Consider the following 63,239-nt stretch of genomic DNA (forward strand, 5'->3'; position numbering starts at 1 on the left):
AATTTAAACTAGAAAATTTTAAACGACTCGTCTTGCTTCATAGATATCAAAATTTTAAGTTATACTAAATAAAAACACGAACAAATTAATTATCTTAAAGTGCAAGTATTTTTTTACTTGTTTACTCTTTATAAAAGTAAACACAATTTCAATAAATTTAGTGGAGCTTATAATTCTTATTTCTTTAAAAAAATACATTATAAACGATTTTTTCTATATTGTAGATATCATATTTTAAAAATTTAATAAAAAAACTTAAATAAATTTTTATTAGTGACCTTAACGTCAAATTAGTTTATATGTGTTTTTTTAAATAAAAAACACATTTCCAATAAATTAAATGGAGCTTACAATTCTCACTCGATTAAAAAAATCTATTAAACGATTCCTATTGCTTTGTATATATCACATTTTTATTAAGACTAAAAAAATATCAACATATTTTTGTTACCTTAAAGTCCTACTAATTTATAACGTGATTATTCTTTAAAAATTTAAACACGTTTCAAACAAATTTAATCTAGTTTACAATACTTTAATGATTTAAACAAACAGCATTTTAAACGATAAGTTTTGCTTTGTAGATACTAAATTTTATATTTATATAAGAAAAAGCCTAAAAAAATATTTTTTATGACTTTAAAGTTCAACTAATTTTTACGTGTATACTCTTTATAAAAGCATATTCGTTTTCTATGAACTTAATCACGTTAAAAATTCTTTACTGTATGAAACAAAGTACAACTTAAGCTATTTGTTTTGCTTTACAGATTCCACATAACAAAAAATACTTTTTACAAATTTTAATTTTAGCTAACTTTTTATTGTTTTTAAAGGTTATGTGCCATGCTACAGATACGTAACAGTTTAAAAAACTAAAGAACTAGAATATAATTTTTCGGAATTTATCTACAAACGATCGCTTAAGTGTTTATGTAATTAAACCCGCTTGGTTTTTCATTAGCGGTTTTTCGCAACTATGCCTGCCCGATGAGTCCTGATTAGGACAAAACCGGTCGATGGTTGTCTCGGATGCTGTTGTTGTTGGTCGTGTGATGAAGTTCACTATGTATGTATTACTAAAATATTTAGGTAGTGATTAATGTCAATACATTAGTAGATGAACTAAGAAAAGAAGATCACCAAAAGTTTATTAAAGCTCTGACTTTTTTGATTTGAAAGAAAAGAAATTACGACTCATTAAAATAAATTGAATAAGTTTTGTGAACATTTTATATTAACAAAGCAAGGGGAGTCATTTAAGGTGTTTTTTGTTTAAAATATTCGAATATCTAAGCTCTACTAAGTTTATTGAAAGCGTTTTCACTTTTATAAAAAATAATCATGTAAGTAAAACTAATCGGATGTTAAGATCAAAATTTTTGTTTTTGTTTAATTTAAGTAAAAAATCTTATATTTACAAGGCAAGGAAAAATTGTTTTTGATGTATTTCGTTTAAATATAATAACAATTGTAAGTTTTTTTATTTTTATTTGTCTGGAACGTGTTTGTTTTATAAAGAATAAATACATAAAAAATAGTTAAATTTTAAGGTCATAAAAACATTTTTATTTGGTTTTTGTTTAATCTAAGTATTAAAATGTGATATCTACAAAGCACAGAAATTGTTAAAGGCGTTTTTTATTTAAACAATTTCAATTTATTAAGAACTGTTAGCGTAAATACCTATATAAAAACTGTTCAAAACTTTTAAAAACATACAAATATCTGACTTTTAATATCGGCGAATCACCATATTTCATGTGAAAACTATTTACAGTGTATGATTAAAAATCCTTTATAATTTGATTAAATGAGTATTTTTCATTGGACAAAATAGGAAGTTAAAAAAATTCGATTGTTTGAAAACTCTTCGGTTTTTTAAAACTATTATACCACGTATTATTTTTTATTTTGTTTTTATGTTCATTAATTATTCACTACCAGGAAAATAAATCTACAATATATTCTGAACGTTTCTATTAGCTGTAACTTACTATTTTAAAATTTTCACTTTTTAAATTGCAGTTTTAAATGAAATTTTATTAAAACAACTATAAGAAGATTTATATTACCTTATCTATAACCATATTTTAGGATTAATATTGTTTTAAAAAAATTTTTTAAGGACTTATTACTCGTAAATAATTAAATAATATAGACAAATATGTATTATTACGTCCTTCAAGTTAAGTTGCCCAGGTTTTGATGCTTGATTCTAGCGTTGGACAATAAACAATAATAACAAAACAAAAACATTAACCTTGTTTGTTCGTGGAAATACCTTTGTTAAACATAGATAGTAATCGCTAAATAAAAAATCATTAAGTTAAATAAATAATTAAATTTACCATTTAATAAAAAGTACCAAGAGTCAAGACTACTGATTGTTAGTTGGGGTAGTGGCAATGTATTAAATTAATCTAGTTAGTATTTTAGACCTGGGTGGTACAAGTGAAATACTGTTGTAAAAATTAGATCATCGATATAAAAGTTTATTAAAATGGATAGGGTAAAGTGGTTAATTTAAAGTTAGCGTGTAAAAATTAACTTGGTGTTACTGAATTATTAGTAAAAAAACAATTAAAAGTGTATACATATTCTTAAACACTAGCGGCGCTAAACAATGCAAATTGGGGTGCACAGAATTTTAATTTTGTGCCGACCACTGGTCTAGTGTTCCAGAAATTTTAAAAAATCTAAAAGAGGATCAGTTTAAATATAGTTACAAAAAATTCTTCTTGAGCCAGTATACTGAGTAGGTTTGGAGTGCTCTGGTTGAGTAATTTATGTTGCATGCAGATTTTACTTAATTGCTTTTGGTTGTTTTTTTTGTTTCTCTTTATATATGTATGATCAATTTTGTTTGTGTTTACTCTGATTAAGGTTGGCTGGTTTTGGTCTGTTGATGGGGAATAATTTTTGTATGGTTGTGTGTGATTGTTTTTTTCCTGTTTTGTTATACATTATTTGTTAGCTGTATATATTAATTACTATTGCATAATTATGAGTTTTTCTTTTCTTCTTACTTTTATTAGACTAAAATTAATTACACCAATACAAGTTTCATAAACTTAATTTTTTCTTAATAGCTTTTTTTAATTTAATTTTATCTGAGTAAAATTCAGTAAAATAGTTAGTTATCAGGCTTTAAGATAGTTATTTAATGCTAATGTAAACATTATAATACTAGTTTAATGCATTTTCTCAACAAGCGATTGTGAGTTCACTATGGTGGCGGTGATCACATGATTGGATTTTGCTGTGATTTTTTGTTGTAGCGCCGGTGACATTTACTTAAGAATTTGTGCTTCATGATTTTACCACACTTTGTGGTTTTTAGTGTTGAGATTTTAGCCTTGTGAGGGTTCTCCAAATGGCGTGTCACCAAGGGTTTTTTATTTGTTTAAAATAAAGTTTTTTGTTTATTTTATTTTTGGATAGTTAAGTTAAATATTATTGCGTCAGGTAAAATTACATATGATTTAACATATTTCCCAAGAAAACGTTTATCGTTGCAAGGGGTAGAGTTTGAGACTGATGTTTTATACCAAAAAAAAACTATAAGTATAAACATAATGATACTGCCTTTGTTCGATACTAGAATAATTTTAATTTTGTTTACAAGTTAATTATACAGATTTTGAATACCTACATCATCATAGTTTTTTTTTTCCTTTAGTCAGTTTTTTAGTTTGACGTTTTTAGTGAACTTTAGTCTTCGTGCTGAAAAACCTTTTAGTTTTTAAAAGTTTAGTCTGAAATTATTTATAGTTTACATAAAACGAGAGAAGTTCTAAAAAGTAATTTAAACTTTAAATGCAGGGTTTCCCAACCAGGGGTGCTGTCATCCCTTGGGGGTACGAGGCAGCATTCCAGGGGGTGCGAGATGGCTATTTAATTTTGTTTGATAAATAAGAAGATTTTTCCTTTTCTTCAGCAACTGTAAGCCGATTTTTTTTTACTAAACAAAAACAAACAATCGACTTTTAAAGCTATCAAGCATTTCAAATCATATAAAATGGGGTTCTGGATGAAGAGCAAAATAAAAGTTTTAAGTGTTTTCAAAGCTTATTTTGAGACTTATACTACTTATTATGTACTTTACATGTACTGCAAGGAGTGCAAGAACAAATTCAAATATTGGTAAATCAAAAAGGTTGGGAACTACTGTTTTAATAAGTTTAAACAGCGTGTAGGTTTTTAAAAATAAAAATTATTCATATACTTTTTATTTAATTTATTTTAATAAACAACAATTAGATATCAAAGTAAATAAATACAGAAACTAACAAAATATTTTAGAATCTAGATCGTAAAACAAAAGTTATAGTTGTATATTTTTTATCGATTAGATTAGAAACTTTTAACGTAAAATGTTAAATTATTTCGAAAATTTATAGAGAATTTTGAAAATATTATGCTACAAACTTTTTAAAAAATTTAAAATACAAAAAAAATACACGATGATTATTCTAAAAGATAAATAGGAGTTTTTAATTAATCAACTACCGGGAAAAAATTTAAAGCTATAATTACAACATATAAACAAAACAACTTTCTTTATTAGATAATTTTCTGTTATATTGACAGTGAAAATGTAAAAGCTATGGAATTCTACCAAAGCACTAAAAACTAATGCCCTTTACTTTTTTTATCTTTTGGTTTAGAAAAATCAATTCCTAGAAGTTTTAACAACTCAAAATAAGAAAAATTAAAGGCCCGTGAAAGTCTCTGAGCTTGAAGCATTATCTCATCTTCATCTTTGATACTCCTCAAAAATTCAAACTTTTTTTGTAGTAAAGCTTGTTCACTAAAAACATTTCTAAGATTACTAAATAGCACAAAGATTAAAAATTAGTATTTTAATGAAATGTAAATAGTTATAATAAAACACTTATTTAAATATTGGTAAAATAAAAAGTTTGCTGTTTTTTAGCAGAGTAAGTTGTACTACAATGATAGTCGTCAACTTTCTCAAAACTGATAATTAAACAAAAAATATACTACTGTGCAACAAAGAAAATAGCAATTAAATACATACTAATGTATATTTTTAAGATAATACGTCAAAATTACAATATTTACTTAGGTACATAAAAAAAAAAACTAATAATGTTTGAAAGCTTTTAGCTAAAGTTACAAATATAACTAAACGGGACGTAGAATACTAAACATACATGCATGTAAAGCTCGTCGTAAGAGTAAAATCAATATGTTATACTTAATGTTATTAACGGTGTTTCTCTATTAATTAGAATAAAACATTACTACGGATTGTGTAAAGATTATGTATTTAGGCATTAAGTATTTTTTCTACAAATACACCGAAAAATTTTAGAAAGTGCTTAGTTTATTATATTAAAAACAAACAATGTTTATCCTTGTCAAAATTAGTATAAGAATTCAATGGAACTTTTATGTTGTAAATGGATATACTCTGTATCTACAAGTATGTATAAAACTTTTTTTTTTATACGAGCAGCAAATAAATAAATTTTAAGTTTTAAACTTTCTGGTTTCTCTGTTTTATCAAAATGTATTTAAAGCAATTACTTCTACGAGTACCATCTTCTTTAAACTAGCTAAGTTAAAAAAAAGTATATTCTGTATTCATGATAAAACGATTACGCTGATCGTATTCTATTTCTAGTCTTACTTTGTTATTTCCATAAGGTAATAAAAATTTATCAATAAAATAAGACGTTATTTAAACTTATATATATATATATATATATATATATATATATGTATACAAAAAAGTTTAAATAATGTCTTATTTTATTGATAATATAAAATATATATATAAGATGTAACGTTAAAAGGCGTTAAATCCTGGAGATCCTGATAAGCTAAGCTTATCGGAATATATACCGGAAAATATAATGTGGTATATATATGTTTATATATATATAAATATTACTAAACTGTTACTGTTGGTTAACGTATAGATTACTATTAAACTTTATCTAACTAGCGGTTTAAATAAATCAGGCAGTGAATTATAATAGTTTAGTTTATAGCAAAAAAATTTAAAACTTCATTAATTGTATTCTAGAGTAGTATGCAGATAATTTATTGTTTTATTAAGTATGATTAATAATAAAACGCAAAATACTTTCTTATAAAAAAATAACCATTTATAAAACCTATTTTAGATTACTTGCAAGTATATATTAAAATTAAATACGTTATGAATATAACAAAGACCCTTACGAATTAGTGAAAAGAAAACTAAACTATTTGCAAAAATAAAGTTCTAACTAACTGAGCTTTAAGTATAGCTTGCTTTCTAGCAAAGTCCATTGCTTTTCGTGCCTCTTCCTCCGCTTGTAACCTCCGAGTCAATTCTTCGCGATCTTTTTCTTCTCTTTCTTTTCGCATTTTTTCGATATATGCTAGCCTGTCCACCTCTGCCATTTTGGCTAGCATTTCTTCTTCCTGTTTTGATTAGTTTTAAAGTTTATACAAACTTCTAAATTAAACTGGAAAGTATAGTTGTTTTTCGATTTATATTTTTATAAATCAAGTTTATAAAAGCATCTCTTATTAAATCAAGTTTATGTAAGCTAAGAAAGAAAAAATATTTACAAGTCTTTTTCTCTCAGTCTCTTCTTCTTCTAATAACTTTTTCTGCTCATTTCTCTTTTTCTCTTCTTCCTTTCTGATCCTTAAAAGCTCTTCTCGCTTTTTTCGTCTCTCTTCCTGCAGTTTAATTCAATATAAATAGTACTATAACAACTGAATTATTTTAGCTATGCTTGTAACAGTTGTGTAAAAAAAATTAAACCCTTTTTTTATTAATTTCAAACATTAACCTCCATTCTTTTCTCTCTTTCAGCAAGCTGACTAGCTTTCCTTTTTTTGTTTTCTTCTTCATCTAAAAGTTTTTGTCTTTCTAGTTCTGCTTCTTCTTTTTTCCTTCTTAGTTCAGCTTCACGTTGCATCCTTTCTTCTTCTAACTGTTTTCTGTATTTTTTTAGCACAAATAAGAAAAAAATAAAATGATTAAAATCGCATGCATACTCGTTATATTATGAAGTAAAAAAACATTAGTTCATAATTATTGAATCAACACAATGAAAATAGCTCCGAAAGTACAACTGAATTTATGTTAACTAATTTCTGAGCTTTCGTAACAAGATTGTTAACTATCCTTTTAACAAATTAAACATACACCAGTGTATATATCAAATCGTAAGTACAACAAACTCTATCTATTATTACTACGTCATAATTACTATAAAATTTTTTAAATTCAAAATTTCCGTTTGAAATTGTAATAAACTTTAGCTTACTGAGGAGTAGATGGGGTTTTATATTTCATATACGAAACCGTCGTCTAAGCTATTGTTTTTTATATAATCAAATAAATATATTAAATCTTATACATTATTCACAATGTAAAGTTATGTTTTGATAAATACCTCATAATTTCTCTTCTCCTTTCTTCATCGGCTTCCTTTAATTTTTTGTCTTCCTTTTCTCTTCTTTTTCTTTCAACATCCTGTTTTCTTTTTTCTGCCGCTAATGCTCTCTTTCTTTTTCGATCTTCATTTGCATGTTTTAACTTCATCTTTGCCTCTTCTTCGGCCTCTTTTATAGCTAATAGATCGTCCTCAGTAAGATTTTTTTGTGATTGCAATGGCTGATCAGGAGGAGGGTTAAATCCCTGTAGTTTAATTAAAACTTTTTATACAACAATACAAAAACATTGTTGTGGTCTTATATTGAATTATTATGCAGATTTACGGAAGAAAGACTTATGACAAAAATAAAAACACAAACAAAAAAATTAGGAGCTTTGATTTATCTTAATTTATTTCATTGAGATCGGGACATTTTAACTCACTCATTTAAACCTCAAGTGAAGAACACTATTAGTATTTTGTTTTACAACAAATTTTTTCTGCAGAGTACTACTAAATTATATCTTTATTTCTATGCACAATGAACAATTAAATCCGGATTTGATATTAAGTGTTTTACCTATTATTAACTATATGTGCAGTAATTATCTTATTTTAATAAAAAACATGTATTAACACTTTATTCTATGCTTATATTCTTTCATTACAGTAATTATTTTTTTACAGAACCCAGTTAAAGTGAGTTGATTCGTTAACACACAGAAACATATTTTGGTACAATAAAGGAAGATTAATGTACAATTTGTTTTTATTTATATTTATATATTTGTATAAATAAAATGAATTCGTTCTTCGGTTCTTAAAGTGTTGCGCTTCTCTTTCTTTCAAGTCTTTTGTATATTGAAGATCACCGTTTGTCGCGATAATAAACAGGCTCATCCCTGTTTTTAGTGCTGACATCCAAGTTCTTCAGGTCGTGCTTGCAGACGACGTCCTTAAAACGTAGTGTTGGACGACTGCGGTTGCGTTAACTAATATCCAGTTCGCTGTACAAAAGAAATTTTGGGAATCGCTCGTCACCAAATCTTAGAACAAGGTTAGGGTAAAGCTTGTAGTAGTAAGATCAGTACAACTCAACAGCCAAATTTTCGGCTATTCCATACTTTTGCAGTTAGTCAAACAAACGTGCCTGAACCGTAACTATGCCACTATTTGTATCTGTGTTTAATGATGCTTCTAACGCAACATTTAAGCTAGGTTATACTTTTTTTTGATTTCCTTGCCATTGATATCGATTGATGGTAGGATATCTGTTCCTTAGTACAGGCAAAAATTCGAGTTTTAATAGACAAAGGTAAATAGAACAATGTTCGTAAAATCAGTAGATCTACACAATAAGCATCTCTAGCGTACTTTGTGAAGAATGTAAAGTATCAGTTAAAAGTTCTTTGTAATAAATTACACTTAAATTTCACCTTCTTTATTAACAAGTAGTTAAACGTATTTGTTTCGATCCGTCCTTTTGCTGTTATGTTAATAAATTTCTGCGCAGTTAATAATGTATGTTTTTATGCTTAAAAAAACAATTGCAACGTGCATTTTTATAAGCGCGATTGACGACATAGAATATCGTTCGGTTTGCTTATTACAATATGCGTGTATCGGCGACATATATAGCTTCAACTTTGCATCAAAATATTATACATCTTGGCACAAAAAAAAGCATAGAAAAATTATAACTGCAAAAAAAAAGTATTTCTTAATACTTGCTAGCAATAAAGTTACCCGAGAAACAAACATTATAGTTTTAATAATACTCAAAAGGCCAAAAACTATTGTAACTTTGATTGTGGACTCACTGTAAAAAAATGTTGCTCAAAAAACTTTTCTTACTAAATCACAGATACAAATGCAAGAAAAAAAGTTTATACTAAGTTCTTCCAAACTCATATAAAAACAGTTAGTAAATAAATTCATTATTTTTTGTCAAAAAAAATTTCAAGTATTTTATTTTCTTGCTTTTATAAAAACTTTTATCATAATTTTGTTAAAAACTTTGCTGATGTTTTTTTGATTTAGACTTCTCCAAAAGGTTAGAGACTGCTAGCTTTAAAAATACCATTGTAGCAAGTAGGAGTTCGTGGGGTTCGTTATATAAAATTAATTTTATTATATAAACTATAATAATACTTAATTGCTATATATATTCTAAATACTAGCGTATGGTGATAGTAACTAATTACTATTCAAATGCTTTAAGACAATTTATTTTGCAGTTATACATACTAAGCAAGTACACTAAAAACACATTAGTTGACTAAACAATACTCAGTTATAAAAAATCAACTGGTGACTATGGTAATGATAAGTTAATCGTTGTTTCAGACTATTCTCTTACATAATTAAGAAAGCAGTGAAGCATGCGCCAGTGCTACATATTTACTGAGTTTATATAAGAAGACATTCTGTAATAAAAATCTAAACAAATTAAACTGCTTGATAGTTGTTTAAAGTAAGAGATGATATAATTAGTTTAATATTTTATTAGTAAGATTTTAACTTATTAACAAAGTTTTTCTGTATAAGTTAACTGAAAAAAAGCCAAATCTGAATTGTATATAACAACATAATAAAAGTAATCACAAAATAAACTTAATCATTACATAGCCTATAGTTAGCAATCATTAATTTGTGAAAAAATTGAAACTAATATTTTATTTAAAGCAAGACATAAAAAATATGTTAATTACAACTACTATACAACTTTTAAAACTTAAAATAAAAAATACATAAAAAAAAATAATTACTTGTAAATAAATACAACCCAAGAAACATAAGTTTAATATTTATTAAAATAACTACATTTTAGATGAGGAAAAACAGGAGTTAATTTGTATCTACTTCAGAAAACAAGAGGTTTTGAATATTTTTTGATTTTATAGCTTCGTTTTAATTTTTTCAGTTCACTTAATTTTGATGAATAAGTTTAAAAGAAAAAAATGTTTAGATAATATAAGTGCTTTTAGACATGCATCGTTATAATCTTATTTACAAAATGATTTTTGATGCTGTAGTTGTCACAAAATAGCTTTAAAATCGAAGAAAAAATTTACGATAACAATTATTTAGAAAAAAAATCAAGTTTTTTAAACATTGTTTTCTTGTTTAATTGGCATATAACTAGATACATTATAAACTTTTGTTCTGTCCTAAAATTGCTAAGTACAAAAAACATAATAAGCTTTAAACTTATGTCGTTCGGTTTAATTATGTAGTCGTAATTGTGCTTCTAAAAGTTTTTTAAGTACTTTAAAAGTAAAGTAGATTCTTAAAAAATTAGTCGGTCCACATTCGGTACTGCTATACCATAATTAATAAAAATTGAAAAGAATTGTCGATTTTCTTGTCTAGGGCCACTAATTTTTATGACTGAATTTTTATTACTTAGCATTAAAACATCTAACACTATTTGAAACAAATACAAACAAATTTAATAACTAACTCTGTGCTTCTTCAATATATTTTCAGTCATTATTCTATCTTCCTTCTGATCATACACTTCTTTTATGTAATCTTCAAAGTCTTCATTTATTTTTACACACTCGTCGTCGCTTTCTGATGCAGCTGAATAAAAACATAAACTAGATTTAAACAGATATGAAACAAGAATGTATACAACGTTTCATTTTAGTTAAGATAAAGTACTAATATTTAATCTTTCAAAATTTCTGTGAAGTAAAACTTTAGTTTTACTAACTTAGGTCACTACTACTCGTGTTCAATGCTTAAAAATAACTAACAAACAATAGAACCCGCATACGATGAATGTGAGTTATTTGTTTTTACTTCGTCTGAACATTCTGAAATTTTTTGAACTTGAGTTTCTAGATCCTATTGAAAAGAAAGTAAGTCTACTGTATATAAGATTATAAAACATAAACGTAAATGCTTCATTAACTGTAGAAAAACTAGTTAACTACATAAACTGTAGTGTTTGCTTTGTTTTTCATGAATTAATCCTTGCCTAAATATAAAAATGTACTATAGTTTTACATGTATGATAAGTTTTAAAAAAACTTAGTATAAGTAATTACAAAAGTTTTAACATAAAATAGATTTATCTCATTTTTATTTCATATTATTTAAAGATTGTTTGAAACATGACATTTTAAGACTGCCCTATTATTCTTGAACAGCTATAGATAAAGCTTAAAATGATAATTTACTTCTGAAAATAATAGCTAGTAAAACTTAATTTATAAAACTCGTTCTACTTCTTTTTAAAAATAACTGCTAATAAGATAGATAAGAAATAAGCTAAAAACAGTTTTAGAAAACCTAACTAATTAACCATTACATGCATTCTTCAGTACTAAAATTTTTACAGAAAAACTTACTAAATTTTAGAAAACAGCATTTAAATTACATTTTTTTGCATTTGTATATTAACTTATTTAAAGTATTAAAGTTAAAATATTACCTTTTTTAAAGTTATAGTATCATATTTTTCCTCTGTATCAGAAACTATGTCACCACGCATTACCTTGTTAACAAGGTCTGATTTTTCATTATTATTGTTTTCATTCTCATCACTCATAATTTCCTTAAAGTCTAAAACATATTTTTTTTGTTATAAAAGTTATAGAATTAGTTTTTTTTTCAATTTCAAAACTTTAAAGTTTAAAATTGAAACTTAATAAGTATGTAAAAGTATATATATTAGAAACACTGAGTACATATAATAATATAAATTAAATTTAAATTTTAAAGCATAACTTTTTTTTAGAGACTACAATTTAAAACTTTACTTTATATAATAGGTTCGAGTTTAAAAACCACATTTTGACTTTTCTTTAAAATTTATAATTCACTAACAAAATTATTATAGTTTAAATTTAATAGTATTTGTTAAAATTTTAGTACGAAACAATCTAATTATTTTATCAATAAAAATTTTAAAATTTTAACACATCTTATATAAACCTTCATTTTTTTCGCTTTTTAGCTTTTTTATTTTTGTATTTTTAGTATTTTGTTTAACGCCAACTTTTGACTTTTTCACTATTTTTTTTGGTTTAGTTTTGTTTGATTTTCTTTCTACCTAAATTTCTTATTATTAAAAACAAAATATTACTTTAAAGTTAAGTTTATATATATATATATATATATATATATATATATATATATATATATATAATAAGGTTAATGTTCAAACTTGAACACCTTCTACTGAGCCCACTCGAAGGGCTTTTAAATAATTTATTCAAATGACGATTTTAGAAATGCTGGAACATATGTTTCATAAAGACAAAAAAGATTGTCTCTAATCTTCAGCCAGTTCAAATTTAAAATAAAAAGCATTTTGGTAAACAAAGATGCAAAAGTTTACAAAAAAACAAAAACAACATGACGTAAGAATTGAACATTGTACATTACAAATATTCAGTACAAAAATCAATCTACGAGCATAAAGTTAATTTTATAGGCAAATTTATTAATTTTTTAAAAAACATAAAACTTTAATATCAATTATTTTCCTTATCTTAAAAGCAATCTAAATTTTTTTTTATTTTAGAGAACGCACCTTTGACTTTAATTAAAAAATATATATTTGGTTTGGGGTTGGAATTATTTCATGGGGTCCCTCCAAAATAAAGGTTTTTTTTTTTTTTTTTTCATTATTATCGTTTTAGAACCAAAAATAACTTTTTTCTATAATTTTTTTTTTATTTTCCCTTATTGTGCATGTTATTTAAACTCTTAAATGTTTATTTTATAGATAATGTTAATGTCTTTTACGATTTGGCCCAAAATCAAAATGATGTATATTATACTACCATTTGCCTTGGCCATTTCCTAGATAAAAAATTGATAAAAGGAAAAAAAAAATAATAAGAATGTGAACTACAACAAATTTAGTTAAACTAAAATAATTTAATTAAATTTCTTGTAATTCACATTGTTATTAATTTATTTTTTCCTTTTATCAATTTTTTATCTAGGAAATGGCCAAGGCAAATGATAGTGTAATATACATCATTTTGATTTAGGGCCAAATCGTAAAAGATATTAACATTATTTATAAAATAAACATTTAAGAGTTTAAATAACATGCAAAATAAGGGAAAATAATAAAAAAATTATAAAAAAAAAATATTTATTTTGGTTCTAAAACAATAATAATGAAAAAGAAAATCTTTTATTTTTGGAGGGACCCCATGAAATAATTCTAACCCCAAACCAAATATATATTTTTGAAATTAAGGACAAAGGTGCGTTCTCTTAAAAAAAAAACATTTATAGATAGCTTTTAAGATAAGGAAAATAATTGACATTAAAGTTTTATGTTTTTTGAAAAATTAATAAATTTGCCTATAAAACTAACTTTATGCTCGTAATCGATCTACCATCTACCTAATCAAACTACTAAAATTAACGAAAACAACAGTTAATTGACTATAAAATACTTCAAAATTTGTTGTATTTTAAGAGGAGTTTTTTCATATGTCGACAAGACGATATTAATTCGCTCCTCTTATTCAAACAACCTTCCTTTTTTAACGCATACATAAGGCTGTTGATTCTTTTAAGCACAGCCTACAAACAGGGTTGTTACCATCTGCTATTGGCTGTGCTCTTTTTATCACCTCCCAAGTTAATTTAAAATCAATGTTTTTACGCTTAAGGCCGCAAACATACTTCGAAAGCTCAGTTTCATTTTCGTATACACCACTTTAAAGGATTTTTTGTGGTTGGCATCCCAAAATCTGAATTGAGTGGAGCATAAGCCGATGTAGAACTTCTTTTCAAGGTCAGAGTTAACTGTTGCCTTGTAAATAATGTTCCCTGACCGGCAATTGCCCCCCTTCAAATTATATTTACAGCCACCAGCTCAATTACACTGACTTTTGATTAAATTAATTTTGTTTAAAATCTTTTGATTATGTGACTTAATTAATCTCTCAAAATTCGCCATACATGAATAACTGATTCGCATATTGTGTTTGTTAAATATATTTGATAATAGGTTATTTTTGTTTAAATGTTTTTTTACTAGGTTTATATAATATTTTTTTAATATTTTTCAATCCACCATTTAGTTTACCTGTAAGTTCTAAAATAGGCAAACAGTTTTTGAATTTAATTGATACAACCTTTGACAAAAACCATCCAAAAATAAATCGCAACACAGTTAAAATATCATACAGTTGTACAAGTTATTTTAGAAGCAAAATAATAACACATCACAATAAAATTTTAAACAAAAACAATATTAACGATAAAAGTATTACAAAAGATGAGCTTTGCAATTGCTGCAACGAACCCTGCCCTTTAAACAAATAATGCCTAATTTCTAATATAATCTATAGATCAACTTAACATCCAATAAAGCAACCAAACAGTACGTTGGATTCCCGGGAAACAGTTTTAAAATATAAAGAGGAATCACAATCCTTCATTTAACAATATTAATTAAAGACATACAACAGAACTGACAAATTATATTTGGGATTTAAAGATAACAACACAGATTATAAAATAAAATAGGAAACACCTCGAAGGACAAAATCAAAACTTAAAACTAAATTTAGCTGAAGACTTTGTAATCTAAAGAAATCGAAATTGGTAAATCAGACAAGACTATAAAACTAAACAAAAAAAGCGGAAGACAAAATATGTGCATTTATTACCAAAAATAACAACAAAACTAAAAGTAGCGTATCTTTCAAACTTAATTTACTGCACAAAAAAATTTAACTATTACTACGTCACGATATTTATAAAAATTTCAATTCCTAGTTTCTGCAAACATGTTTGATAAACTAAAGCTTTACTGAGGATTAAATGAGATATAAATATCTCATATATAAAACAGCTGTACAAAATTGCTGTTTATTATATAATTTAATAAATAATATATATGAAAAATAATATGATTATATAAACTAGACCAACTTTTTAAATTTAACAATTTAATAACACTAGGGTGTTAATCAAACTATGGTTAACAAAAATGAACTAAAAACATCCATAAAACACAATGTGTACGTAACATTAAATTACTAGTACATATCAAGAAACAAAAACTACACTTAAATTTTCAAGTACAAAGTAAAAATAAATAAAAATATTATAAAAATAGTTAAAATTGTTTTACAAACTGTAATTTCTGGGTAGCTGTCGAAATTGCACGAGCGGACAAAATAGCACTAGTGCACGAAATTGAACGAAGATACTTTTGCACGGAGACAATTTTGCAAGGGTTAATTTTTTATTTTTATTTTCTAATTTCTTTATTAATTTAATTTTTCTTTACTTTCACTTTTACCCCTAACCTTTATCCTCGGTCGGTAATTTTTTTTTTGTTTTTTTTTTAAATTTTTTTTTTACTAATACTGTTTCCCCTAACCCTTACCCTCAGTCGTTAGCTTTTTTTTAAATTAGTTTTTGTTTTTTATTATTTTATTTTTACTATCACTGTTACCCCTTACCCTCGGTCAGTAACTTTTTTTCTTTTTTTTTATTAGTGTTTTTTATTTTTTTGTTTCTGTTTATTTTTTACTCTCGTGCAAAATTGACCCTTGGTGCAAAATCGTCTTCGTGCAATTTTGTTCCCATAAGCAACTTTGTGCCCTCGTGCAAATTAGGCTTCGTGCAAATTTGTGCTTTCGTGCAATTTTGTTCTCGTGCAATTTAGTAACCTCGTGCAATTTCATCTTTATGCAATTTAAACCCGTTCCCGTAATTTCTATTTAATTATGTAGTTTTTGTTACAATGGTTGTTGAGGACTGATTAACTTTTAGAAAATAATGCATAATAAAGTACATTTAGTAACATGAGTAGATTTTAATACAATTTTTCTAATGAGTGAAAAGTTATAAAGAAGCAATATGTTATTTTTTTAAAGGTTATAGCTTTGTAGTGAGAAAACTTACATTGTTTTGTAGAACCACCCCTTTTTTGGTTTCTTGACTTTTTGAATCACAGTGTTCAATGTTTGGTGGTAAACTTTTAAAATATAAACAACTAAATCATAAAAACAACAAGCTAAATCAGCAATTGAAAATATTAAATTAAGATATTATTTTTGAAATTGATATAACTTTTTATTTTTAAACAAAAGTAAAACTACGTTATCTTTTAATTTAAACAATTATAAACAAAATCATTAAGTTTTAATGTATAGTAGTAAATACTTCATTTCAGTAAGTTTTTGTGGATCTTGGTTTATATCGTTTCTATTCTTCGTTTTTGGTTCGTTTATTATGTTTTCTTTCTAAAAAAATATTTCATTAGAAGTAATATTTTTTTTTATTAGAACGTTTTTTTAACTTACTTTTTTTAAATTTTTAGATAATTTTTCATCACAACTTTTATCTTCACCTAAATTACTACAACCTTCATCTGAAAATTAAGTAAAAGTTTGTTTTGTTTCGTACAATTACACAAATTTAATTTAAACATACAGTTTACACATAAACTCCTATTATAAAACAATGATAACACTGAATAAAGTTTAAAAACGCTGAAAAACAGATGCTTTTATTCTTTAATCTTATTTAATAACTTAGTATAACAATTATGAGAAGAAGTTTTCTTGAAACCTTTTTTTTTTCAAAGGTTAAAAAGCAAAGTTTTTAGTGTATAAAAGTGGAAAATCAAATATTTTGCTTCGATGTTAGAGTTTTATATGTACAAGTTTGTAATGTATAAATAATTTCAGGTAAATAACTTAACAAATAGTAATCAAAAATGATAACTTTATCGGTTAAGTGGGAAAAGAATAAATCTAAAAGATGTAGAAGAAAAATCCTTGAAAAATATTTAAAATAAATTTAAAATTTCATTACAAAAAAGAAAACAATATGTGTCAGAATAACTAGTTGACGTTTTAGTGTGACAAGTTAAAAGAGGGCTTCTTTTTAAATTTTATTAGAGGTAAGGTAAGTGGTTACGAAGCAGTGTTTAAGAACTAAGGGTAAGAACTAAATTCAAAGATAAAAAATTATTTGTCTAAGATTAAGTGTTTCAGTTTTAAAAGCTAGGGTTGATGACTAGGACAACAGAGTAAAGTACTTAACGTGGGAGTTTGTAGTTTAGCAAAAACCTTAGGGTAAGGGTTATCCATGATAATATACCACCTCGTTTAAATCTATCCACTACAAAAGTATGCTAAGTTAACAACACACATGCTGTTTTAGACATTTTTTTAATTAACAATAAATTGTTAAGGAAAATTAATAAAAAACTTTTTTTCATTGGGTTTTTAATGTTCCCTTTCGTTTTTTCACTTGAACTGTTTTCAGTTTCTTGACCGATATCACTTCTGATAAAACTTTTTTCGTTTTCTCTTTCTTTTAACTCCTTTATCAGTTTAATAACTTATTTAAGTATTGAAAAACGTGAATTTTTTTTATCAAAACTTTTTTAATCACAAATATACTTATTTAGGTTTATTTATTTATTTTTATTTCAAAGTTATCAACGACGTATACTAATTTATTACAAAAAGAATATTTAAAGTAATGAGTGTATATATAGCTTTTTAAAACAAAACTACAAAAAATTCTAGGCTAAAATTTAAAAATGGTATATTTTTAAACAACAGAAAACTATATAAATAATAATATAAATTGAAAATTTTTTGTACATAGTTTTACTTGGTTTATGGTACCTTAGTTTTAATAAAGTTTTCAAATCAAGTTCACTTCTAAATAGCTTATTAGTATTTTAATTTTAATTATCAGAAAATAAGTATACAAAAACAAACTGAAAATGAAGCCTGCGGAATTTTAACTAAGCAGTTTTCATTTGATACTTTATTTCTAGTCTCAGACGTCGTATGCTTTTTATTTCCATTCAAACTTTTCTTTAGCATATAAAAAGTGGATGTTAATAAATACTATTGGTAAATATGATCTAATGTTTTATTTAAATTTAAAAGATATGTAATCCAAGAAAAAACTTTTTTTATGAATATAGTTTTAATAAGTCTGTATGTAAGAAAAAAGCAATTTTTACTTGGATCGATTTAAAAAAAGATACTGAGTTTGTAAAGGTTAGAGTTTTAAAGACAGTTTGAAAGACTTAGTTTTGTATTCGACATAACCGCACAGAACGAGGAAAAACTTATAGTTGCTTATTAAGGCTAAATAATATGTTTACTATTTATTAGCTTGTTTGTTTTGTGTAATTTTGTCTGTATTATGATATCGAACATCGAATTTTATTAGCTTTTGATTGGTTATTGTTTTTCACTAAACAGTTCAGTTTTTTATTTAATTGTATTTGTTTAAAAAAAAACAAAAAAAACATTGTGTATTGTATCTCATATTTCAAGTACAATCAGCACCCGAAGTAAATCACGTGCAGTCATAACATAAATTTCTACCCTCTTAAGTATAACATCAACCCAGGAGCGTGTCTAAACTTTTTTAGTGGGGTTGCACAAGTTTTTGTACAATAATAATTTTTTTTGTGTAGTAGCTTTTTATAATACACTATAAAAAATTACATAACTATCTAAAACTTCTGATGTACATAAAAATGTTTAACTTAAAACAGTTTGAAAATACCAGTAAAACAGAATGCAGAATCTTAATGAGTAATTCAGTTCTTTAACTTTCAGTAAAACAATCAAAATATAAACATAAGTCCTGTTTTTATTGAAAGTGTAAAAATGTTGCCTAATATTGTGAAGCTAATATGAATAACGAAAAATTTTACACATAAAAAACTAAAAACAAAATACTAATCAAATTAGTAATTAACTTGTCTTAACAATTGAAAAATATGTTCAATGATATGCAAAAAAATTACTTAGTGAATCAGTTCCAGCTAAAATAATTTAGATAAAAACCAATTTTAAACTAAAAACTAATTATACTTTTGAAAACAAACTTCTAGCAGACGTGAGCAACTGTTTTATAACTGATGAAAAAATAATTTGTAAAATTACGGTTTTTCTAATGTTGTAAAAACCAATACAATAAATGATTTGGTAAAAAGTTTTTTAAGTTAAAAGTGAAACTGTTCGTTTATAAAATTATTCAAAATAGTCTTTTTAAACACTTTCGATCGGCTAATATTGAATAAAAAGTTTCTTCTTCTATCATGTTGTGTAACTTTGAAAATTATAAAATTTTTGTATAGATTATACTTTTTTTTCACAAAAAACTTATAAAACTACGTAATTTTTGACGTAGTTCTTCAAAAAGTATGAATTAGACTTTACTTGATATCAAAAATTTGACATAGAGATATTAACTTTTAGCAAAATATATTAAAATAAAACCATATTCAATATGTTTTATTACGTTTATTCCAGATTTTTTCAGGATTTGCACAGGAAACCAGTCAAAATATGCCCCAGATCAACCACTATAATTATTACAACAGCACAAATAACCCAAAAGCTTATATTTGTAATTTTTTCAGTATATGTTTATAAAGAATTTTTTAAGTTTCTTTATAATTAAAGCCTTGTTTTTTAATACGAAAAAAAGTTTTGTTCAATAAGACTTCAACTACAAACTTCGTAGTATATGTTTTCAATTGAATTAACATTATTCCAAAGATCTGCAGCTTTCTTTGCGTCATCATTGAGGCCACTATTCGGTCGATTAGTTGTAATTACTATCCTAGCAATCTAAAATCTTGTTTACTTATTTCTAAATTATAAAAAAAAGTTTTAAAAATCTGTTAGTATAATAAAATTCATTTTAATAATTAATATTTGAAAAATGTATAATTTTTTTAGTTTATTAACATTTTTATATTTTACTAGTTCAAAGTTATATGATTTCAAATAACAAACATTATTTTACTGGCATCCTATCAAATAAGTGAAGGTGTTCTAAATTATTATTATTTTTTTTTTTTTATTATTAGGCTTAACAAAACTAAATATATGAATCTAATGAACAGTATCAAAAATTTTTTAAGGTTACAATAATCAAGTATACCATAAAAGATTTCGTAGTACTTCACTTATCATTATTATAATATTACTTTTAACTGTTTTTTATCGCTTAATATTATTTTAGATAGCTATAATTTTACTTTAAATTGTTTTATTACTAAAATAAATACGAATGTTGACTTTTACGCTAGAATTTTTGTTAAAATTATTAATTTTGACCAACATTATAATTTACAAAAATTAAAAAATTGTAAAAAGATTAAATCATGTGACCGTTTGATTTAGCTTACTATAATTAAAGTTTTATTTTATCTTATTACAATATGCTCGTAAACTTTCCTAATTGAATTTTGTCATCTTAATACAACTAGTATGTTGTCTAATTGGATATAACTTTTATTTTAAATTGACACTTTAAAATCTTCTCAATCACATCAAAGGCTATATAATTTTGTCTCTAAATTTTGAGAGACAAATAAACATCGGCGAAAGTCTAATAAAGTCTAAGCCTGGAATTACATATGCCGTGAGACAAGCTCAAGCTACAATAAAGTTTTAAACATACAATTTCTATCACACTTTAATGTTAGCTAAAGTTTACCAGTATAATGTTTTTATAAAGTTAACATTATTTGCTAACTTTGAATATCATTTAAATTGATAACTTACTTTTTTAGCATGCATTACAACCATTTCACTTGAAGAGTTTAAAGCGCACTTCTCTTTAAATGCTGATTTTTCTTCCTTAATTACATTGTATTTCTTTTTTTAGTTTAAAAAGTAAAATGCGATAATTTTAAGTAAAAATATCTTAAATCTTGTTACATTTCTTGTTTTTAAGATACAAACAAACATAGTTCTTAAAATAAACTTTAAAAAACAACATAAGTTTAGTATTATATTATAAAGAATATTTCAATTTTAAATAAAGTGTTATTAAAAATTTCAAAAACTATACTCAAGGAACTCTAAAAAAGTTTGAATATGTGTATTAATGCATAAAATCTTTATATCGCATTAGTTTTACAACAAAAACATATTACTAACGTATTTTATACTCAAAATTTATCACATTATTGTTTAAAAGTTTTACTAAATTATTTTCAAAAAAGAAATCTTAATTAGTTGCGTTTTTTTGTTTAAAAAAGTAATTTGGTTACTGCATATGAAAAGTAGTAGCTTATGTTCGTTTATTTACCTTGACTAGTTTTTACTTAGAAAAAAACTAAAAAAATTATAAATAAAGTCAAAAATACTACTTATTGTTGAAAAAATGTTAAGAGTGTAATTTGTGCATAGAGTATTCAAAGTTTGTTGTTTGAATTTTTGTGGCAGGAAGTTCTTTTTTTTTTTTTTTTTATAATTTATAAATAAATATCAAATAGTTTATTGATAACGAAAAGTTGTATTGAGTTTAATTAGTTTCATTGTACATTATTTTATGGGTTGATAATTTTAATTTTAAAGAATGATTACTGTTTTAAACCTCTACAAAATATTAGGAAACTAATTTGTTTTTAGTTTTTCATTTGTCTTATATTCAATTAACCAAAAATTGTTAATAAAGATATAAAAAATTACTTTTATTAAATTTTCATTTGAGTGTGCATCATTCCCATTTTGTTCATAGGGATAAGACTGATTTTTTAACAAACTATCGTCTAAACTTTTGGAATTTAGAAAGTAATCTTGAAGTTTTCTTTTTTCTATAACAGTTTTGCTATCTTCGTATAACTTTAATTTGCTTATAAAATCAGTTTAAACTATCAAATATTTTATGGCTAAAAATATTTAGCTTACATTTTCAATAAGTTGTTTTTTTTTAGAGTTTTAAATAACCATTATCAAAAATAATGAACTTCATCATACGACCATCAACAACAGCAACAGATGCTGTTGTTGATGCTCGTTTTGTAAAGTTTATTGTTTATTTTTTGATGACGTGAAACATCTCAACTTTGTTGATGATGGCCGAAATAAATACTGGTTCAAAATCAATTAAAAGTTTTGAACACAAAATTGTTTGTAGTTTAAGTATTTTCAGTAGCAATAATCTAAAAAACTACAATTTTTACTAACCATCGTACTTAATTGATCCACCAATCGGTAAAACTTCTCCATCTGGAAAACTAATTGAAGCATACTTTGCTTTTTCATCTAAAGCAGGTTTGTTTTGCATTTTTATCTTTTAAAAATTATAATAACTTAAATGAATTTTATAAAAAAAATTATATGTAATCAAGGAACTATATAAAACTAGGATTTTGAAATAAAAGTTATGTTGTCTTTGTTAAGTTTCAGTTAAAAATATATTTAAGATTTACAAACTAACTTTCTTAAACTGATCCAAATGGGTTTTATAAGACAAGCGACTGTTTATTTTTCCACCTCTCATACCTCGAAGAATACCAAGTTATTTTTATCTTATAAAACTAAGATAAAATAAGAAATATAAAAGTGTAATTTTAACTTATTGTATACTAATTCAAAGTTTATTGCGTTGTCTCTGTTATCGTGCACGAAATTTCAAGTTCTAGCTGATTGTCAATTATCACTATAAGTGTAGTTATTTTCCGATTTTTTTTTTTACCATTATAATCTTTACTAATTAGATCCTGTTTTAAGTTTAATTTTTTTGTTTATTTCAAATGTATATTTAAGATATGGCTCATGTAGAACCAAATTTAACCAGAAATAGGGAATTAGATATTATGTAAAAAAATTTAAAATATTTTTAATTAAATTTGTTATAGCTCAAAACTAAAACAATAGATTTTTTTTCATAAGAAACTTTTCATTGAAACAAAAGTTGTTAGACCTAAAGTATAGTTTTTCTAATTTATATCTGTAAATGTTTTTTTTGTTAAAAAATGTAGTTATTCAAAACTTGAAAAAGAGGCTAGACTTGAGTTTTAGCTAATTTAATGTTTTAAGAGCTTGTTAATGTTTAGTTGACGTAAAACATTAAAATTTGACAATATTGAAAAAAGAACATATTGTACTAAATTATATAATTCAAATTTAAAAAATAAGTTCTATAAGGTTTTTTCAAGAAATACGTCCACTAAAAGTTTCTTAAAGTCTTATTTAATGTTTTTATTGTGAATTTCGTGACTACTGTTATATAAATTTATTAAATTTTACAACTTTTTTGAACAAGTAAGAAAGTTGTACTAATCTTTGAAGTTTTACTAAATTGAAGACAAAGGGTTTTTTTTTTTAAAAACCTTCTAAGTAAAAAAATTTTAGATAAAACTTCAAGATACTTTTTTTTAACTATGAAAAAAAAAAAAAAAGAAATAAAGCACTATAATGTTGATATATAACAATACAGTAACACAGCTTTTTAATGACATTTTATTTGACGGATTACATTCTACTTTTAATCAAAACCCTTCAAGCTGTTTTACTCTAACTAGCATAATTTGTGTTGAAAACGGAATTTTAAAATTTTGTTTGAAGTTCTAAATGCGCAAGAATCTTCGCTTTCTAGCAATTGTTGTTAAAAAAAGTCTAAAAATATTTCCTTACTTCTAGCTGTGGATCCACTATGCCTCTGGAAGATATTTTATCTAAATAACCTAAACTTGAATTTTCATGTAGTATCTTTTACTTAAAGTATTAAAGTTTCATCGGACTTAAAACTTAAATTACTACTAAACATATTTTTGATGTAACGAAAGTATTAAAATTTTACTGGGATGTTAGCCAGTCGGTTACATGAAAATATATATTTTGACAATTTATTTTCTTACAAAAAAAATTTAGAGGCCATATATCAAAAATTAATACAAACTTTAAAAAAATAAAAATACTTACGTAGCCCTTACGATAATGGTTGTATAAAACTTAAAAAAAAAGATTAAAATGATAATTACTATAAAGTAAATATATTTTAGTAAATTTTAAAACTTAAGTAAGCCATATCTCAAAAAATAACTGAAATTAAACAAATAAAGTTCATATAGGTCTTACTAATAAGATTACGATGGTAAAAAAAATGTTAAAAAGAGATAACTTTCCAAAAATCTGATTTATTAAAATTAAAGATTTTGGAAGTTGAGTTGTCGTCCACCATGAGGCCTTATAAGATTAAACTCACAACTATTATTATTTTCATTTTCAGGCTAATATTATTTGATTAAATACTTTGCTTATATTAAACTTCGTTTTTGAATGATACTCAAACTAAAAATAATCAAAATAAAAAAATCTCTAACCACTAAAAGGAATGTTGAAAGAGAGTTCGCAAGAATCTTCTAGAACTGGGACTAAAAGTGTTAACTTTTTAATTACTACATTAAAATTTTGAAAATTTAGTTACATACTTAACTTCGTTCTTAATCCACAATTTCTAGTTTGACTCAACTTTGATAGATACATTTCAGTTATTAAGTCATGTTCAGTACTTTTATATTCATTGCTTTTTTTATCAACTTTTTTGTTATCTAGAAATAATTAATTTGTCAGTTATTAAATTAATTATTGAAACATTACGTTTAAATTCAGAAAGACTAGGCATTTTTGAAAAAATAAATATAGTTTAGAATTTTTAGCAATAATATAATAAAAAATTCAATAACAACTTTTTCTGATGTTTTCATTAGAATGGTTTGAGGATTTGTGATTTTTGTCTTCAAAATTTAAATTTTCTGATAAGCCTTCATTCACTTCATTTACTTTTTTAGAATTAGAGGGTAATTGGTTAGTTTGAGTATTCTGTTTTTTTTTAAATGGTGTTTATATAATTAAATTAGTATAAGATAATTTAAACACTTTCTGTATTTAGAAAATAAAATTCAAGCTTTTTAATGTTTGAAAAATAAAATAATTGTAAGTTATCACCTTTTTTTTTGTTCATTATGTTTAAATTATGTTATTCAACTTTATATAAAGTTATCTCAGGTTTGAGTTTTCTTAAGATCTATCTTACTGCCCTTTCTTTTACCGACACTTTTATAACTTTTCAAAACTCTGCTAAGTTTATTGAAATTAAAGAATATAAACGAAACTACTGTTATTATTAAGTAAATAAAGCAATTTTGTCTGGCACTAAACTTTTTTTTAAGATTGTTTTTTTTAAGTCTTGTTGTAACTGTTAACTAGTAGCAATATTTCGGCTATACTCATATATAATCTTATTATATTACTCTGCTACCATCATAAAATCAGCAGCACTAGAACGCACTGTAAGACCATAAACAACATCTACGAGACATTATGCGACCTGGTTTCGTTCTCATGAGTACTAAATAGACATATATAGTTACGGTGATCCGAATAACTAGTTTAACCAAACGCGCTCAAGTGCAGTAATTTAAAAAATAGTTTGTATAAGTAAAAGCTTCTATTCATTATTTTGTCATGAATTTGTTAAGTTTTAAGCATGTACATTAAAATCGCTAAAACTTAAAAAATAATAACTAGAAAATGTTGAAAACTACTCAAAAGTTCTTTTTTTTATAAATTATAGATTTTAGACTTAATTTTGTAATCTCATTTTTTCGATTTTACCACGAGTAAAGCCGGATTTTTTAAGTAAAGTTAATTTTTTGTTTTGGTTAAAAGTTTTCAATTAGTTTTTAATTCTAAAATTTATACATTTTGCATTTAAAACATGCTTTGAAAAAGTGGTTTTAGTTTTTTCTTTCCCTAAGAAAAAAATAGGAAAGTCTTTACCTTTTGTCTTTCTGCTTTTAATTGTTAAACTTGATAATCTTCTCGCTGTTAACACTATCGCTCTGTAGGTTACATGACAATTTGGATTACGAAACTTTAAAATCTTATGAAAAAATTTAAGGGCCATATCTCTGAACATAGTTTAAATTTAAAAAAATATTTAGGTAGATATAAATATCAAAACTATGATATTAGACAAAAATTTAAAAACTTATTTATAAAAAGAGAAAAACTCACAATTACTAAACATTCTAGTATTTTAGTAAGTTTTATAACTTTTTTCCATACCTCAAAAAATATCTTTGGTTTTAATAAGTTCATGTAGGTCTAACTATTAAGATTAAAATGCTTTAAAAGTATTTGAATAATCTACACTATTAAAAAAAGACAATTTAGAATTACTCAAAATGGTTAGATCGTGAATTGTCGGAATTTGAATTGTCATAATTTTAAATGTCATGGACCCTACTCTATAGACTAAGCCTTTTAGTAGACATATGCGATAGATTATGCATTATTTTTTACAGTTGCATAACTTCGATTCATTTGGTTACCCTCTAACATTTTCTGATTTCAAGACATTTTATGGTTTTTTAATATTAGCATGAATAAGTAAATTTTTTAGACTTTTTCTGTTGAAAATTTTATGGTAAGTATGCGTTAGACCGAAGTTTTGGTTAATAATTTAAGTAAATATCTGCCAATTTTCATATCAACTGTTTAATAGTATTATGCCGAATGAAATAGATACTTTTTACTTTACTAAATTTTTTATGTCATTTATTTCAGCGTTGTACTTTATATCGTGCTATATTGTCCTTTGACTAATGCTTCTTAGTAAGTTTTAATCGCTTTAACAATCTAGTTTTCATCTTTAATATAAATAACCATGAATATTTTGATGGTTGAGCTAGATTTTCGATTGACAACGTGTTTAAGGGGGTTAAATTTTACGGACGCTTGAAAACTTAATTTTATGGTGCATAATAGTTGTCGCAAAGGACTAGCTCCACATTGAAAAATTTAAAACACGTTTCTGCATGTTTTAGAAAACTGTTCAATGATTGGAGCTGGCTTACTTTCTAGGAACTCCAAGCCATCGTTTTAATAGTTTTTTTTTAACAGTTTCATAATATATGTGCAGTATTGTAATTTATTTCAAAACTTTAAAAATAATTACAATACTACACATATATTATGAAATTGTTTTCGAAAATACTATAAAGACGATGGCTTGGCGTTCATAGAAAGCTTTTTTATAACTGATGATTGTAGAAAAGCTGCATGAAAAACATTTACAATTTTTTTGAATTTAGTATTTAAAATAAAAATGTTTAAAAGTCCTATTAACCGGGCTCAGTAAAAATTTATTAAATTAATTAAATCTTATTCCATTGTATAATATCGTATGTATATAAATAACAATTGTCAGCAACATTAAAAAAAACTTTTTATTTACATAAAATAAATATACAATACAAATGTGCCGATACGACCTAATGATCTAAAACACTTTTTTTTTAGTTAAATTTAATATTAGTACTTTAAAGTAAAGTCCATGCTAATGAGTATCTCACTAATGTTACTAAAATTAATTAAAAAAACTTAATGAATTAAATTAATACTTTTACAGGACTGTAAACCAACCTCAATTTGTAAAATAAAATTCTTATCTGGTTATGTTTATACTTTCAAATATATTACTTTTAATGATGACTTTTTTGGCATATGTACTACCGATAAAGGTTTTTTGTTTGTTTCGTCAACTAAGTAAGTCTGAGCTTCATAAGGACAAAAGTTTGGTGATGTCTCATAAATGTTCTCACGAAAAGTTTTTCTCCCTACATAAGCAAAAATATAAACATGTAAAGTAAACTTTTTTAGATAGTGATAAATTATTATAACTAAAACGAAAATGACATAAACCTTATTACTATTCATACACATAAATTTAATTTTTTAGTTTTAATCTAAACTGTGAAAACATATTTATTGACACAAAAAAATACATATATTTTTAATTTTACCTTTCTTATAAAGAAATTTCGATAATTTCGTTATATGTAAGAACCTTTGTTTTATAAATTACTAGTATTTTTTTTATTTAATTTAGATTCCAATTTAATTAGTTTATAAAATATACTTTACAATGAAGAACATAATAGTTATTATTGTTATAAATTGCAACGTTTCAAAATTTAGATAACAACAAGAATTACAAGAATTACAACTCGATTTCAAAAGTTAAATAAGAGCACAACTTTACTAACACCATAAAGATTTTAAAACAAAAATTAATTTAGATATTGCTAAAACGATAGGTAATGGAAAGTTTGGTTAGATCTTTTATAAACTCGGAGTGTTACTTTCACACTTGTAATACTTTTTCGCGAGTCGTCATTTTTACATTGGAGTAATTTTTGCATTATTTTTTTTTTGTTATACTGACTACTTATTATTATTAGTGTTTTTTTTTTTTTTGTTTTGAAAAAACAATAACTAAAAGTATATAATTACACAAGGAGAATGAAGACTATTTTCAAATTTTCTTACGCAAATCTAGTTTAGCTTAAAGAGCTCATCAGTGCGTAAACTAAAATTCTGAAAATTGTATTTGAAAGTCTAGAAAATGAATTTTAATTTAGAGATTAGTTAGAATACTGATAAGTAAACAGAAATAAATTTGAAACAAAAACAAACTTTTACTATAAAAACAAGTTTGCAAATAGTCCTTCAACCTATTAACTAAAAACTACATTACTGATAAAAAAACTTAATATTATCTTATTAAAACAATAAGACTTTCAATTTTTTATTAGAAATTAATCACTTATAATTGACATATTGCCTGTACCAAGTACTTACTAGGAAAAAATTTAAAATTGAATGGTCTACTCTTTCAAAGTAAATCGTTTTGATTCAATTTTTTTTTTGAGAAATGAAAAACTGACAACTTTAATATTAGTAAAACTGAGGCTATAAAAACAATTGCTTATTAATAAAAAAAATCACAATTTTTCTATTCTAATCAAAAATAAACAAACCCTATTTTTTTTTTATAAACTCAGATATTTTAACTTACAAAAACTGATATTAAGAAATTTTTAAGTTTTTGAACTGACAAAAACAGATAATTTTCCAATTTTTTCAAAAACACTGACTTAGCCTGAAACGTACTAACCCTCTTTATACCTTTATATACTAAAGTAGCAAAGATTTTTAATTTAACAACTTAATTTAAACGAAAAATAGAAACTTACAAACGCAACGCTATAATTATGGATGATCATATTGACCTGGATTTTTTTTATTGAGCTACACACTAATCATGTTCTAACCAAATTTTAGTTTTTTTATTTGAAATAATTGTTTGATTAAATCAGGCTACCTCACACTATGGAAAAGAGTGTTTAGAATTACCAAAAACTAACCTGAGTCAATTAATTTTTAATCGTTTAGTCAATTTTATTTAATCGGTTAGTTTTATAAAATGTTAGCAAACTAATTTTTTGAGTAGCAGTAGTCACAAATTGGAAGTTTTAATACATAATTAAGCTAAAGTATTATGAAATGAACAAAAATAAATGTTAAAACTCTGAAAAATCTAAACAATAAGCATTATTTTAGTATTTTTTTAAAAATAAAGAAAAACTAGCCTAAGTTTTTTATAACTAGAGATTTATAAAACTTTTAAGCTAGCCTGATTTACCCTGATTAGCCTAAGTGACCTGAGATTGTGGTAACCATGTTAAAAACAAACATATTAAGTAAAATGTTTTTATTTTATTTTAGTAATAAAAATGTTAAGCACTCTTTCTTAAATCCATTTCTACGATGAAAACCACAGTCTACTATAAGCAAAACACCATTTCCTCTTAAAAAAAACAACACAATTTCATCCTTTTTTATGTTAATGTTTTTCTGTTTTCTACTAAAGCAACTGGTTAAATGCAAAAAAATTCTAAGTAATAAATTTGCAGGAGTAAAATAGTTTTATAACCCTAAATTATTTTTTTGGTACACAAATCAATAAAAACATGATAAAAGTGTACATAAGTTATTAAATTTGTAAATTTTAGAGGTACAAGGAGAAACAAGATAGATAAAAAAGCTGTATGATTTAAATTCATATAATTTAATATAAAGTTTGATCACGCGTATTCGATCTACAGCCACAAGATTTCGGTAGACTGAAACACGGGTTTCGTTTTCGTTGAAACTCATCAGTCAGTTTTCACAAGAACGAAACCCGGGTCTCAGTCTACCGAAAGCTTGTGGCTAATGATCGGATTGGTGTGATCAAACCTTATGTTAACTTAAGCTTGTCTCACAGTATAGGACAACTTTAGGCTCTGTAGACTTTCGCCAATGTTTTCGTTGGATATAAATAAGTTATACAATCACACAAGATTTCAACATAAACTGTTTTGTTCTTATGACTAATGCTTTTGTTTTGATTCGGGTTTTTTTGGTAATTGTCTGTAAACTTTAGCGAAATTAAAATGCTTGTATAAAGTATTGTAGATAAACAAAAATTAGGCTTTATTAAGAATGTACTAACAGTTAAGTATGCTTATTTGTGCTGTGTTGAAAGTGCGTACTCAAGCGAAAGTTGTTGAAAGTAATTAAATTTATTGCTATTTAGGATAATCATAAAGTACCTTAATTTTTGGATGCTTAATGAGTTAGATCCTTTATAAAAACAATAAATAGAAATCATTTGGAATGGAACGAATACAAATTTAAAAGGTAGTTCAAATCAAAGTAATATATTTTGGAGACATTTTTTAGTATAAGATAAAAGTAAGGCTCCAATAAATTTTTATTATTAAGTGGCAAATAATTTGTTTTCCCTTAATTTAGTATCATTTAAGATACTAACAAAACTATTTACAAGCCTTTTTTTTTGATAATCAGACATTTATAGTTGTGGTATTATTATCAATTACAATATAAAAACTTTGTTAAATTTATAATTAAAAAAAAACAAAATTAAAAAAATGCAAATTTCAAAAGTCTGTATTATATCAATTATGTTTCGTATGTCTGATTAATTATTTTGGTAGTACCTGAAATTGACTTAACTTTAATAATATACTTTTTATTCATTTTAAGTTATTTTTTGCATTGGATTTTATTACAAATTTAGACAGTTACTAAGTGCACTTAGTTCTAAAAATATTTTTTTAATTTACTTGACTTCAAGCGTTTACTTATATCCATAGTGTTTAAAAAGTTGAATTAAATTATTTCAAATATTTGGAGAAGCATAATAAAAAATAAACTATACGAACAAATAACATTAAGATGTAATAAAATATCTATTTGTTTCAAATATGCAGATCTTTTTATACAGAAAACGGTAAAAGCCACTCTCAAGACAAAAAGCTATGAAATTTATACACAACAGCAGTGTAGTAAAAGAGTAAATACAATTATCAAAAACAAAACTAAAAAATATTTTATCTACTTCAAACGGTTTTCATTTAGTCTCACAATTTTATCTTTTTCTTCAAAACATTGTTGTTTTCTTTTACTATAATCACTTTTTTTTAAACATTAATGCTTATTTTTATAACATATAACCTCTAATTAACCTATTTCTATGTGGAAAAGTGATAGCTTTGTGACATTGCGTTAAATAAATTTTTATTTATTAAGTTCTGTAATATTTAAAATAGATTGAGCAGTATACTCTATACAGTTAATATTTTTGTTTATTACTCTATCAATATTTTGTCAATAATATTTTAATTTCAAACTTTATAGCTAAATATGAAATTCATACCGAATTATTACTTAAATTTGTATATTTCAAAACAAACCAAAATTGCTGGTAATCGAAAAATAATCTTTCTTGTTATTTTCGTGTGATTGGGTCGAACGATTTTTGTGTTTTTCATTTAAACATAACTTCATGTCGAATAAAATCTATTCAAAAAATAATAATTATAATACATTTATATTTGAGGTTCTAAATTGAACAAAAATAGTTCTCAACTTATTTAAAAATAAAGAGTCATATATACAAGAATAGTTAGTATTTAAGATTTTTATTTGCAAAACTAAGTTTCACCATTTAAGGGATCTTCAGTTACAATTTAAATCTTATTCAAATAGATATTAGTTATTTCTAGATGAATAAGATTCCTAAAGGGTGAAACTTAGTTTTGCAAATAAAAATCTTGAATAATTCATCTTGTATAACTATAATACAACAGATAGTAAACACTTACTGCTAAAAATAATTTAAAACCTAAGAGAAACTTTTAAAGCATTACCTAATAATAATATGACTCGTTAATATTGATTTATTCAAAACATAAATTATATTCAAAAAACTAAATTTAATAAAACAAAACATTATTTTAATTCTTTCAAAAAGTTAACGTACTGGTTTTTTTGCATCATTTCTCTTATGTTTTTTCATTTTTTTAAGAATAGCTGTTTTCTTATTATCTACGTCTTTTTCGGATAGATATTTTTCTATTAGCTCTTCATCGTTAATAAAATTCTATGAAAATTATTGTCTATCCAAGTATAGTAGCTTATGTTATAACTTAATATTAATTATAGCTAATGATTTCATTTTAATAATGTTACTTAATTAATAATTTCCAAGTCTTTATATTTTAATAAATTGACTTAATGTAATATATACTTATTTGAAAAAGCGATCCTAACTTTACAACTTTAAAGTTTCAAAATCAAATTAATCATTAATGTATAAGTATAAAAGCTGTTTATAGATAAAAAAGTAAGTTTCAAGTATTTTAAATTTAAAATAAATACAAGTATACAAATAACTTACATCACTTTTGTTTTTTAAAAATTCGTTTTTTTCAGAAACTTTGTCTATAGTACCCTGTAATACTTGATCTTTTAAAGGTGATGAAACTAGGTTCTGAAAAAAAACTACATTTAAAAACTGCTTTTATTAAGTAACTCTTTACAACTCAATATCATATTGATGTACTGGTTTTTTCAAATGTAGCTTTTGGTAAGTTTTTGTAATGCAGCTTTTTTTCTAAATAAAACTTTAATTTAAACATAATGTTTTGGTTCTTCTTAATAGGCAGTAAATTATTTGAAAACTAAGTTTCTAGTAAAATAAGCTTTTTTTACTTGATTAATAAGTATTCTAATGTATTTTTTTTAATATTTTTCCAACAAAAATATATTTTTTAGTCTAATCGGAAGTCGAAAAAGACAAGGTACTTACGGTTCCATGATTTTTTTTGAAATAGACCTTATTTTATTTTTTATTTGTATAATTAAAAAATCTAAATTACCGAACAAAGATAATATGTTATTTTTTTGTAAACACTAACCTAGAGTACAGACTAACCTTAATACAGTAATTTAAAAGCACTTTTAGCTTATATGTACTAGATTTGTAAATAACAATATAGTAATGTTTGAAATGAAACTATTAATTAGCAATTTTCTCAGATGCGCTTTAACAAACTTCATCGAAACCTAAAGTTTCTAGAATAAGATATTTAGTTTCTTCAGATATGTGACAATGGGTTTGTTAAAGATGAACTTTCAACGGTTACATGACAATTCAAATTCGGACAACTCAAATTCTGACAATTCAAATTTAAAAAAATATATTTAAAAGACTATATCTCAAAAAATTATTTAAACTTATTTTGAATATTTTTCAAAATTTTTTAAAGTTACTAAAAATAACTATGTTTTTTACTTTATTTAAACCATATTTCAAATTATGTTTAATTTTTTTCGAAAAGAAAAAAATGACTTGTAGATATTGATATGACCTACATATGTATTTTTTATTTTTGACAAATATACATTACTTTTTAATTTGTGGCCGTTTGAATTTTTTTTCAAGAATTTGAATTGTCGGAATTTGAACTGTCCGAATTTGAATAGTCGTGCACCCACTTTCAACAATGCTTCATATAAACTTATTTATATGTTTGAAATTAAAAGCTTTTAAATCGTTTTGACACGTTAACTTTAAAGTTTTTGTAGACTAGTTATACTTGGTAGATGACGAAAATGCACGAAGGGCTTTTTTTTTGCATGGCGTCAGTTTAGCACGGTTTAGTTTTTTAATAATTTTTTTATTTATTATCACTGTTACCCCTAACCTTTATTATTGATAAAAGTATTTTATATTCCTTTTTTTTATATAATATCACTGTTACCCCTAAACCTTACCTTTGCAAAAATAATAATACTTAATGCTTTTTATATGCAACTCTATACAAACTAGCCATGGCAATTATTGATTATATTTTATATTGAAGAACAAATACATAATCCAAAATTAATTTAAAGAACATCATACTTTAAAAAAATACTTAAAATAAAAACAAAACTTTTACACATAAACTACATCTAAAAGACAGATGTTTTAAAAATTATTTAACTTAAAATGAGAACTAATTAATAGAACTATAAATCATACAACACTTGTAAAAAAATAACAATGTTTAATTTTTTTATAATAAACAATGTAAGTTATAGTTCATTTCAATTCTACATCTTAAAGGTTTTGACTCAAATCTCAATGCAATAAAACTGACACCTTTTCAACAGAAGCTTATGTATACTATCTCTCTCTCCATAATATTTTGTTACGTCAGGCGTTTTTGACTGTTCTTTTTTTTTAATTTTCTCCTTATCAAAACTCTACTTAAATTGTATCAGTATTTGCACTCGTCTTCTTTTTGGATTATCCCTTAAACACAAAACGGTTTATCAAAAACAGTTTAATATCCCGTTACACTTGGTTGATTGATTTTTACTTATGAGCAAAAGTAACTCTTCGTGCAAAAGCGTCTTTGTGCAAAACTGACTCGTGTCGAGTAGTATTATATGATTTGATAGTATCTTTATAAAACATGTTTGTCTTAAAAAATCATTCTCATTTTTATAAACTAAGTTTTCGTTTATTTTATTTACAATAAAATCTATTTGTTTTATTTTAATAACGTTTTGTAATTATTCTTGCCATTTTCAAGAGTTTCATTTCGTTTGTTTTATTAAATATTCGTATCTTTTTGTCTAAGTTGCTCAGGTTTTGATGCCCGAGTCCAACGCTTGCACAATAACAGTAATAGAATACGAGTTGATCTAAAGTACTAAATGTCTTAAATTTTTTCATAAAACTGACATATCTTCTTCCAAAGGTACAACTTTTAAAAACTATTATCAAATGAGATTCTGATAAAAAACAACATTTTAAAAAGAAAACTTATTAATATTTTAGACTATATTTCTTATTAACTAAGTCCTTAAGCTTTTAATACAAAACTAAATTTTATATTTTACTTTTTTTTCATCTGTTTTTTTTATCAAGAAGCCAACGTTAAAAACAAACCTTGATTGCTTGCCTCATGTCGATTATAACTTCATCTTTAGATATGTGTTTTTTTAAACTATTTCTAGTAAAGTGCAGTTCAGAAGTAGTTTTGTCTTGAAATTCATGTGCAGCAACTAATAGTTGAGCTAAAATCTGTAAAATTCATTCTAAGTTTAGTTATTTTTTTGAAATAATAAAAAACAAAAAACTAATGTTTAAAAGGCTTTTAATATTTAAATCAAAATTTAAGTTTTGGCTAAAATTACGATTAAATAAAAAAGCATGCATGTATAGTCATTAACGATTTTATAATTATAACTTTCCATAAAAGTTTAAAAAGCTACTAAAGGTGTTTATAAAACTTTTAAACTAATACGATATTATTTTTGTTGATTACTATATAAATACTTTATTTATGATATTGATAATTTTATTCGTTTTTTCAATTATTTAGTTGAGATTTATTTGTTACCTTATTTCTAATCAAAAACTATTAAATAAATCAGAGATTGCAGTTAATTTTTTTATATAATTTGCCTTGTTTGTTTTGAAAAAAAAAATTTTTGTATATTTATTCTATTTTGTATTAAATATTTTTATTTTAAATTGTTTCATCACAAATATTATTAATCGAAAATTATAGAAAATACTGTTAAAGTTATATAAATTTATATAATAGCTGTACAACGTCATTTCTGTAACAAATACATTTTTAGACAGAGTGTTTAGTAGTTTATCTAGTGTCATTAGTATATTTTTTATGATTTTGGTATAATAACATTTAAATGAATTATTGCACTCTATGTCAACAGTTAATAAACTACCAAAATTAAAACTATTACTAGTGACTTTCTGAATTTTTATTACGCTAAATTTCTTCAATATTTTTCTAACATTTTCTTTTTCAGAAGGTTTTAATTTTTCGTAATCCACATAGTAAAATTGATCGTTTGCTTCGTATTTAAGTACTTTTATTTCTTCATCGCTAATTAGATGTTCGTTGTCAATATTCTTAGAAGTTTCAGTTGAAAATGATGACCTTAGAAAAAACAATGAGTAAAAAATTGTTTAAATATGCCTCTTTGATAGTTAGATATACTTGCTTATTAATTAAAATTCTGATATTGTTTAATTATCTTATAACTTTTAAAACTAATTCAGTAATCAAAAAATTTATTATAATAAATAACAATACTATAATGGTTGTTTACCTTATAACTTTCTTAGAAGATGAAGTTTTGTTTCCTAAAATGCTTGGTAGAATTTTATAAGGCTGAGGCTTAGATAACAAACAAGTGTTAGTTAAGTTTGAATTAGTTTTTTTAGCAAGCAACAATTTGTCAGTAACATGACTCTTTTGTATAAAACCGTCAGTGAAATCTGAAAATAGTTTTTTATTGTTAGTCTATTAAAAAGTCAAAAGCTAGACCAAATAATATTCACAGAATTCTTAATTAATTTAAGTAAATAAAAGAGCTATCCCTCTTTGACACAAAATTTCCAGCCTAAGTCACAACATTTTGTTCAGATTCAGTATCTTGTTTTATGGACAATATTTGAAAAACAAAACTGTATTATTGTTAACACGCATAGTTTTAACTTATATTTGGTTTAAATACTACAAATTGTAAAGATAGTTGTTGGGAATTATAGCACAATTTTCATAATAGGACTGATGCAAAGTCATTAAAGTGAAAGTAAAAAAAAAATGTTTATGGTTGTTTTTGTCGTCCCTAAGGGAATAAAAGAAAATACTTAGGTCTTAGTTGATTCTGCTTGTGCTTGCTTACGAGTAGTTATTAAATTCAAAGCACTAATTGCTTTAGACATACAAAAAACAAAAACGAGAGCATATTAAGTCGACTTAAGTCAAGTCAACTTTTTAGTGACACAACAAAAACAAACAAAAGCTTCCAAAAACCATATGCAATAAATTGTAACACATTAAAATCTAAAAAAATATAAAAACCAAAAAGATAAATATCACTATTACTGTTTTTAAAATCTTTTAAATGCATAGAATTTTGACAAAAAAAAACTTAACTGAAAGCCTTGGAACTAAGCGTTTTTATAACAGAGGTATTAGTTTTTCTATTTTTACATATTGTATATCAACACTTTGAAACTCAGCCCCTTTAAAAAACTCATTTATTTTTCATATAAATTTCAGATATATTTTTCTTTTCTTACATACAGATTAGTATTTTGTTTTAATAGTATTGATTTCGCATACGAATTTAAAAGATGTCTTTTTACGTGGAAAAAGTAAATTTTTATTCTACCTTATTAAACAAAATAGACTATTCTAATTTAGATCTACCAAATCAGGCAAGATTTAGACTTTTTAGCTAAGATCTGGTCGAATCTCGATTTCAAAAGAAAAGCATAAGTAAAGTTTTTATTTTGAATAAACAAAACGTCTAAAATTTAGAAGTTAATCTTACTAGATTTATAACTAAAGTTCCCCTGAAAGACAAAAGCTCTAATCTAAGCAAATCATCAAGTACTAATTAATCTACAACACTTTTACAAATTGTAATTGACCTATTATGTAAAGGTTTGAAACTATTGGCAAGCATATTAGCTGCCTGCTGTAGAAGTTAAACAAGCGTTTGCTGAACAATCTAGACTCTGTAAGCTTTTTTTTACTCGAACCTATTATGCAATTTTTTTATAAAATAAATAAAAGCATGTTTTTTAAGCAATCTTTTTTTGTCATTAAACTTTCTTCTTTTTATGACACACAAACACTTATATTTACTTTTTGTTATTATCTTTAAAATTTTTATGGAAATTTTGGTTGCCAATTCAATTATCCTAAAATAATTCGAACAATTTTCTAACTAAGTGGTCGACAGCATTTAGTAAAGTGCTAAATTTTTGAAAATGATTTTTCGGGTAGTTTTGTTAGAAGATTTAATTAAAAGCAACAATAAATTTTAAAAACAAAAAAGCAAACTTGTAATACAATTATCTTAAAATAAGCAATACTGTTTACTGAAAGTGAAAATCAAATTAAAAAAACTTAATTTTGATTATTTTTGCAAGTTGTTTTAATCTAAAAATACATTGCAAATCAACAAATCTTCTTTAAAAACGTTGATGATTTTTTATAAAGTTTTGTATGTGAACTAGTTTAATTATTAGCATTAAAAAAAATTAGGTTATAACCAAATTGTAGTCGTAGTGTAGTTTAGAAAAAAAAATATTATAAAAGTTTTAATTATTAGGCAGCATGAAATTGAACTAAATTACAAGTCTGACAAGATATTGATCTAAAAGAAGATTATTTCTTAGATTTAACCGAGTTTTCAAATTAAAAGGCCAAAAAGCCTTATTTTTTCTTCCATTTTATAAAAATTAAAACTAGCATAAAAATATTTTAATCAAGTAAACTTGCATAACTAGAAAACACAGCACATAAAGTACAGTTTAATGAACGATAAAATAAAAGCGCACAAAAAGTTTGGTCTAAGAACCTGGTGTATAAAACAACCTTTCGGTTATCAATTCGTAAGCATCTTCCTTTAAAAATCTATTACGAGCTAATAAAAAAATTCTTTAGATTAAAAGTTTTAAACGTTAATTTTTTAGAATAAAAGTTCATAAGCCTAAAAGTTTAAAAAAATAAGATATAGCAGTAAAAAAACGTTTTTAAACCTATAAAAAATAAATTTAACTTAAATAATAAAATAAAATAAACAATCTTATTAGCAAAAATGAAAATACTTGAAAGATGGGTTTCAACTTCTTTAAAGAAGATAAAAGTAAAATACGATATAATATTATGCTTTATAGTTAAACTACTAGTTTATGTTTGATAATGTGATTAAAACAGTTAAAGAAACTATTTTTGAACGGTAAAAAAAAATTAAAAACCTGTCATTAAGTTTTCTGTATCACTAAATACTCTTATTAGCTTATTTAGTATAGTTAATTTAGTGATCTACCGGATCCGGTTCCGAACCTTTTTTTCTAATTTAAGATCCGACCGGGTCCGGTTACGGATCCGGGTTCTAAATGTTTTAAGTTCTATGTACTTTCAATAGAGAACAAACTTATAAAATTTGATTATTATAGTACCATTAATTAGTAAAATAGTTTAATACAAATATTTTGTTAAAAAAAACACAATGCTTTTGTCCGAATACTGTTTTTAAATATTAGAAGAAAGAAAATTGTAAAATAAATCTACTTGTATGAAATTTCTGTTTAAATGTTAAATTTCAAGCTACTTATACGACTAAACTTGATTTTTGTACTTTGTATGACGTCAAAGAAAAATAAATAAAGTGTTACATTGTTTTAAAAAATAATGAACTTTATTTATTTTTTTAATGATAGGCTTTACCTAATACTTTTGTTGAGAAAATTTTTAACTATAAGATATACGATAACTTTTTTAGCAAATGTTTACATAAATAAAAATAAGTAATTTAGTAAATTACATTTACTCATATCAACCCCATTAAGCTACAAAGAAACCTAATCTTGTTTTTTCAAGTTGTGATGAAGAAATAAAAGTTTTTCGCCTGTTTTTGGAAGCAATCGATTTCGCTTTTGTTCGTACAAGTTACCAGCCTCTGAAAATAACCTTTCATTATTAACAGAAGATGGTGCTGCCGAAAGATACTTCTTGCAAACCTGGCAAAATGTGTGTATTTTTTCTTGTTTGAATTCCACCAAGACAAGATTTCAGCTTCTTTAACTGCTTCAGCAGATAAATTTTCTTCAGCCCAAAAAAAACTTAATTTCTGTCTCAATCTCTTGATCAACTGAATCTTGTTGCTCACTTTTGTGAGTGTTTGCACTTGTATCTGACTTAAATGTAGAAAAGAACAACAAAAAATTTTCGGAACATTATTTTTAGGTGGTTGAGCTTAAGATTTATTAGGCGGTACTAGAGGGACTTGAGCACTTTGACTAGTCTCACGACAACTATATTTTTTTTAATTCTGATTTCAGTAGCCAAAAAATCTTCTATTTGAGATTAGCATAAAAAAAGTCAAGTCGATACCGTGGATCAACAGCTGCTGTGAGTAAAAACAAGTCGTTACCATGAAGGTTTATTCGTGTTCTGTTAATAGTAGTATAAAACCTTCTTTCGAAAGCCTCTTTTATATTTTCTGCCAAGGTTGCCAAGGTTGTTGTAGAATTCATTTGATCTGGTTGACTATAAGTATTTTGATTAAACACTTTTTTAGTACTGCTGCATGCGGGATTACACTTGACAGCAATGCGTCATTTTTAGAAAAACTGATGCGTTACTATTTAAAAAGGTTCGAGCAGTTCATTAAGGAAGCGGGTGCACGACTATTGAAATTTGAACAATTCAAATTCTTTAAAATAAATTGAAACAGCCACAAACAAAAAAGTAATACGTATATTTGTCAAATATACAAAAAAAAATATGTAGGTCATATTAATATCTACAAGCCTTTTTCTTTCTTTTTGGAAGACATTAAATACTTTTTGAGATATGGCTTACATAAAGTAAAAAACATAGTTATTTTTAGTAATTTTGAAATATCTTTAAAATTATTTTAGATTTGGAAAAAAAAATGGCTTGTAGGTATTAATAAGATCGACATATGTATTTTTATATTTTTTTAAAATTTATATTAACTATTGAGATAATGTATTTTAAATATTTTTTTAAGAATTTAAATTGTCGGAACTTGAGTTGTCCGAATTTGAATTGTCTTGTAACCAATGAAGCTAACAAGTTTCCATTCACCAGCTATAAGAATAATTTTGGGTTTAAACTTGTGTTTAGACACGTAGTTCTGGACACTTGTTTTTAATACTTCTATACTTTTCAGAATAAGGTAGGTTTAATTCCACCTTGTTTCAACATCTTGCAAAAGTAGCAAAGCTTTTGCGTTGACACTGATGAACCTAAAGTGACCTGGACTTTTTTAGTTTCTCGTACGCAGTAAAAGAATGGTTAAAGTCGCCAACTGTTTGACGGGTCTTGGCTGTTAACACACTTATGTTATTTTCTGAATACAGTGAATCTTTAATTATCAGTTGAAGCGTGTGAATAAAACAGGGTGATGAAGAGGATTCTAAGACAACATACCAGCCTTGGTGTTAAATGCGTTGTTGCACAGAAATTTTTGTTTAACAATTGCTGCCTCTTAAAGTTTTAGTAATCAAACATTAAATGAGATGTATTTGTAGAGTTTTTACATTGTTTAATATAACTATATTAGAACAAATTAGTTAAATTAAAATTGTAAAGACTTAAGAAATTGAAACACATCAAAATTTAATTATATGTTTTATATTAACAAAAGAAAATAATTTAACTTTATAAATTTTATAGTCATTAGTAGAATCTAATCTGCGAGAAACTTTAAATTAACAATTCACTATTTTTATTCTAATGGATGTATGTATCTGTATGTTATTAACATCAAATAGTTGAATTATTTAAGTTTTTATTAGTCTGTTTCGCTTGACTAATTACATTTATATTAGATATTCAAAACAAAATAATATAAGCATATAAAACTAATAGAAGTTGTACGAGGAAAAAAAAGTCTTTCTAAAATAGCTGGATACGGTACCAGCCAAATGACAGCTAGTACCCGGCCGAATCCGGATCAAAGCAAAATATGGCCGGTTCCGGATGGATGTGGTAGATCACAATTTTTAATGTTACTATCTATTCAAAACTACATTAATGACCTTAAGATTAGTTTTTAAAACATACACTAATAATTTCGTTTATGTAAGTTAAACTAACCGTTGTACAAACTGCACCAGGTGGATATATACTGATTTGGACTTAGACCTAGGCGAAATAGTTGACTTGTATTTTTATACGGGTGAACAAATTTCAAAAAAATGTTTTCGTCTGAGATTTAAATAAAAGGATAATAAATATATCTTATATAATATAGTTTAAATTTTAACATTTAGAATTTAGATGCATATAATTTTCTAATTCATTAGCAATTACGTTAAAATAAACACATTTGCAAACAAACGTACAAACTGTTTTTCATTATATTCAAAAATAAAGCGTGTTTAGTTTACAATTTTTCAGGATAGTTAGAACAATTCTTTAAAACAAAATAATTTTTAAGCCAAAAAGACTGTTAAAATTCAATTAAAGAAATTATTAAAAGTCAAACTTAAAAAAAATTTTAAATAAAATTTTATAAATTGTTAAATTAGTTATCAAAATTCAGTTTCAGACCAAGACTACTCGCTCTTATTTCACAATAACATCATTCGTTTAATTTTTAAAGTTTAAACTTGTTTGTAAAAGTAAATAAATGTTTATAAAAAACTTATATTGCTAAATATATAAAAACTACAAATATAAAGAAGATGTCTTGTATTTATGATTAACTTTTGCAGTTCAAAGTATAAATATTTTTTTAAATTTTCTAAACTCGAGTTCATGTTTCAGATGATTTTATTGCAATTAAAACTTGTATTTAGGTTTTAAAATCATATAAGTACCTTTTCTTACATGTTCTGATGTGTTACCATATTTAAGAATTTCTAAACTCAAATCGTTGCAAGTATTAATTAAATCCAAACAAGTGTCGTCAGCTTCCTGTTTATTAATTAATTTAAGTATGAACATTTTTAAACACATCATTTTAATAAGTTATTAGACAGTTTCAGTAGCTTAGTCAGACAATAGTTTAGTTTTTACTAAAATAGCTGTCAAGTGAAAAATTATTCTAAATTTTATTCATGTACTTATCTAGTTTAAATTAACAAAAGCTTAAACATAACTAGATTAAAATATACCAATATCAAAAAAAAAAATTACGAAAAAGAGTAATCAAAAAAGGTTTACTTTTTTTTTATTTGCTTGATTCTAAATACTATTTAATTAATAGGTACCTTGTTTTTTTACATTAATTATATTAATTTTCAAGAGTACACGCTATCTGATTAAAAATAAATATAATAAAACTTAGGTTTTAAGTATATTACTTTGCTTTAAAAAGTATTTAAAGTATAGACATATAATCTTCATAAGAGAAGCTAAGCTGCAAGTTCTAAATTTAATATTAGTACAAAAATACTAAAAACTCTTTATTTTTCAAAACTTTATTAAAGTTTAAATACATTATATATATTTTAAAACTGATGTTTAAATTACTATGTTTACATTAAAGAAAGAAACTATTTTTCTAAAATTTACAAAAAAACAACACATTAGTTTAAAGTCAATTTTGTGGAATGAACTTTTAAATAGATAAAAGTATATGAAGTAATCTTCTTTCAACTTTACTCTAAAACTCTTTTAATAACCTTAGATACGGAAATCTAGTTGTAATTATAACTATATTTGAAAATAGGTTAAAAATCGAATAATAAGAATGTTGAATTTCTCTCGTGTAAATCGGTGTTAGTTTTGGTTGAAAATTACCAAGAGCTGATTAGTTTTTATTTTTTATAAAAGTTACTATGATAAATATATATTAAAATCTATATTTAGTTGGAAAAATTTATTTTATTGCAAATTGTTATAAAAGTTAAAGTGTTAAAATAGAGTAACTTAAATATATTTTAATAATAAAACTTTTATTATAGCTTTTGGTGGGATTAATCAATTAAAATATGCGTACTTTTCAGTATATAGTTTCATATATTATAATTAAAATAATTAATCGTGTTTATAATAATTATTTCAAATATATAATACTATGTAGTTTTAAAAAAATTAAATAAAACGACTATACTTTTAATCTGATAGATTTAGTTTTTGAAGTTTTCTTCCAGTTGTTTTTCAAAGCTAAATCTTCAGAAAACAAAATTAAAGCACCTAAAACAGTTAAAAAACTAATTTCAAAATATTTATCTAATTAAAGTTTTTAGTTGCTTACTTTTATTTAATATAGGATCTAAAATGATATAAATAAATGAGATATTACAATAAAATACAAATTCGAGTCTATCTTTTATTATAAAAAATTAAAACTATTACAAATAAAATAACGATTACGATATATAAACAAGAAAAGTTAAATATAAAACATATTTAAATTCAAAAGTAGATGAAAGATTAAAAAAACAAACATTTCGCTTCAAAACATTTTTTATTACATTTTAAGTGAAAATACTTATTTTTAAACGACATACTTTCTTCAAAATATTAAGATATCATACGAACTAACCCTTTCTAGTTATAAAAGTCTTATGGACCGGGATAAGGTTGCTATCATTTTTTATGCTTTGTAGATGTTGTTTAGTCTGTAGACAATAAAATCAGTTAAATACATGTGAAACTTATTTAAAATTAATGTAAGTTTAGCTCGTATCTAGTTTCACGCTCACTTTAGTATCTTTTTTATAAATAACCTTTATTAAATTTATTATTGAAAAAAAATTAAAAGTCCTGGACAGATTTTGGTCAAGTTACTCAAATAAAAAGCTTTCAAGTTACAATTTAGAACACTTTTGCTTAATATGCTATACTTTGATTTCTTTTGCATTGAGTGATGTAGTCAGTATTTTTAGTGGAAATTTTGCTAAAATTTATAAACTCAGGAGTCATATTCAGTTGAATAAACAAGTGTTGTAAAACTAATAAGCTAACTAATAAAAATTCAATATTATATTTAGATTTATTTTTAATTAAAATCAATTTTAATTTTTCAGAAAATCTTAACGTTCACCGTTCTAAGACTTAATTTGCCAACTCAATGCGGTTTTACACTTTTTTATTTCAAACATAATGTTTTCTATTAAATAAATCATTTTCATATAAATACTAGTATAAATAAATAAAAAGAATTTTATGAAGGTAGTCTGCCTTTTTTATTTCTGACAGCGTTGAATATTGTGATCTACATGTAATAAAGTTGGTTTAAAAAAACTTATAATTTGTTTGAATAAAAATTGAAAATGCTTATATAATTAAAGAAGGATCTCTGTATCTGTTGCTTTTTGTTTTTGTAAAAGAATTGAGACAGTTTTTTATATGTTTTTTTTTAAACCATCTTTATTTCATGTACAAATAAATATGTATTGCATCATTGTTAGCAACATTTTATGGTTTATGCTAAAAACACTTTATACCAAAGAGTAGTCCTTACTGTTGATTGGGTTAAAATGACATTGATCCAATTTAGATTTTAACAATTAATACGACATTTTTAATGTAGCTGAAATACTAGAAAAAATTTATTTATTAAGTTAGTATTTCTTTTGTTTAAATTCTTAGTAAGTCTTTTACTTCGTTGTGTAAAAATGTTGAATAGTTCAATCTTTAATACAATATAAAACTAAAAGTAGCTCCTTATCAACAAATTTAAATAGTAAACTGTGTAGGTGTATTTTCCTTTTATTTTGTTTACATGATTTTTCTTTTAATAACTGATGTGATATGTGTAGATGTTGAACCACTAACGTTTACCACTAGTTAGCTTAAAGAGTAAATTATTTCTGTGCGCGGTTTTAGCTTTTAATCGCTACGTCATAATTAATAGAGTTAACAAATTTTTAAGTAAAAGTAATTTTAGTTTAGTGCCTGGCGCGGTATGGTTCTGAAAGTAACATCTCTGGTAACGTGGATTGTTTTTATTGTTCTAAGTTGATTTATTTTGTTCTTGATGTTTTTTTATTGGTGTATCTGGTATTTATTTCAATAACTGAAAAACCAACCTTTAAGAAAATAGCTAATTCATAATATCAAGTGATTTTAAAATATAAAGAATATTGATAGTCTAGGCTTGTTTAATAAGTTGTAAGTGACTTGACTATAAAGATAAAAGCATCTCTGTAATCTAAGTTTAGTAAAAGTTATAAGCTAGAATATAAGTGATTATTGTGTTTATTAGTAGTATAAAATTGTTATTAGGCGCAACCAAAATCAGTTCAAGATTTCAGTAAGTTTGATGTTGGAGTTTTTTTAAATGATCTTAGAAGGAACTTGGGTAAATTGAAAATGAGTATTACAAAAGGTGAGGATATAAATGAGTGTTGGGATGAGTTTGAGAGTGTGTTTGGTAGCACAGTGTTTTATCATGCACCAATTAAAATTTTAAATAAAAAAGATCAAAAACTAAAAGCTAAACCTTGGATTTCAAAGGGGATTATTGTTTCAATTAAAAAGAAAAATCTAATGTTTAAGTCTGCCATCAAAGATAAAACAAAAAAAATTTCAATTACATTCAAAAAATATAGAAATATTCTGAATCGAGTTATTGAACGATCTAAAATACTTTACTTTAAACAGGTTGTAAACAAAAACAAAACAAACAGTAAAAAGTTGTGGAAAATAATTAACAATATTGTTGCTACTAAGTCTATCTCTCATTCAAAAATCAATGGTGTGCTTGATGTGCATGGTAATGTTGTTGTTGAACCAAAAAAAATTGGTAATGTTATGAATAAAAATTTTGTGTCAATTGCTGATGATTTAATAAAAAAAAGAACACATGTTGCTTGTGATTATGATGAGTTTTCAATAGGTTCTGTAAAAAATGGTTTTGTTTTTAAGAATATATCAGCGAGCGAAATTGAAAATTATATTAAAACAATGAACCCTAACAAGAGTGTGCGTTCTGATGTCCCTAGTATTCGTTTTGTGAAGCTTAGTGCAAAAATAACTTCTCCCTACCTTTCTATGTTGTATAATAGTTGTGTTGAGTATGGTGTGTTTCCTAATTCTCTTAAACATGCTGAGGTAGTGCCGATTTATAAAAATGGTAAAAAAAACAATGTAAATAATTATAGACCTATTTCTCTTTTGTCTCCTTTTTCTAAAATTTTTGAGTCATTGGTGTGTGAGAGACTGAGTGGTTATTTTCTGTCAAATAATTTACTGCACTGCAAACAATATGGGTTTAGAAAAAATAGTACGACTGAGTTAGCAGTAAATCAGATTGTTGAGGAACTAATTGAGGCTGGTGAAAAAAAAAAGGTAAATTGTTCTGTTTTTTTGGATCTTGCTAAAGCTTTTAACACTGTTAACCATAAAATTCTAATATCAAAACTTAAATGTTATAATATAAAATGCTCAATGTTAAATTTTATTGAAAGTTATTTAAAAGATAGAAGTCAGTCTACTGTTGTAAATAATGTTGTTTCTGAGCGTGAAATTTTGAATGTTGGGATACCTCAGGGTTCTTGTTTTGGTCCATTGTTGTTTCTTGTATATATAAATGACATATTTTCAGCTACAAATATTAAATTGAGATTGTTTGCAGACGATGCTTGTCTGAGTTATCAACAATGTGATATTGACCATGTTAATGTTGTTATAAATATGGAGTTGAAGAAAATTGATGAATGGCTGTGTAAAAATAGATTGTTTATTAATTATTCAAAGACTAAGTTTCTGCTGTTTAATAGAACTGCAAAAAAGAATGAATTCAGTGTTAAGGTAAATGGTTTTGTGATTGAGCAGAGTGAAAATATTAAATACTTAGGTGTGGTATTAGACGATAATTTAAATTGGAAGGCACATTTAAAGTACCTTAAGTCTAAGCTTTCAAGAAGTTGTTTTATGATGTCAAAATTGAGATATTATTTGGATACGAGTACTTTGAAAATGGTGTATTATAGTTTGTTTTATCCTCATATCCTGTATTGTATATCTGTTTGGGGTGGTGCTGCTAGTTGTCATTTGAAACCAATTGTTTGTATGCAAAAAAGAATTGTAAGATATGTTTGTCGCGTACCTGCACTGACTCCTACAAATTCATTGTTTTTTAAAACTGGTATACTGAAATTTAATGAGGTGTTTAATTTGCAAGTTTGTAAGTTGATGCTGAATACTTTGAGAGGATATGAGGTTGACCACGGTTGTTTTACTCCAGTAAGTATGGTTCATACACACTATACAAGACATTCAAAAAGTAATAATTTTGTTATTGAAAGACCTAGAACACAACTTGGCCTAAACTCCTTCAAGTATTTGGGCCCTAAGTTGTGGTCTAGTGTTCCAGAAATTTTTAAAAACCTAAAAAAAGATCAGTTTAAATATAGTTACAAAAAATTCTTTTTGAGCCAGTATACTGAGTAGGTTTAGAGTGCTGTGGTTGAATATTTTGTGTTGCATGCAGATTTTGATTAATTGCTTTTGGTTGTTATTTTTATCTGTTTCTCTTATTATATGTATGGTCAATTTTGTTTGTGTCTACTCTGATCATGATTGGCTGGTTTTGGTCTGTTGATGGGGAAATATATTGTATGGTTGTGCGTGATTGTTTTTTTTTTGCTACTATCCAGTTTTTATTATATTTTTGTTATATTTATTTGTTAGCTGTATATATTAATTAATATTGCATAAATATAATTTTTTTTTTCTTCTTACTTTTATTAGACTAAAATTAATTCCACCAATACAAGTTTCAGAATCTACATTTTTCTTAATAGTTTTTGTTTAATTTTTATTTATTTTTTTTTTTCTAATTTAGCTTAATTTTTAGATTTTTTTTTCTGAGTACCATTTCAGTAAATTAGTTAATTATCAAGCTTTAAGATAGTTATTTAATGCTAATGTATTCATTATAATACTAGTTTTATGCATTTGCTCAACAGCTGATTGTGAGTTCTATTTGGTGGCAGTGATCACATGATTGGATTGTTGGTGTGATTTTTTGTTGTAGCGCCGGTGAACACTTACTTGGGGATTTGAGCTTCATGATTTTCCCACACTTTGTGGTTTTTAGTGTTGAGATTTTAGCCTTGTGAGTGTTCTCCAAATGGCGTGTCACCAAGGGCTTTTTATTTGTTTAAAAGATAGTTTTTTGTTTATTTTATTTTTGGATAGTTAAAGTTAAATATTAATGGGGCAGGTAAAATTACATATGATGTAACACACTCACTTTTCCCCAGAAAACGTTTATCGTTGCAAGGGGTAGAGTTTGAGACTGATGTTTTTTTACCATAAAAAAAACCTTCTAATACATTCATAAAGTTACTGGATTCAATATGAACGTAGTTTACGGCGAGTCCAATACCAGCCAACCTACTTGGTACTGGAATATTTATAAGAAATATAGATACAAGACTCTTTTTTCTAATGCCAACCCCGAGCCAGTATCACACAGTATCAGCTTTCAAAGTGTTTGCCTTGATAACGACTGACAGCAATATCAAAAAAAAAAAGTTGTTTTTTGTATGATTTAAATATATGTCTTTTTCACAAAAGTTGAATAGAGAACTGTGACAGTTGTCAATCAAAAAAAATATATATGCATAATTTTATATTTAAATTAGTGATGTTAAAAGCTTTAAATCAGTGCTTCCCAAAGTGGGCCAAGTGGCCCTCTTGGGGGCTATGACAGATACTTAGAGGGCCATGGGCAGTAAAGGAGCCACAGGGAGGCCATGAAGTCATAAATTGAAACTTACACTAGCTATTCTTGAGTTGCAGCTGAAAAGCAATAAAAAAAGGTTTTAGGGGTTTTTAATGGTAGTTTTTGAGTAATCTTGTTGAAGGGGGCTATGGCTTTTTTAATTTCTTTAAAGGGGCCATTTGCAAAGAAGTTTGGGAAATCATGCTTTAAATAGATACAGAATTTTTTTCTGGAAATACATTGATCTTAACCTTTACGGTTTTTTCTAGTTATACAGTTTTAAACAAGTCGTGGACAAGACATTAAAAGGTATCCGTGGTGTGCGACTCGATAACCGAAAGGTTTTTTCGTGCACCAAGTTTTAGGACAAAAAATTTTGAGGGCTTTTTTGTGTCGTTCAATAAACAACATAATACGCTTGAGTTTATCATTATAAGCATTAATTTATATCAATTAAAAATACCTTTTTTTTTCTAAAGTTATTCTGAGTTAAGTGCCATATTCTGCTTGTTTTTCTATTAACGTATTTATCTTTCTAAAAGTATAGGATTTTAGAGTTTTTTTTATTCTAGCTTTGAAATCTTAAATAAATTATGTATAGCTCTATAACCGAAAGGTCTTTCTTTACATCAGATTCATCGATTATATTTTTGAGCGTTGATTACCTTGTAGTGTTCAATAAACTATATATATGTTTCTACTTAGTTAAGTTTTATACACCTTTTATTTCTATTAATTACAAACTAAAGGTAAACTTACATAGTAACTGTTTTCTAGGTTAAAAAAATAGTAGTCATCTTCTTCGAAAAGAACATCTAACTTTTCATTTTCTTCGTTATTTACCTTTAAAAATGAAAACTATTCAAGTAAGTAAAACTTATAATAAAAAGGGAATCTATGAAAAATTATAACAAAAACAATAAGCAAAACAAAAGTTTAAAATAAGATATTTAGATCAAATTCTAAAGGATACCAATAAAAAGTTTTACCTACCCCCCCCCCCGGCTTGGTCTTTTTATGGGTATCTTTTTGCTGCAACTCGGATACCCATAAAAAGACCGACTAGTTTTTTTATAACTTTGTACAACTACGTCATAATTAGTCTTAAATTTTTTTATATCAATATTAAAAACTGTTTAACATTTCATTTTACTTTTGAAAAAGTATGAAAGATAAGATTCGAAAAGCTCTAAGTTTTACAAAACTTTTTTAAATGAAAAATAATAATGCAAGTGGTACTTAGCAACAACAAAATTCCTTCCGTCAATAGAAACCATATGCATATGCTGGGAACGGGTCACTTTTGCACGAGCGTCACTTTTGCACCAAAGGTCACTTTTGCACGAGGGGACATTTTTGCACAACGACTCTTTGCACGAGCGTCACTTTAGCACGAGGGGACACTTTTGCACGAGGGGACACTTTTGCACGGCGACTCTTTTGCATGAGCGTCACTTTAGTACGAGGTGACACTTTTGCATGGCGTCACTTTTGCACGGCGACTCTTTTGCACGGAGGGTCACTTTTGCACAAGGGAAAATTTTGCACGGCGTCACTTTTGCACGGTCGTCACTTTTGCACGCAGGTTCATTTTTGCACGGCGACATTTTTACACGTTAAAATGTTTGCACGACGTTGCATTTGCATGGCGAAATTTTGCAAAGCGTCACTTTTGCACGGCGTTATATTTTCACGAATATAATTATGAACTGCGAAAATCTTAAACAATCAGTCAAATTTGAACAGAACTTCACTTTTACACGCTTAAAATTTTTATTATCTTAAATAAAAATTTAATTTTTTATTTTTAAATTTAAATGATATTCGCTTTTAAACGCAAGTTGTTTTGAATGAATAAAATTTGGTAGATTTTTAATGAAATTTTAAAGTAAACTTTTTATGTATTTATTGTTGCAAAAAATTATATTATAAACTAAGTTTCGGTCAAAGACCTCGTCAGTGCTAAAATAAAATTCTTAAATAAAAGTCTTTATTTTAAGTTCTACGGAGAACAATATAATTACGTACCACAATTCATTAATTCAATTTATAATCTAAATAAAATAAACTAGATGATTAACTACAATAAACTAAAATTTTTAATTTTAAATAAAAACAATTTTGAATACTTTAAATTAAAATAATCTGAATCTCGTGAATTTTTAAACAGAAAGATAAACTCAATTTAGTAAGGCTTTAAAACACGAATCTTGAGTATCATTTTTTACTTATATTCTCTTGATGTTAAAATTAGCATTATATAGTTGTTAAACAAATATTTTAAATTTAGTTTAGTTTTAAACAATTGCTAAATTAAAAAAAACATTTAGTTAATTTATGAAGTGTAAAGGTATTTCAGATTTTACTTGATGTTTATTTTTCAGTTTATTTTTTAATTTAGCGTGAGAATAAAAAGAGCAATATAATAGCGCATTTTCTAGGCCTGTGATTATTTAATTACTATAATGTTGTATGATCATGATGAGCCAATGAGAGAGTAACATTTGGAAGTTTGAACTAACGTTTAAAGAAAATATACCATATTAGTCTTCAACCACTCCTACATTTCAATAATGAGGCTTCGCAGAATTCTTTTTTTTTTTATCGCTCAATTAAAATATGGAACAAACTTACAAATGAATTAGTTTCTTGCAAAAACTTCAAAGAATTTCGATTAAATTTAAAAACGTTTTATAAAAATTATATTTGTCTGAGTAAAATTAATAAGTAATTTTTATCAACCGTTGATTTAATTTTAAGATTTAGCTTAGTTTATTGTTCAACTTTATTAGCAGCACCTTTACTCTATTAATAATGAGTCCTTTTTCAATGTATTTAATGATTATTCATCTGGCCGGTCTATTGTTAATGTCCTTGGAGCGTTAGGTTTTTATTTTGTTGTTAGTCAATGAATTTAAATATTTGACGTTGATCGATAAGCGTAAATAATCAAAGATCTTCTACATCAAAGCGTAAATAAGTATAAGTTTGTGGTTTAAATTCTGCTTTTTATGTCAACCTATAAATTTTATATTAAATTATGTTTACATCTTTGTTTTAATAATAAAATTTTGTGTTAATTTTATTTTTTCTTTATGTGTCTTTCAATGGTCTAGGTTTTGATGCCTAGGTCCATTATAAACTTTGTATAATAGATTTAATTAAAACAAAAAAAGCATCTAAGTTAAGCATACAGAAAATTTTACAACCAAAGTTTATTAAGTTTGAAAACAGTAAACATACTTACATGACCAATTCCTTTGGCAAGCTGAGATAAAGAAAGTTGTAATTTTGACATTAGTTTCTTTTGAGAACCATATTTTATACAAAAACTTCTTTGAATTCAAATAGACTAGAAAAGTATAGTTTATGTTATTCAATTAACGATGTTTTATTTAAAACAAGCATTTTTAACTTTTAAATAATAATTTGAACTTTTGCTAATAGTTTTAGGCACTATACCTGTATATACTAAAATGTGCAAAGTTTTTATAAGGTGTACAAAAACTTTTATAAGTAAATGAAATATTTTAAGATCAGTCTGTATTTTATTGTTTAATTATTTATGTTGTTTTACTATTTATTTTTTAAATTTAAGTACAGCATTGTAAAATACAACTAACATTTCACAATTGAACCATAATAACTTTATTTTTATTAGTATTATTTTCGTGTATTTTATTATGCGATTATCAAACTAATGTCTGTTTATTCAGCAAGTGTGTACTTCTTTTCAAGGTTGAAACTGACTTAGCACTCACCTCTGTAGATGTCAAGCCTAAATACCTTGTGGATTCTAAGCTAACACTTTCGGATAACTAACTTTCAAAAATGGTTTAAAGTGTTTTTTTGCAGTTAAAGTTATGTCTTAGTAGTGTAAGATTGGTTGCCATTAACTTTTTTTTTCTAAATAATACTAAATACTTCTCCCAATTATTATTAGCTTGATCCCGTTTTAAAATTTTACAAGAAATTTAACAAAGTATTCACTAACGTTTTCTTAATATTCAATAATTTTTTTAATGAAGTTCTATTGAAAGGACAAGACATTAAAAGGTAACTGTGGTGTGCGAGTTGATAACCAAAACGTTTTTTCGTGCACCTGGTCCTAGGACGAAATATTTTTAGCGTTTTTTTTCGTTCAATAAACTATATATATTATTTAGTCAATTAAATTTTCAGCTGCTGCTACTATTATATTTACTTAATTTATTCTTTCTTTTAGAGTTTTATTTCTATTTAAAATTTTTGTGTTTTAATTAGTTTTTAGTGACCAACATTGGACGCTTTAACAATCACAGTGACACACAGATCGCTCGGAAAAGGAATTTGGCATTCAGTTTTGGTATATAAAATTTTTCCGTTTATGCAGCTTTTAATAAAAATATATTTAGCTTTGTTTAAAAAGAAACAAGTTAAACCATTTTTTGTAGTAGTTGTAGATGTTTAAAAGATGAGAAATATAAAGTTTTTATGTTTAGAAATAGTAGTTTATACAAAACTTTTTATATAAAATCTAAATAAAATGTTTGCACACTGTCACATCATTAATTTAAGCTAAGGTTTCTAAAAATGGGTAAAATAGTCCCTAGAGGGGCAATTTTGGCTATTAGGTGGCGTCAATTAGTAAGGCCGCGAAAGAATGAATGGGTTATTTACTAGTAAAAGGGAGATATCTAAGAAATAAAGATGATTATTTATAACACATCTGCCATTGAGGTATCAATAAAAATATGTTTTGGCAATACAAAAATATTTCTTAAAACGCTAACAAAAATATTTTTTTGCTTGTTTTACCACAATCTACAAATCAGAGAATTGTTTTGATATATACATTTAGATGGTCCCAATTGGTCAATTTTTTAATATTTCGAAGTTTTTTTTTGGAATAAAACAAATAATAAATTACTAATCAAACTCAGCAAATAACATTCATCATGAAAAACCTGTGCCTGACTTACCATTAAGTCTATTAATACACAAAGTCTTATGACGGTAGTTTTAAACACTTACTGTTTTTTTTACAATGTGCTTTATAATTAAGTACACAGTAAAAAAAAACTTTTAAACCTTAATTAAAACACTAATACCCAGGCATTTGTCAAAAATTTATAAAGAATTGACATTAAAATAAAATAAAAATAAAACTTTAAAAACTATTACCAGTTAAAAACAAAGAATTTTTATTTATTTTACTGTTTTTTACCAGGTTTGCTAATTATACTATTGAATTTTGTTTTTCTAATTCTTTATACAAAAATAGTTATACAATATTCTAAAAGTTAAAACTCAATACACAAATAGTTAAGTCAGTGCAGTGTAGACCAAAACCAGTTTGAGAAAGTTTTTGAATTTTTAAACAATCTTAATATTTGAATGAAAATTTATGTATGATTATAACTAGTTCACTATAGCAACAGCTCACATAAAACTTTGTTTCTTTATTGAAAACAAGTTGATTGATTAGCTGCTTGTTTTAACCACATGTGGTGCTATCAAAATGAACACTTTAAAAATTGTTATACTTATTTTATACAGGTAATAAAAATAGCTTAGAAGGTAAATTGTAATTGTTTTATCATTTAAATTTCAAAGCCTAAAACTTCTATACTTAAAGTCTTTAAGTTGACAAAAAAAAAATTTTAGCTATTATTAAAAACTGTAAGACATATATAATTATTAGCTTTTTTAAGTATTTAGTTTATCGAAAAAATACTCATGAAGTTAATAGTATATGTGGTGTAAGACGTAAGTAGTATAACATAAATTCTAGTAAATTTAATGGTTTAAAATAGTTTAAATAATTTATGAAAAAAGTATAAGAACAAAATTAGTACATAATTCACATTTAGCATTAATACTATTTATAACAACTTATGTGTAGTATGTCCAATGTGTTTAATCAAATTTTTGTTAATGAAACAAAGTTAAAACGGAAATAATAAAATACAAATTTATAGACTACAAAGCTGCATAAAACTAATCATTAAAATAATATGTAATAAAACCAATAAAATATATTAACCTAAATCAGTTTAAACTAACAATAAATAAAGTAACATAACTTTAACTATAATTTAAAACAGTGTGATAAAATTTATAGATCTTAGGCCTTTTTTTATGATTCAAACTATCCTCTAATTTAGCTAATTACAATAATATTCTAACAATTTCTTGATATTTATAGTTTTGAAACTTCAATTTGTTGTTGCCAAGTACAATTATTAAAAAGAGTTTCTGCTAACGAGTTTTGAGGCATGAGGAGCTTTTAATAGTGTTTCTTACTGTTTTAGTCATTTTATTTTGTTTTTCACCACTGTATAATCCAACGCTTTTAGGTGGTTTCGTGACAATTCAAATTCCGACAATTCAAATTATTAAAGAGTGTTTAGAGACCATATATCTAAGAGAAATATTAGAATTGTATTAAATGTGTATATAACAGTTATATTAATAATATTTTTGAAATGTACAAATAGCGGTTGTAGATTTAAATAATAAGAATATGATGCTAAAATAATAAATAAAGTATTAAAAAACAATTAAACTATTATTCATAATCACTACATTTTAACTTTTTTTATTCCATACCTAAATATTTTTTTAAAGTTTTGCAAAAAAACAAAGTGCTTGCAATTAATTGATAAGGTTTTAACCACATATTTTTTTCAAACATGTACTAATTTTTATACCATTTACAACTTAGTAAATGGAAATTATCTTTTTTTTTTAAATTTATTTCAAAAACGTTTTCAAAACTCTACTAGCTTCATTTTCAAGTGGTAAATGTTAAATGAAATTGAAAAAATTTGGTTAGTAAAACAGTTTAAAAAATAAGTTTAAATCATTACGTATAAATAAATTTGAATAAATACAAACTTAAGAAATTAGCAAGGTAAGCTTAAATAAATATGTGTTAACTAAATTGTTAATAGTTTTGCTTCAGTTTAGAACGACTTAAGTTAAATACGCAAATAGAATTTAATGGAAAAGCAAAACTATTAACAATTTATTAATTTACATACCTTTAGTTTAGTTCTACTTGCTAAATTCTTAAGTTTGTATTCATTTGAAGTTGTTCATACGTTATAATCAAAACTTATTTTTTAAACTGTTTTACTAACCAAATTTTTTTTTAATTCATATAACATTTACTACTTGAGAATGAAACTAGTAATGTTTTGAAAACGTTGTGAAATAAAATATGAAATAAAAATGAGTAACCTCTATATCAGGGGCGTGTTTTGACTGGTTTCCTGTTTCCTGTGAACCCCCTGAAAAAAAAATAAAAGATTCTTAGAATATCATTAAAAACGTTGTTTATTGACTTTGCTTTGGTTATTTGATTTACTTTGAATAATGAATGTTGAACTTAAAACACTGAAAGATTATAAGTTTCCGTTACAAAAAATGCTCGTTTTTGCCCAGCTGAAATAGATTCCAAATAAAATTTTAATTATGACGTGTTAATAGGTAAAAGTTTTAAACTAGCATTTTTTTTTTCTGGGAAACTTTTTTGAATGATTTTATTATTATTATAAAGATTTTACTGGTATTTTTAGATTGTTTAAAATTCAAAAGTTTTTATTTACCTTAAAAAATTTTATTCCAGCAGTGCTTTTTATTAATTCTGTTCCAAATAAAATATGAAAGTTAATGATAATGCTCGTAAAAATTATGTTCTCAATTTTTTTATTTAACTGACTTGCACTTTTATTTTCGACAATTTCTAAAGGTTTTTTATTCAGCTTTGTATTTTACAACATATTTAATAAGTTTTTTTTTTTTTTCAAAGTTTAAACCAATGATTATAATATACTAAGACTACATGCAAGTTTTGGTCTTTAATTACCTATATTAGTCATAATACAACGTTCGTTATTTTTGTTAATTAAATAAACTATATGTAATATATTTGTTTTAAATAACGGATTTGAATTTTGATATACAATTTGTAAGTTCATAACTTTTCTGGTTCTTTTAGTTTTAATTTATCTAAATTTAATACAGTATAATGAATAAAAAATATAATATTTTTCTATTACTACTTTTTTTTTACAAACAGAAAAAAAGCATTTTAAACACAAAGTTTTTCGGCTAAATATTGCGTACTTAACTGCGGTGCATACCTATGAAATGCGTACTTAAGCGGCTAATTAAGAACAAAAAAATTGTGAACTCCTTTTGAAAAATGTCTAGACACGCCATTACTCTATATCAGGGGTCGGCAAACTGCGGCCCGCGGGCCAAATGCGGCCCTCGAAGGGTAAATATGCGGCCCGCGGGCACGTTTATTTGTTGAATGGAATGCGGCCCGCGGAAGAAAATTTTGTGGCCCGCGAGCATGTAAATGTGGCCCGCTGAGCAAAAAAAAAAATTCAAGTTAAACTTATTTTGGTTTTTTGTTTAATTTTATTAAATTCGTTTTAAGTCCCTGTTTAACATTTTAAAACAATCAAAAAACTTTACAGTATCAGCTTTAAAATGTTAAAAAGACAGATTAGCATTCCACCAGGTTTTTTCTCAGTTTTATCTTTTTTTTTACAACAGCAAGTTTAGGTATTTTTTACATGTTTGTTAAAACTAAGTTTCTTTTGTAGACGTTTTATTACTAAAAGTTATATTTAGTTGTGCAAAAAAACTACTAAAATAACATATTAATAAGAAAATGTTTTTATCTTATTTTGATTTATACACATTTTGATATTTTTATAAGTTTTTTAGCACTTTAAACTAACCCCTATGCACACAAATGTACAGAGATGCTCATATTTTAATCGGCATACTGACAATTCCCACCCGCGATTATTCCCACCCGATCAAATCCCACCCGCGCACAATTACCACTAAAAAATGTTTTTAACTTTTATTATTTGTTCCTTTATTTTTTAATATTTTGTTTTATTTTTATTTAATACTAATTTATGATTTACCATCACTGTTACCCCTAACCCTTGATTGGTAAGCAGTTCTCGGATTTGATTGAATGGGAAATAATCGCGGATTGGAAATGAGCGGTTCCCATTTTAAACCACATTTTTTTAATACTTAAATTAGATTAAGTTTAGTTAATTCATGATTTTCTAAATTTATTATTTATACATTTAGTATCTAATTGTAAAGACACATTTAAAACAATACATGATATAAATTAAAATATTTTTGATAGGTATACATTTTCATTTTTTTAAAAATGTTTTTTTGACAAACTAAGTTAATTCTTAAGCACTAATATACACAGTTACTGTTTTTTGAACTATCTACTTAATACAAACTAAATTTAGGGATGGTAAATTTATAAGGTTTGTATATTGTTAATCAAAATAGCTCAAATTCAAGCAAATAAACAATTAAAAATTACCACACACTTAAACTATGTCTATCTGTAGATTTCAAATCTCAAGTCAATTTAGTCATTTTTTCAGTTTTTGGTTTGAATAAATATTTGTATACGAAAATATTATGCTAGTTTTTGGTTATTAGGCAGGGTTTTTGCTTTGTGAGTGGCAAATTTAATTTATGATGTATGTTTTGTTCAGTTTACAGTGTTGGGTTGAATTATAATATATATTAAATTTAAAGTCTTGCAGCTGATAAAATTTTGAATATTATTTATATAATGGTATACATATAGGTGTGAACAATTAGTGTTGCTAAAAATTTTGAATCCTGGAAAAGCTTGGAAAAAGTAGTTTATCAGTATTTATTTAGTATTGCTATTATACTAAAAACAGTTTTTTTATTAAATGTAATTTAATTTTATACCAAAAAAAGAAGCAGAAAATTATACTTTCAAAAACTTCATGTAAGTGCATTGCATCTTTGCTTTTAAAACGCCTTTACCCACTGTTGTGCATTAGAATTAAACCTAGAAACTTTTTTAAAATATCAAAGTCAGTAAAAACACCTCTAATAAAAACTCTCAAATGAGCAATATTTGTTGTACCAGTTCTCTCATCTTAACAGATTGATTAAAGTTCTAATTTGATTTATGTTGCTTTATAATCTTTAAAGATTTACTAAACACGACTTTTTGTTGTCATTGAAGAAATAAACAAAAAAAAAAAAAACTACCGCCAACATAAATTCTTAAAAAAGTTATTAATTTTAAACGGTATCTTCTTTTTAGTAATTATTTTTGATACTTTATAACTTGCTTTAACAGTTTTTTTGATCAGTCTGTAGAAACTGAATATAATAACTTGCTTCATTAAAACTGACTATAGCATTGTTTTTGTTTCTCGCAATAACTCCTAACTAACGTTTTTTAGTTTTTATAGTTCGTCTTATATTTCACATTTACTCTTTATATACAACATCTTTATTGCAGATAAATAATTGTTATAATGTTCAATAAAAAGTTAAGTTTTTCTACTTTATTAATGGCTAAATAATTTTTCAAACTTTGTTAAAAATGTTTTAGAAACGTAATTGTCCATCCAAGCTGACTTATGATATTATTTTTGCTATATATTTAATTCACTGTTAACAAATTTCGTTATTTCTTCATTTTGTGACTCTATTTTTAAAAGGGTTGCTAAACATACAGTCTAGTTTAAAAACTTTTAAAATTCAAACTAGGTTAAACTTGTTTGAGACATTTAAAAGAAACTCAGGTAAACTTTTATTTCAAACACTTTAAATAAATCTTCGAATTTTCAGAACAGTTTTTATGACTGTAGTGTAGTTAACTAATTGTAATTTTTTTTTGGGCTACTTATAAGTTGTGTACTTTTTATACTGAAGAAATTTTAGTTAGGTATCTGAGCTTGATTATTGCAAATTTTTTCACTTTTTTAAACTGGAAACCCTGTTAAAAGCTAATTAATTATTAATAAGGTACTATATTAGAGTATTCGAGCATTAATAAAAAAAACTACACAGTTAATTAAGACTTAAGTATATTTGTCAATGTAAATTTTACTCCAAAATTATTTTAATTAAAAAAGGCATTCTATGTGTAGCTAAATATAATTAAAATTAATAAAGTGAACAAAAGTAAAACTTTCTTTAATGTGACTAAAAGTAAAATCAAAAGATTATTCAAATATAACTAAAACTAAAACTGCGGCCCGCGAAGATTTTGGAAACTTGAAATTTGGCCCGTGAGCACCAACTGCCTGCCGACCCCTGCTCTATATACTAGGTTGCAAATGGTATATAAATACGTTTAAAAACCTTCCTACAATAGTACATATATATTATTTTTTAAGTAATGGCTTCTTATATGTTTTGATTTTTAGAAAACAAATTAAGAAATCTTAACCACTAGAGGTGAAATAATACATTTATTCTTTTAAGACTTTATTATGGAAACTAAGTTTCGGTCAAAGTTTAAATACTTTTTTCCATGAGTGGTACATATGTTTTTAAATTTTTTATTTAAGCACTAACGAGGTATTTGACCGAAACTTAGTTTACATAACAAAGTCTTAAAAGTATAAATGTATGTAAAGGCTTCCTAAATACATTTTAAAGAATTGGAATTTTCGGAATCTTATTTTTTCAAACTCGAATAGTCATACTCGTGCGCCCCATTTAAGCGCATGTATGTCTTAATTTTCTTAATACAGCTAGAAAACTCAAACCACTCTGTGTTTTTAGTTTTAGCAGCTGAAAAAAAACTTTCTGAGGAAAAACTAAAAGACTTCAATCAGGGTCATATACAATTAGTTTAAAATAAGGTTTGTAAAGTAGTAAACTAATTGTTACACCAGAGTATAAAGATTTTTATTAACTAATTAAAAAAATATGTTCTTTTTTTCTAAAAACTTAAAAAATAATTTAAGTTTAATTTATAAAAGAAATCGAATAATTAAAAGCTTAAATTTCATTTATCAATTAACGTCATGCATTTAATTATAATGTTGCTAATAAATACGGGATGAAAACCTTAATATCGAAGTTCTTATAAGTTGTTTAAGTTAGTTGCCTTATTTATTAGAGTTATAAGACAATTAAAATTCTGGAAACTAAAGTTCTGATAGCTCAAGTTTACAATTAGTTTGTAAAATAAATTCTTGAAAGAATAAATTCAAAATAAATTATATATATGTATTTATAGCTTTAAACATAAAAAACATGGAAGTGCGATAACTTTATAACATTATATTTGTAGCTCAAAAATAACAGAATTAAATTTAAAATTTACTGGGAAATTTTAACAAAAACGAAAAACAAATACAGTTTAAAAAATGGATGTAATTTATGCAACGCAGAAAAAATAGAAATTTAAAACATAAAAAATCAGAATAATTAAAAAAAAGAAATTAATTGCAAACTAGTTGTTTACATAACCGAAAACAGTTTAAATAAAAACTCATTTATTAATGTTGTTGAAAATGCACTAATTAATTATTTTATTATTATGTAATATTTAATTTTAATAATTTTTTTTAGACTTTAGAGGTTTGCCTTTAATCGAATAAATACTCTGCTGAGGACGTGTGTTGAACGCAGAACCAGTTGTTCCAAGAAAAGTTTATTTTTGTGCAACTCTATATATATATAATATCTAAAACAAAATAAAAAAGCAAACATTATTTATAATTTAAACTTTTTTAAGATATGGCCAAAACATGAAATATTTTTTTAACCATGCTTATAGCTACAATACTCAATCTAGAATAAAACTTACAATTAAAACTTTTTTTTTTTTATTCACAATTTTTTCTTTAAGGTTTAATCAGAACAATAAAGAAAGTTTTTTTTTAAATTACAATTTATTGTTTTAAATATACCTCTTAAAAGTTTACCTTTATTATTTATGGTTTCCTTTAAAAAGTACCGAATGCAAAACCAGTAAACTAAAATATTTTTTTATGTAAAAGCATCAAATCAACAGAAGAAAAATACACTAGCATAAAGTTAATTTTATAGGCAAATTTTTTAATTTTTTAAAAAATTTGAAACTTTAATATCAATTATTTTCCTTATCTTTAAAGCTATCTAAAAAATCTTTTTAATATTAGAGAACGCACCTTTGTCTTTAATTAACAAAAAAATATTTAGTTTGGGGTTGGAATTATTTCATGGGGTCCCTCCAAAAATAAAGATTTCTTTTTGTTTTTTTTCATTGTTATTGTTTTAGAACTAAAAATAAATATTTTTTTTTTAACTTTTTTTTTATTTTCCCTTATTTTGCATGTTATTTAAACTCTTAAATGTTTATTTTATAAATAATGTTAATATCTTTTACGATTTGGCCCCAAATCAAAATGATGTATGTTGCACTATCATTTGCCTTGGCCATTTCCTAGATAAAAAATTGATAAAAGGAAAAAAAAAATAATAAGAATGTGAATTACAACAAATTCGATTAAACTAAAATAATTTAATTAAATTTCTTGTAATTCACATTCTTCTTTTTTTTTTTTTCCTTTTACCAATTTTTTATCTAGGAAATGGCCAAGGCAAATTAGTGAAATATACATCATTTTGATTTGGGGCCAAGTCATAAAAGATATTAACATAATTTATAAAATAAACATTTAACAGTTTAAATAACATGCAAAATAAGGGAAAATAAAAAAAAAACATTAAAAATAAAAATCATTTTTGGTTCTAAAACAATAATAATGAAAAAAAAACAGTAAGAAACCTTTATTTTTTGAGTGACCCCATTAAATAATTCCAACCCCAAACCAAA

The 63,239-nt window shown here is 25.0% G+C and overlaps 1 protein-coding gene across 2 annotated transcripts; it reads right to left on the reverse strand.

The window, feature by feature from the left end:
- Positions 1–4,331: 4,331 nt before the first annotated feature.
- Positions 4,332–52,933, reverse strand: LOC145849264 (uncharacterized). Of its 2 annotated transcripts, none has more exons than XM_082954412.1 (35): positions 52,839–52,933; positions 50,351–50,434; positions 44,459–44,534; positions 44,024–44,106; positions 42,786–42,882; positions 42,061–42,108; positions 36,521–36,689; positions 36,204–36,348; positions 35,328–35,462; positions 32,784–32,876; positions 32,367–32,486; positions 31,798–31,903; positions 27,677–27,813; positions 24,880–25,012; positions 24,622–24,741; positions 24,514–24,564; positions 22,626–22,690; positions 22,373–22,478; positions 21,875–21,999; positions 20,963–21,037; positions 19,907–20,020; positions 18,143–18,241; positions 17,622–17,736; positions 16,709–16,776; positions 16,569–16,648; positions 16,308–16,380; positions 12,354–12,471; positions 11,851–11,981; positions 11,171–11,261; positions 10,873–10,994; positions 7,428–7,672; positions 6,819–6,969; positions 6,592–6,705; positions 6,269–6,441; positions 4,332–4,813 (listed from the first exon to the last, which is right to left on the reverse strand). In XM_082954412.1, exons 1-35 carry the CDS (start codon positions 52,887–52,889, stop codon positions 4,636–4,638), a joined length of 3,891 nt encoding a protein of 1,296 aa, XP_082810538.1. In that variant the 5' UTR covers positions 52,890–52,933; the 3' UTR covers positions 4,332–4,635. The 2 variants fall into 2 exon arrangements, with proteins under 2 accessions (XP_082810538.1, XP_082810537.1); XM_082954411.1 differs by having other exon boundaries at positions 42,061–42,171.
- Between the last annotated feature and the right edge of the window lie 10,306 nt (positions 52,934–63,239).

The sequence above is a fragment of the Thalia democratica genome, chromosome 1 (genome assembly GCF_965202585.1).
Source record: "Thalia democratica chromosome 1, ktThaDemo2.hap1.1, whole genome shotgun sequence".
Lineage (NCBI taxonomy): Eukaryota > Metazoa > Chordata > Thaliacea > Salpida > Salpidae > Thalia > Thalia democratica.

Coding starts and splice junctions, on each gene's coding strand:
- LOC145849264 (XM_082954411.1), bottom strand. CDS start 52,889: ATGTCAAAATTACAACTTTCTTTATCTCAGCTTGCCAAAGGAATTGGT. Junction 36,690..42,060: donor CTGGTGCAGTTTGTACAACG/GTTAGTTTAACT, acceptor AACTATTTTCAG/ATTTCACTGACGGTTTTATA. Junction 24,565..24,621: donor TGGATTAAGAACGAAGTTAA/GTATGTAACTAA, acceptor TAACACTTTTAG/TCCCAGTTCTAGAAGATTCT.